This window comes from Pongo abelii, chromosome 1 (assembly GCF_028885655.2).
Source record: "Pongo abelii isolate AG06213 chromosome 1, NHGRI_mPonAbe1-v2.0_pri, whole genome shotgun sequence".
NCBI classification, from domain to species: domain Eukaryota; kingdom Metazoa; phylum Chordata; class Mammalia; order Primates; family Hominidae; genus Pongo; species Pongo abelii.
Window position 1 is genome coordinate 213,318,603 of NC_071985.2, and position 70,940 is coordinate 213,389,542.

General features: G+C 49.4%; 3 protein-coding genes across 3 annotated transcripts in view; 1 reads left to right on the forward strand and 2 right to left on the reverse strand.

Annotated features, from left to right (window-relative positions):
- Positions 1 to 22,767: 22,767 nt before the first annotated feature.
- UBXN10 (UBX domain protein 10) lies at positions 22,768 to 31,416 on the reverse strand. The gene is given in 3 exon segments (XM_002811375.5): positions 22,768 to 26,547; positions 26,550 to 26,930; positions 31,328 to 31,416. Coding segments are annotated over 2 exon segments (843 nt in total). The 5' UTR covers positions 26,916 to 26,930; positions 31,328 to 31,416; the 3' UTR covers positions 22,768 to 26,070.
- PLA2G2C (phospholipase A2 group IIC) lies at positions 30,932 to 56,238 on the forward strand. Its single transcript, XM_054540487.2, has 5 exons — positions 30,932 to 31,120; positions 41,382 to 41,497; positions 44,009 to 44,147; positions 46,290 to 46,393; positions 54,731 to 56,238. Exons 2-5 carry the CDS (start codon positions 41,458 to 41,460, stop codon positions 54,895 to 54,897), a joined length of 450 nt encoding a protein of 149 aa, XP_054396462.1. The 5' UTR covers positions 30,932 to 31,120; positions 41,382 to 41,457; the 3' UTR covers positions 54,898 to 56,238.
- A 12,399-nt stretch (positions 56,239 to 68,637) lies between these two features.
- PLA2G2F (phospholipase A2 group IIF) overlaps positions 68,638 to 70,940 on the reverse strand; it is an 11,005-nt gene continuing 8,702 nt past the window's right edge. The window contains exon 5 of the mRNA XM_002811376.4: positions 68,638 to 70,814. Within this exon, the coding sequence (XP_002811422.1) occupies positions 70,603 to 70,814 (212 nt within the window). The 3' untranslated portion in view covers positions 68,638 to 70,602. The remainder of the gene's footprint in view (positions 70,815 to 70,940) is intronic.

A 70,940-nucleotide genomic window follows, 5' to 3' on the forward strand; every position in this document is an offset into this window, starting at 1 on the left:
TCTCACTATGTTGTCCAGGCTTGTCTTGAACTCCTGGCCTCAAGTGATCCTCCCACCTTAGCCTCCAAAAAGTGCTGGGACTGCACCTGGCCCATAGCTGAGTTTGAATGGAGGTACTCCCTTTGGCCAGTTAAATCTTTGCTTGTTTAAGTGTAAAAAGAAGGTAATAAGAATCACATAGACTGGGCACAGTGGCTCACACCTGTGATCTGAGCACTTTGGGAGGCTGAGGAGAGGATGGCTTGAGCCCAGGAGTTTGAGACCAGCCTGGGCAACATAGCAGGGCTCCATCTCCACAAATAAAATAAAATAATAAGAATATTGGCCAGGCATGGCGGCACACACCTGTGGTCCCACCTACTCAAGAGGCTGAGGTGGAAGGAGATTACTTGAGCCCAGGAGTTTGGGGCTGCAGTGAGCTGTGATCATGCCACTGAACTACAGCCTGCATGGCAGAGCCAGACCTTGCCTCAAAAAACAAAAACAAAAACAAAAACAAAAACAAAACAAAAAAAACCCCACAATAGCAGTGGGCCAGAAGAGAAAGATAGGAGATGCTACCTCAGCTCCACTACATACAGACAGGTGAACAAGAAACTACAGGAGAGAGAACTTCTAAAGGGCTAAACAGAGACACCCAGAGGACACCCAGAGGAGTGCAGAAAGGGCAATTTTTATCCAATATCTGTGCTAGTCAAGGCTAGGGTATACTATGCTGCAGAAACAAGTAAGTCTGGAAACATCAGGAGCTTAGTACAGCAAAAATTGATTTTTCACTCAAGCAAAATCTGAGGTGCATCGCCGGGGCCCTGCCCCATCTGATGACCCTGGGATGCAGTTATTTTCCATCTGGTGTTGCCAACAGGCAGCTTCTAGGGTCACTGAGGCAGGGAAGAGAGCACTAAAAAGGCCATGCACTGGCTGTTAAACATTGTGTCCAGACATGACACATGTCACTCCACTCATATTTCATTGACTAAAACTAGCCACAGGGCTTTGCCTAACTCCTAGGAGATTAGAAGTTTAGAAGAGCACATGGGCTACGGGTGACCATTAAAAGTCTCTGCCACTGTACTAATGTTAATTGAGCCCTCCCTATGTGCCAGGCACTGTTCTCAACACTGTACATGGCTGATCTCATTTAATCCTCAACCTTATGAGGTAGTTACTAATATCTGTATTATAATGTACAGATAATGCACTGAGACCCAGAGAGGTTAGGTAACTTGCTGGTGTCTCATAGCTAGTAGGTAGTGGGGTCAGGATCAAAGCCAAATAGACTTTAGGGCCTGAGTTCTTAACCTCTGCACCTGCTGCCTCTCTAATGCCATCTCTCCTGGAGAGATTTCTGTAAAATTATAGGCAATGTAAATAAAGCACCTCATATGCAGTGTCTGACATGTAATAGTTCCTCACATATGGCAACTGTTTCTATTATTATTGTTGTCGTTATTGGCTACCTAAGTCCCTTCTGACTCAAGGCAGGGTATAAATAGATGACTATGTGATAAAGCTTCATTAAAATGTACCTCTTTTGTCCTGGAATCTGGGGTTGCACGGAATGTTTTAATATAACATTGCAGAGAAGTATCAAGTAAATGCCATCACCGGGAAGGATTTTAGCAAGTCGTGCTCATGCTGACCCGGTAATGGCATGAAAGCAAAGTCTGCATTTTAATTACCGCCCCACCATGTCTTGTTACTGGTATCTGCAAGGCTTCTCTGAGCAAATTGAAAGATACAATAGTCGTTTATTTCGTATTTGTTTTCATTAAACATTAGCACTGATCTTGACTTGTTCTGTAAGTACTTAAAACACAAATACTGTGTTGTAAAGTGATTTCTGAACCTCTTTGTGTAGTAAAAAATATATCTGGTCTTGAAGTGACTCCCCTGTCTCTTTAACTGACATCACTCCTGCTTCTTCTCAGGAAGGCTCAGCACCTAGAGGCTCCCTGATGTGTGGGTGGGTGAGCAGGTAGCACTACCCTGGAAAAAGGAGCTGTTCTGGATTCTCTAGATTTTCATAGACCAGTGAAGGATATCATTGAGTTTGTGGAAGGACTGGGGCAGTTAATGGTGTGCGTAAACCTGTGTGATTGTGGTGGTTGGTGCCATAGCTTCTTGCCAGGTAGGAGTTGGAAGGTGAAGTCTTAGTACTTGAGAGATATTTCTCCTTCTTCTTTAACATTGGGAATTGGGGGATGGTTCCTTCTTCTTTCTTACCTTCTTTCAAGGAGCCTGATTTCTGCCATAGGCTGTAGCCCATTGTTTCTGACAAAACAAGATGCACTCCTAGGGGTCTGTCATGGGGTAAACTCCGGAGTGGACAGTGCTGTGCTTAGCAGTGGGCCAGGAGAGAAAGAAAGGAGATGCTACCCCAGCTCCACCACACACAGACAGGTGAACGAGAAACAACAGGAGAGAGAACTTCTAAAGTGCTAAACAGAGACACTCAGAGGAGTGCAGAGGGGGCAATTTTCATCCAATCTCTGTTTCCATTGCCCAAGTGTCAATCTTTGTAATCCAAAGATCCTTCAGAAGAACATTCACTTAAAAGCCAAAATGATACTGGAGGATCGAGCCGAGGGTGGCTGAATCACATATGTGGATGCCTCTTTTATTCTGTTCAGAACCCACAGGTATTACTGTGTCTGAGAACTAAGTAGGTCATGTTAGGTAATGAAATTCCCCAGTATCATTTTGGCTTTTAACTGAACATCCTTCTGAAGGATCTTTGAATTAGGTATTGACACTTTGGCACTGGCAACATACTGGATAAAAATTTGGCAAGTCTTTAAAAAGAAGTATTCTGTAAAATAACATATACTCTATGATTACAACTATATAAAAATACCTATATATGTGGCCAGCCTCCAGACACAACTATACATAGTGAAGGAAGATATTTTATAGTGGTGAGATTATACAAGAATTTTTTATAAATGTTTTTGATGTTGTATTGCCCCCATTTTAATGAAGGAAGAACAAATTATTATTCTGTTATAGCCAAAATATGACATTTTAACAAATCAATGGGAAAAGCATCAATGGTGAAGTTCAGAGAGAGAATCTTTAAAATAACTAAAAAATAGTCACATTGCAAGGAAATGCTGACCTTTGGGCAAAGAACTTGAAAGGGGAAAATTTTAGGGAAATACAGGAGGTTTTTAGAAGTCAGTAGATCCTAATCATTAGGGATTTGCTATTGATATTTTTCAAACATCAGAGCAAAGCCAAGAGCATTCTAATTTTTTTTTTTTTGAGATGGAGTTCCGCTCTTGTTGCCCAGGCTGGAGTGCAATGGCGCTATCTCCGCTCATCACAACCTCCGCCTCCCAGGTTCAAGCAATTCTTTCCTGCCTCAGCCTCCTGAGTAGCTGGGATTACAAGCGCACACCACCACGCCCAACTAATTTTTTTTGTATTTTTAGTAGAGACAGGGTTTCTCCATGTTGGTCAGGCTGGTCTTGAACTCCCTAGTTCCGCCTGCCTCAGCCTCCCAAAGTACTGGGATTATAGGCGTGAGCCACCACGCCCAGCCAAACATTCTAAATTTAAGAAGAAGAAAATTATCCATAATCACAGAAATGCCACAAACCAAACCATCTTTCTATTTGTTCCTTATACTCTAGCATTTGCCCATCTATATCCAAACATTTCACGTAGCTTTAGATACCTTTTATTCAGTTCCCCCCACCCTTGGCCCTGCGCTACATAAATATTTTTACCCGATACTTTATTAATTTAGGTATTCAAAAAAGCATTACTGATTACATTTTAAAACACTGTTATTCTTGAACATTTGTTGACTTGAACTATCTGACCTTCTCTAAAAAAAAATTATCAAGATGATAGCTTGAAAGAGATGTCAGGCTTGTCATCTTCCACTTGAACAGAGATGAAAGGTGATGGGCACAGTGACCTGGACGCCACCCCTCTGGGATGCCTTGGCCAGAATCTGCAGCGGAGGGCACTGGCCCTAAAGTCCCTTCTAATGCTTCAAGCATTTGGTTCTACATTCTAGAATTTTTAGAGGCTGACATTCTAGAAAGATGAGCTGCAGATGAAGACCCAGCACAGAGCCTGCTCCAGAATCCTCTGGTGGCCTGAGTTGGGGAAACGGGGTGCCCGTATGGGGTTCAGAGCCCAGGAACCTGCCTTCAGGAACCTGCCTGGCCTGTCCGATCCGAAGCTTCGCCCTTTTAAAACAAAATTGCTTTCTGCAGTTTAAGCTCCTGGCCATTTCCTGTTTTGCCCTGCTTCAACCTGCAGAGCCGGATGGCACCCTCTTGGCCGGGTCCTGGGAGAGCAGCCGCCTCCAGCGCCTCCGCTGTGCTCGGCCAAGTGGAACCCCTGAACAAATGCCCTCGGGAGCGCTCCCGGCCTGGCCAGCTGCAGTTGGAGACACAGCGCCATCTAGTGGAAGAAAGAAAAAAGTCCCAGTTGCTTTTTTTTTTTTTTTTTTTTTTTTTAATTAGTGGAGAAACCTTGAAATGGACTGAGAATCAACCGTTCTCGTTTGATACCAAACGAGCTTGAGGCCAAAGCAAATCCAGAGAAGGAAATGGATTTCCTGAATGTCACACAGCCAGCCAGTGGCAGCTTTGACGCTACAGAACCTCATCATTTGAGGCGCAGTTCAGCAGTCTTGGCACCATGCCACGGTGAGGAAACCAGAAGGTGAAAAAGCTAATTTCGGTTGAGTGGCATTTCAGAGCTCTGCTGAGGTAGAGGTGAACATATGCTGGGGGCTGACGTCTAAAGAGAAGTTGTCAGTTATTTACTGTTCTACAGAATGCCTTGTCTGGACTCTCGGTGATGGATGCAGGGCTAGAGAAAATTTAGTTGTCTGCCCTGTCCCTTACACTCCAATCGGCCCTGAAACTCACACAGGATAAGATCATGTAAATTACACTGGGTTAGAGAGCAGGAGAGGCCACAGAGGGTCATTCATACCCTGAAGGTAGAGAAGGGAACGAGAGTTTACGGAATGTCGGCCCCAACATTTCTTATCCCCTTTTCCCTGATAAGGAAAAATTTGAGCCTCCGATCTCAGTTCTACCTCCTTCTCCTGCTTCTTAGAAACTCCCACAACTCTGGGTTTCTGGTCTTGAGATCCCAGACAAGGGGTGGGGCCAGCACCCTTGTTTTCTGCTCTCTGGAGACTGCCTTGACCTGGATGAAACAGGACTGCCGTGAGGAACTGCGCAGTACTTGGACTTTTCAGCCAATCTACAGCTAAAAGGCATATCCACGCAGTAGACTGTTGCCCACGATTGTGGAGGGGGAAATGCTAGCTGCATTATTCAGTGTCAGTTTCAGGGGTGGAGGGAAAGGTTAAAACCAATGCCTAACTTCATTCCTTCAAAAGAAAATCCTAAATGTTGACTTGAAACATATGGCTATGCTTTGGGATAAATCGTAGTCTAGTTTCTCATGGCTATCCTAAAACAGCAAAAGGATCTCTCGGCTGCATTCTCTTCCTTCAGAGCTTGGGCCCTTCCCTTAACTCCTAGACCATCATCCCAGCAGGAAGGACCAAGCCCACCTTGCCTTAAACCGAAGGTTGCTGGCAGAGTTTCAAGCTGTACACGTGAGTATGAAGGGTGCGCAGTTAACCTTTAAACTCACTCCTTTGATTTCATTTTTTAAAAAGCTGATTTGAGTAAGGGAAACTTTGAATGCCCTTTTCTCTTCTAGCCTAGGGAATCTGACTCAGGGACCTTTGTGGACTGGAATGTCCTGAACTGGCCAAGACTTGACAAACCCTCAGGTGCCCAGGGCACTGGCTGAGTCACAGTGCAGCATCACATGGCCTGGTTTGCCCCAGGTTTGCCCCAAGCTGCCCCTACACAGAGAGCTGGCCCCTCTCCCGGGCCTGCTCCACCTGGTTCTATCTCCTCTCCAGGGTCACTGTCCTGCCCTCCAAAATGCTTCTCCTCCAACGCACTTGGTTACAACTGGGCTTTGTTTCAGTGCCCGGGAGCCTGTTGAGATGTAGACTCATAGACAGTTCAGTTTTCCAGGCCAACACATCCTGGAAAAGGAGTTGTAAAGAATATCTTCATGATGCAGACCATATTTTCCCACAGAAACGCCGTCGTAACTGGTGTGTGCTTCTAACCAGAGACCTGGCTCCAAATGCATCCTGGTGATATCCCCAGCAGAGTCTAAAAGCTAATGTATCTCGAAAGCTCTGTGATCATTTATCAGAAGAACTCTCAGACAAGCCTTTCGCCCTTGACACTGGCAAGGCCCTCAGCGCGTGACTCGGTGGCCTGCAACTGAGCCTGTCCCTCCCCAACCACACATGCTGGAGCCCCTTTCCCTCCTCTCCTGGCCTTGATCTTGAGGCTGTTAGCCTGCTAGTTGTTCTGCATTGGCTGGTTCTTCTCTTTTCCTCACTGAATTCCTTTCACTAAAAGACTTTTGAACAATTCATAATTTCATATGCCTTCCCATCCCTGCAACTCCCACATGACAAAATCCACCCTGTGATGAGCCCCAGACTGTCATAACAGCAACCCTCCACAGATGACTAAGCCTAAGGGAACCCCCATGTAACACAGGTCAGAGCCCTCACACAGCCTGAAGATACCTCAAATCCTCTACGCCTTAAGGTGAAAGGGTAGCTAAGTAGGACATTTCTTTTCCCAAAAGATGTTTATTGAATTCTTTCCATGTGTCAGTACTTTCCAAGGCTCTCAGGAGACAGATGCGAATCAAATGGACAGGCCAGCTGTGGTGGCTCACACCTGTAATCCCAGCACTTTGGGAGGCCAAGGTGGGAGGATCACTTGAGCTTAGGAGTTCGAGACCAGCCTGGGCAACATAGGGAGACCCGTTTCTACTAAAAAAACAAAACAAAACAAAACAAAAAATTAGCCAGGCATGGTGGTGTGCACCTATAGTCCCAGCTACTCAGGAGGCTGAGGTGGGAGGATCCCTTGAGCCCAGGAGGTTGAGGCTGCAATGAGCCCTTATCACACCACTGCACTCCAGCTGAATGACCGAGTGAGACCTTGTCTCAAAAAACAAACAAAAACAAAAACAGATGAAAAAGTTTTGCTTATATGGAGCTCTAGAGGGGAAGGTATAAATGGCATTTGTCCAATGAGCAGAAAGGCTTGGGAGTCAGGAAGTCTGTGGAGCTAGTCTAGATGCCTCCACTCAGAGTGGAGGCTAAGTCACTCCCTCTCTGATCCAGTCTCCTCATCTGGAGAATGAAAAGATCGGACTTGGTCACATGGAAGGGCTCTCAACTGTGACCCGCTGAGGGTGCTTCGATTCGTGACCCTATAGACTCTTTGGCTTGTACTAGATAGACTCTTAGGCTTCTCAGCCAAGAGACTAGAGCTCCCCTGCCTCTCCTTCAGTGGAACATTTGAGCCAACTCCCCTCTCTGCCCCCACAATTCTTTTCCGCTTTGCTCATTCTTTGGCCTTAAGAAAGAAAGAAGAGAGAACACATCTCCATCACGTTCACCTGCCTGCCTTCCCCTCTTATTCCCCTTGTACCCCCACCTTCTCCATTTTTATGTGGTCACAAACATTTTTCAAGGACAGTTTTAAGTGACCCCCTTCTTCAAGATGGCTTTTGTGGGTGGAATGCCTCTTTGGGGTCACTGTGATGCCTTTGGGGGTGTCTGTCCCCTTAAGCATGCCCAAGGAAGCAGTGGATAGATCCCAGGGAGGGATTCAGTACAGTTGGTGCAACAGAACCACTGGAAACCAATTAACAGGCTGAACACCAGAGTAAGGACGGTGGCCAAAGAACAGGCACCCTGTGGTAAACAATTACCAGTGTGGGTAGGAACGGCAATGTAGGTCAGCTCTCAGCCAGGAAATCATTTCACAAGTGCAAAATGCGAATCCTTCTGGAAGTGGAATTTAGGGAAAGAGTCGTTTTGTTTTCTATGTTTGGGAGGATGACCACCTGGTCGCTCTGCACCTCCCCTTGGTTTCTAAGACAGCTGGTCTTGGCATCCACTTCCCTCCAAAAGAAAGTGGCTCAGAGGCCTTTCTAACTTTGACCTTCTAGCTGATGATCATGATGGACGAGGCCAGTTCCTGCTTTACGGACCAGGTCTGGGCTCCAGATAGTGTGCAGGCATTGTATGTCCACGTTTTGGGAGCACTGGATATTTTTTGGCATGGAATTATTCGATTCTTTCTTGTTTTTTTATTTTTTGAGAATACACAACTTTCAGCATCTAGAGTACTTGTAAAGATTTGACGTTTTACATGAGTGTCTAGGGAACCTGAAATTAAGGTCAGTGTCCAGGCTTTAAGGACTATTCTGGAAGGGATTTGGTCAGCAGAAACAGGAGACTTTGGGGTTCAGATCTGGCCTAGAGGCTCAGGTCCATATGAGCCACTGTGACATTTAACCTCCTAACTTGGCGTGGGCACAGGCTCTTTGAGTTTACAAAGTGTTTCCGTGTTTCTTCTCTCTCTGTTCCTCAGAACAGTTTTGGAAAGCAGGCAGGGCAGGTGTTAACATCTTTGCATGTTGGATAAGGTTCAAAAAGGCTAAAGCTTTTTTAAAAAAAAGTAGAGATGAGGTCTTGCTATGTTGCCCAGGCTGGTCTTGAACTCTTGGCCTAGAGCAATCCTCCCGCCTCGGCCTCCCAAAGTGCTGGGATAACAGGCGTGAGCCACACCTGGCCAAGAAAGGCTAAAGCTTGTAAATGGCAGTCAAGACTGGAGTAAGATATAGTATGGAGGCCAGGAGTCTTTTCCCCAGACAATAGTATAATTAGGTGGTCTTCTGAGAGAACCCTGCTCAGACAGGGCAGCTGTACTAGTGAAAACATATTTCTGGTATCTAGCTGTTAACTTTTTTCTAGGAAATACTTGGATTTAACGATAACTCAAGGGAGGTTGGGCCCGCCACTTTGCTTGCTATCAGCATGCAGCCTACTGGATACCACCTTCCCTAGAAGGCCCAAGCCACAGAACCCTGACAGGCATTTTCCTGGGTGGGTCCTGATTCTGCTTCAAGAAGACCAGAGGAGAAACTGCATCTTCTAAATATCTGTGACTCCCTAGGGAAGTGAGAGTTGCCATTTCAAAGGGCTTCAGAGGCTCTGCTGTCTGCTCTCTGACCTCACTCCAGTGCGTCTTTCCCCTGAGGCTGCATTCTCTGCTGGCATACTTTGACCTCTGGATTATGGGGGAGTACTGACTGAACACCAAGATCTTCACCTTCTCAGGAACTGCATGGGACATCTCTTTGACATACGGCCCTAATGATGGCAGAACTTTCTGCTAGCCTTTTCTTTTCTTTTCTTTTGGATGCGGGGTCTCACTCTGTCACCTAGGCTGGAGTGCAGTGAGGCAATCACGGTTCACTGCAGCCTTGAGCTCCCAAGCTCAAGCGATCCTTCCACCTCAGCTTCTTGAGTAGCTGGGACTACAGGTGTGCGCTATCGCACCTGGCTAATTTTTTTAAATCTTTTTGTAGAGACAGAGTCCCACTGTGTTGCCCAGGCTGGTTTGCTGGCCTTTTCATAAAAGAACAAAGAACTGTCATCCTTAACTTAGCAACGTAAACCTCCAACCATGAAAAGCACCTGCTGACAGCTAGTCATTTTAAGAAATACAGCATTTCTTAAAATGGTACATGAGAAAGTTTGCAGAAGCAATTGTCTAGAACCCTTCTGGTCTTGCTTCACACTGCCAGCTGAGTTAGCTTCCTAAGTGAATCACAGTAGAATCCTGCTTTGACGCATTTCTAACCAGTTGGACCAGCTGCAGCTCACACTGCCCTCAACTCCCCAAATAGCATTCCGTGCAGTAAATAGTAGGTTAGTCCAAAAGTAATCGCGGTTTTTGCCATTACTTTTAAATGGCAAAAACCGCGATTACTTTTGCACCAACCCGATACTTGGCATGAAACAGCTTCCAAGGCACTCTCTAGAGCTTCAGTATAGAGGGGTAAATGTTACGGGCAAAGGAATTCATTGTGCACCCGTAGGAGTTTAATGTCTTTTTTTTAAGCCAGGAATTGAGAAGTGTAACTAATGAGCACGCCGTGAAAGCCACAGACCACCTCATTAAATGTCAGAGCCATTTCCCAGCTTGGGGAGAAATGAACATCCTAAAAGAAAACTCACCTCATCAATTAATGAAGTTTTTTTTAATGTGGTAAATATTCAACAAACATTTCTAATAGACAAAGAGCATTCACCAGAGGACTTAAAGAAGAAAAGCCCCAGATTTCTGGTGGGATGTGGAGGGAGGAGGGTGGTGAGAAGGAAGAGGCTTCTCTATATGGTGTACTCCGTTGTCAAGAAGCAGCTGGTTTGTGATTTCAGGGTTCAGATGATTTTCAGTGGCTCTCCCTTCCTTTCAAGGACCCTTCTGTCATTGCAGGTATTGCTCACTCTTCTAGAGCCACCGTTAGGATTGTTGTGTGGTTAAAAGAGAGAATCCAGGCCGGGCACGGTGGCTCAAGCCTGGAATCTCAGCACTTTGGGAGGCTGAGGTGGGCAGATCGCCTGAGGTCAGGAGTTCCGAGACCAGCCTGGCCAACATGGTGAAACCCCGTCTCTATTAAAAAAAAAAAAAAATTAGTCGGGCATGGTGGCCTATGCCTGTAATCCCAGCTACTCAGGAGACTGAGGCAGGAGAATTGCTTGAACCCAGGAGGCAGAGGTTGCAATGAGCTGAAATCACACCACTGCACTCTAGCCTGAGTGGCGGAGCAAGACTCCATCTCAAAAAAAAAAAAAAAAAAAAAAAAAAGAGAGAGAGAGAGAGAATCCACCAGGTACAGTGGTACACACCTGTAGTCCCAGCTACTTTGGAAGTTGAAAGGCAGGAGGATTACTTGGGCCCACGAGTTTGAGGCTACAGTGAGCTATGGTCTTGCCACTGCACTCCAGCCTGGGTAGCATAGCAAGACCTTATCTCAAAAACAACAAAAAAAGTTTTTTAAAAAATGTAATATGTGTAGAGCTTCACCTACCCTTTACTGAACAGCATGTGTTGTTCTTACTTGTTAAACACTATAAACAGCAATTCTTAGGTTCCACTGTGAGGATGAGACAAACTTAAGGCTGCCTACATCTGTTGAAAGCAAAACAGAATTCATTAAAAAAAATTTTAAAAAGCTAGGCACAGTAGTGCATGCCTGTAATCCCAACTACCTGGGAGGCTAAGGTGGGAGGACCCCTTGAGCCCAGGAGTTCAAGGCCAGCCTGGTCAACATAGCGAGACCCTGTCTCAAACCAAAACAAAACAATCACAACAAAAGAGAATCCACAAAAAGCTTATGCTTCAGTGCCTGACACACAGCAAGCATTTGGGGGTATTTGCTGCCTTATGTTATTTAAAATATCATTATTGGGGGAGGACAGTGTCCCTTTGTGTGAAAGTGGAAATAGAGGCAGAAGTCAAGGAGAACTGGTGGCCTTGGCCACTGCAGAAGGTCCCATCTGCTCTTGGGCGTACCTGTCACAGGCCAGGCTGGGAAAGTGACAGTGACAATGACAGTATTGGAGGAAGTGTTGGAAGAAGCCCAGACTGCATGTCCATGGGCGCTGGTCAGGCACCAACAGCAGCCCTCCAGGGTATGTTGGCGGTCTGGGTTATGTGAAGACAGCAGTGGGGTTGCAAATACAAAGCCTCCAGAGCCTTATTCAAGAGCCTTATTCACTGCCTGGTGCCCTGCAGCAAGGCCCTTCGTACACTGCACCAGCCTCAGCACAGGCCTCCAAACGGACCTCCATGCCTCCAGTCGGTCTCACCCTCAGGCTCCCCTGCATGCAGCCGCCAGAGAGGCCCTTCTAAGATGAGCTTCTGACTTGGGTCCTGATACCACCCTGGGTTAAAATCACCACTGGCTCTCCTTTGCCTACAGGTCAAATCCACACACCCTGGTGTGGTCTTCAGGGCCCTTTGCAATCCCCTTGCCTAACTATCTCTCTGGAAGTGTTGGCACTAGCCACTCTGAACTCGCCATGTGCTGGGAGGGCAGGCCCTTTCTCATTCCAAGCTCAGGACGTGCCCTTTCTCCTGCCTGGAAGGCCCTTCCCTACCCCCTTCTCTGCCTGGCAAGCTCATGTTTCACCAATCAAGACTCAGAGGCAGGGTGGCCTGTCTGTGTGGCCTTTGCTGACTTCTTCCAGCAAGGGCCTTCCTGTGGCTACCTGGTAGGGCACCCTCACACACCAGCTCTTGTGCCTCCCTTATAGATGATGACCTCTTCCAGGGCAGGTCTGAGCTCCCGAGGCCTCGCCTAGAACCTGATGTATAACAGACATTAGGTGTTTGTTGAATGCAGTGCCCTCTGTATGCAATGCCAGGGTTTACAGCAATTTTCTAAAAGTCTGACTTGATGGGTAAGATGCGGTGCTTGAATTGAGTTAAGGAATTTCTTTTTCTTTTTTTTTTTTCTTTTTTTTTTTTTTTTTGAGACGGAGTCTCGCTCTGCCGCCCAGGCTGGAGTGCAGTGGCGCGATCTCGGCTCACTGAAAGCTCTGCCTCCTGGGTTCATGCCATTCTCCTGCCTCAGCCTCCCGAGTAGCTGGGACTACAGGCGCCTGCCACCATGCCCGACTTATTTTTTGTATTTTTAGTAGAGACGGGGTTTCACCATGTTAGCCAAGATGGTCTCGATCTCCTGACCTTGTGATCCACCCGCCTCGGCCTCCCAAAATGCTGGGATTACAGGCGTGAGTCACCACGCCTGGCCGAGTAAAGGAATTTCTTTTTTGTCTGTAGCGTAAGAAATAAAAACCAGTCTGATGGGCAGGAGGTAGGGGTTGGGGAGTTTCTCTTCTCCATCTTCTGTTGCCTCCTCAGACTCAGTTGCACCCCAGCTCTGAAAGCGACCCCAGGGAGTGTCTGCTATGGTTACTTTCCATCTCTGCCTTTGCACACTGTTTTGTGAAGGACCTTCTGCTCGCCCAATATGTTTCCTGCTATTTGAGAGGCGGCCGCCCTTGCCGACCCCACTGCCACTTTCTGCATGGGGCTTGGTTATTGCAGAACAATGTATCCTGGCCTTGGAAAACACTCTTTGGGACTTGCCATATGTGGTTTCTTTCAGCCTCCTTCAAAGGCACAGTGTGAACATTTACATCAGAAATTGTCCTAGACATGAAAATTGTGTCATTGATGATTAAAGGATGGTAAACACCATTTAATCACCTCCTAATTTTTGTAATAACAAAATGCCAAAGCACTAGGGCCTGGACTTGAAATGTCCTCTGAACTCTGTAGCAGGGGCTCTCATCTTGGGTTGGGGGGGTCAAAGTATTTCAGAACCACCCGCCGGTTCTTATTGCACAGATGGGCTGGCTGATCCTGGTGCCCATTCCCCCCTGCCACCCAGATTCTAAATGCCCCTCCTCACCCCTTTGCCTCCTCTGTCCTGCTGCAGTCACCGAGCAGGGCTTCACCATTAGAGACCCTGGGTCTGAATCCCAGCCCTCTACTCAGTGGCTACACCACCATGGCCAAGTTGCCGTTCCTCTCTGAGTCCCATTTCCTTCTCTGTAGAATGGAGGTAAGACATTTTTCTCAGGGGAACACCCTGAAGATCAAATGAGAGTCTATAAAGTTCTTAGTAGACACCAAAAACAAGTTCGTTCCATTCTCCTCATCCCTTCGTTGTTTTAGCTAGAAATTCACCCCAGTTTCCACTGAAGAAACGGCACCCCAGGTGGCCACGTAGGAAGTTCTCTGGGCACTTTCACTGTCTGGACAGTGCAGCTTCGGCACAGAAAGAATGAGGCCTTGGGAAAAACATAGGCCATCTTCCTCTTCTTTCTACTGCCTGGGGAAAGCGCTACACACAGACCAGGCACTTCATGGCAAGGGCTTCCACAGATTTGAACTCATGTCTGGGCCAGCAGAGGTGGGGGGCATTGTGGTGCATTTCCATGGGGGGCAGTGAAAGGTAGTAAGCTCTCTAGGAGGTATGCCAGGTAGTGCTGTAGAGTGACCAAGTGGCCTGGCTGTGAGAGAGGGACCAAGAAGAACCACCTGGGGAGAGGGTGAAAGCTGACTGATGAGGCAGGGCCATAGCAGGGCTATGGTGGCAGTGGACAGGGAGCCTTTGGTGGCCCACCAGCCATTTGACTCCCTGCTCAGGGCTACTCCTCTTACTTTAAGGTTGCATTTGAGCACACTGCAAGCATGTCCACCCATGTCCTTGACCTCACTGTTTTTAAAATGGAGACAAGTCCCTACCTTACAAAGTGGTTGGCAACGATGGTGACAATGATGCTGTCCAGGTGCCGTTTTGGATGCTGAGAGCTTCACGTGTATCCACACGTTCAATTCCCACAACCCTGGGAGGTAAGTACACTAACAACCCATGTTTTCAACACTGGGAACTAAGGCACAGAGAGGCTAACTAACGGCCCAAGGCGGCCTGATGGGTAGGTGGGAAACCTGGAATTGAGCCCTGGTGATCTGGGCCCGTGGAGCTTGCACTTCACCACCCATCATGCTACAGAAAGAGCTGTTTTTGCCTGTGCAACTTAAATGACTTTTTGTGGCTCAGATTGTCCTCTGGTAGTTGAGGTTAAGTCAGAAGCACTGGCTTAGAGAAGACACATTTAGGAATCTGAAGATTCCTCTTCCTCTTAGATAATGTACCTTTAGGTTAGCATTTTCCAAAGGCCCCGAAACAATGCACAAGGGGTGTGCTCTAGAGTTCATGGGATGCTCATTTATTATTCAATATGTGCTTACCAGCCAGGCACTGGGTGCCCGGAGCACAGACAGGCAAGGCCCCTGCTCTCATGAACCTTATATTGGGGTTGGGGAAACAGCTGATAAATAAAAAAACCAACAAATAAGATAATTTCAGGTAATCATAACAAAATGAAGAAAAGCAAAGGCAGGTTAATGGGGTACAGACTGAACAGTAGTTGGAGAAGGGGAAGGAGAATGGGGAAATGACACTCTGGTACAGCAGGCAGATTGTTCTGTAGGAATTTTGAACTCAACATTCCCTAATCCTGTGATCTCCTTCAGGCAGAGAATGTAATTTGACTTGTACAGCAACCTCTACACACACCCACTTGCCCAACCACCTTATCCTGACATAAGGTGTGTCAGTTTAGGCACAGGCTAAGCATTAAATAAGGGAAGACGTTCTCCAAACGCCAGAGCTTCTGGAGCTCAGCTACGCTGTGAGCCTCCTTGTTCACCTGGCCCCCGGTGTAAATGCTTCAGAAACATAGTCCCCTGCAGGCTGGCTACTGGCTGGGTCAGAGGGTTCGATAGCAATTGTTGAATCTCAGATCTGAGCATTTTGCAGAAAGAAGCCTGTTTGCACTCACAACTTTGCAGTAGTACCTGCTTTTAGCAAAATCTCCAGTTACAGGCCATGAAGACCCCAACTCTAGTGGGCTGTGGAGTTATGGAACTGAAAGGGTCCTGAGAGGTCGCCCAGCTTCTGTCTCCAGACAGGGAATGTATAAGCCATCCTGGGCCCAGGGCTCCATTTCTCTTCTTGGATATACCTAAGGACAAGAACTCACAGTCATCTGGGCCTAGGCAGCATACACTTCACCACCCATCATGCTACAGGAAGAGCTCTTTTTGCCCTTGCAACTTAAATGACTTTTTGTGGCTCAGGTTGTCCTCTGGTAGTTGAGGTTAAGTCAGCAGCACTGGCTTAGAGAAGATACATCTAGGAATCTGGAGATTCCTCTTCCTCTTAGATAGTGTACCTTTAGGTTGCATTCCAAAGGCCCTGAACCAATACACCAGGGGTGTGCTCAAGGCTGGGAGCTCCTGGAGGGCAGTGGGCACATCTTTCTTTTTGTATCCCCAGTGCTTGGTACAAAGCAGGTGCTCAGCAAGTGTCTGTGGAGAAAACAAAGAGAGAAATGACAATAGAAGATGGGTAGTTGCTAAAATAAAAATGAGCATTTGTACCTATTTTTACAGGTGTCAAAGCATTCTCCATGCACATTATTTTGAAATTTATTCCCAAAATAAATATTTCCCGAAATGTATTCACCCAATGTCCTCAGGGTTACAGCTCTGCCTCGGATCTAGACTCGGAACTCAGGCCACGGTGTTTTCCTTCAGAAGTGTGGTCCCTGAAAGGGACTCCAGCAAGGGCCATTTGAGTATTTGATTGCTTATGCAACACTGTCTCACTTGTAGGCTGGGCTTCCGTTCTTGTGAAAATGTGAACTATTTAGAAAACAGGAACCTACCTGTCTTCACGGTCCCTTGCTGCAAAGAATATATTATCTGGATTAAGGTAATGAGACACCTGCTCTGAAATATGTGGATGAGGACCAAAGCAGATGGGCTGAATTAATCTGTGTTTGCCAGCTCTACACAGAGCGCTGCAAGGAACTTTGGAAATCATGCCAGGCTCTTTGGGGATGGCATCATTGTGAGACACGTCACTGTGAACTGGCTGAAGGGCTTGGGTGACTCAGATGACCTAAGTTAGTTTTGTGCTTATGATGCTGAATTGCTTTTTGTTTTTTAAAGCAGGATCTTTAACAGTTTCATTTCTGAGAGGTTGACACCTATTAAGTACAGTGCCCACTGCTAGGCACCAAGAGGCACAACAATGAATTAGCCACAAGCTGATCTTGCAGGGCCTTAAAGCCTTGTGGAAGAGGCTAGATGTGCACTGGTTCTTTCCTAGTCAGCCCTTCGACCCTCAGCTCCTATGCTACTTTCCAGAGGCCTCCCCCATCCTCAGTCTGTGATTCCATAATACCCTTGAATTGATTCATCATTCCACACTCACTGAGCAACTGCCCTGTGCCAGGCACTGTTTTAGGCACTGGGGGTGCATCGGTGAAGAAAATTGACAATTGTGCTAATCTCGTGATAGATCCAATAGCTTTCTGTGTACGTCTCTGCCTCCTTGCACTGGGCTGGGAGCTCCTGGAGGGCAGTGGGCATATCTTTCTGTTTGTATCCCCAGTGCTTCGCATAAAGCAGGTGCTCAGCAAGTGTCTGTGGAGCAAATAAAGAGAGAAATGACCACAATAGAAGATGGGTAGTTGCTAAAATAAAAATGAGCATTAGTACCTATATTTACAGGTGTGAAAGCATTCTCCATGCACGTTATTTCATCCGACTCTTCACAACAGCCCCTCACGGAGCACTTATTTCCATTTGTGGGTGGGAAGATGGAGGCTTGGAGAAACAATGACCCACCCAGATGAAGAGCATGGGACACTTGATTCCCAATCCTCTGCTCTTTCTACGCCACATCGGAGTGTTTTATAAAATGATTTGAGGGAGATAGTGAGCTGGAGAAACTCAAGAGAGGGAGAGGTCTCTTCCGGCCAAGACATCAGGGAAATCAGGGCTGAAGCTGACACGGAAAGGTGGCCTCCTGACAAGTGGTGCTGGGGTCGGGGAAGAGGAAGCCTGAGCAAAGATATGAGAACAGGACAGCCCTGGAGAGTCACAGACCATAGGTGTTGGAAGGGACCTTGAAATGACCTCATCCAGCCCAGAAGTTCTTAGCCCAGCTGAGCCTTAGCATTCCCTGGGGAGTTTCTAAAAGAGTGGTTCCCAGAATCCAGCTCCAGAGACATTTATTCAGTTGATCTGGGGCAGATCTTTTTTAAAAGTTCCAGAGTCTTTTGGATGTGGAGTCCCCCTTTTAAAAATCCATTATTCTATTTTTGCCCATTGGACAGTCTTAGAATTCAAAAGCCATTTGGGAGGCGTTTCTGGCTACACTGAGTGGGGGTTACCCATCCCAATCTGTAGAAAGTGTGCTGTCTGGGATTTGCTGGTGACTTTCTGCATTTCCCCTAATGCTTGCAGCCTGGCCTTTGTCTGCCAGCCACACCCCCGTTTACACACTGGTCATCCAGCTCCTCTGCCTGAATGTGAAGGGACAGCCTCTTGGGTGGACTGTGAATGTACATGTGAATTTCTGTCTTGAGCAGGTGTCTGTGACTCACACCTTGGACTTCTTGGAGGATGAGACTGAGGACTCTAGACAGGTTGATGCCAGATGCCTTGGCTGGCAGGCCTGGTGGGGAATGATCTGAGCAGGGTAGCGTAGCCTGAACAGGCAAGACCAAGTGCAAGAGCATTTTCAGTAAGACCCACGAATGTCTCCTCAATGGCAGTGGGGACAAACGCTCTCTGCAGAGTGAACTGATTTCCTGTGCTCCCAGACTGGCCTTTGCCTCAACCTGCCTCTCACACCTCCTCCACACTCTTTTATTTTTATTTTTTTAAAGTCCAAATTAAAAGGCATTAGAAAACCATGGCTTGGTAGCCCTGGTCCTCAGACTGAATGCCAAAGGCTCTGACCAGGCTGCTGCGAAGTCGAGCAATCAGACATCCTTCCAGAGACTGTTTATTGTAGGTGAAGAGGACTATTTCCTGCCACTGTTGTGCTAGTCAATATCTCACTTGACTATGGACAAGTGAGATAAAAGGCTACTATTGTTCTTACCATATATGCCCGTTTGAAATTCACATGGCTCTTTCCACTAGATTGGAAGTTCCTCCAGAGCAGAGACCAGTCTGGTTCATGGTCATGGTCATGTCCCATGTCTGCTGCATGTACTTGTTCTGTTTGTTGGCTCAACGAAAAGATATGTATTTAAATAAGATTTGATTCATTAAAATCTTGCATGTTCAAGACCATACATATTTTGAGAGGTGGTAATGCTTCATGTAAATATGAATAGTAAGAACAAAGACATTTCTCTCTCAGCCCCCAGCAGTCCTACTTTCCTTGGCTTTAATTGGAATAGAGTGTCTGGATTATGACAACAAGGTAACTGTGCCTTCATGTTTTCATTTTAGTATTAAAAGTGTGTTGAGAGGCATGGGAAATGTTAATACTTAATAGTAATCAGCAGCATGGAAAGTTTTTGAAGTTTAGTTTCCATTTTCAATCAACAAAATTAGGGAAAATTTTAAAAAGCAGTAACCACAAAACTGAAGATGCTACAATGAAGTTGTTACGTGCTTTGCTATATAATGCGTTGAAAAGTAAAAGCAAAATCCATAAAAATTTTCATATAATTTGATCTACCAATCCTATTCCTGGACATTTGTCCTAAAGAAGTAATTCAAAAGATGCAAAAGCTACCTAAATGAAGATTTCAGCATAGACTTCTATAGCAAAAAAAAAATTGGAAACACATAGATGTTCCTTCCATAAAGGGAAAGTAGTTTAATAAATTATGGTACATCAACATGTTGAAGTATTACTCAGTCTTAAAATAATTATGAAGGCTGTAGATATTTGGAGAAAGAATATTTAACTGTGTTTGCTAAGATTACAAATGTTAAAAATATGCATGTGTGCCTACTGGCAAGAAAGTAATGTGCAACATAAATTTAGTCATTAAGAATGAAAAAAATATATGCAAAATATTAACAACAGTTATCTCTGACCAAAAGGATTATGGATGATTTTTATTTTCCTCTTTAATCTTCTCTATATTTCCCAAGTTTTCCATTTTTCAAAAAAAGCATGTGTTTTTGTTTTTGGGGAAGAATATAATGACTTCTGTAAGAATGAGCCTTTTGTGCCTGGAAAAATAATGTATAATGATGATGTACATTATGGGTTAGCATTTACTTCAATGCTACTTTTACAATAAAATCATCACTTTTAAAAAAATAAATAGGTTCTATACCCAGAAGCTGCCCACTTCTCATGACACCTGTGGGGACCAGTCTGGTCATCATCTGTCACTTAGATTATGCTAATAGCTTCTACTTGGTCTTCTGTCTTCTGCCTTTGCCTAATCTCAACTTGGCAGCCAAGAGCGGATTTGAAAACATCCATCGGGCACCACTTCTCTGCTCAGCCGCCTGTGGTGGCTCTGCATCTGACCCAGAGTGACACTGCGTGTCTCCTGCCCCCATCTCTGACTGCTCTACCCACCTGGCTCCAGTCACACCCATTATTGGTCCTTCCCCTAACAGGCTAGACGTGCTCTCTCCTGAGGACCTTTGCACCCCCTCTTCCGGGAGCACTCTTCCCCCACCTATCTACAGGCCAACAACCTTGTTTCCTTCTGATTCTTCACTTGGGTGTTCCTTGACCATCCGTGTCAGACCTCATCCTCTGCCAATTCCCTGCCCTGCCCATGCTCTCCAGATCCCCACAGCCTGCTCTTCTTTCTTTCCTTTCTTTCCCTCCCTCCTTCCTTCTTTCTTTCCTTTTTTTTTTTTGAGACGGAGTCTCGGTCTGTTGCTCAGGCTGGAGTGCAGTGGCGCGATCTTGGCTCAGTGCAACCTCCACCTCCCAGGTTCAAGCAATTCTCCTGCGTCAGCCTCCTGAGTAGCTGAGATTACAGGCACATGCCACCATGCCCAGCTAATTTTTGTATTTTTAGTAGAGACGGGGTTTCACCATGTTGGTCAGGCTGGTCTCGTGTACCTCCCTCCTTGGCCTCCCAAAGTGCTGGGATTACAGGCCTGAGCCACCACGCCCGGCCTCTACTTTCTCTTTTCCATGGCATGTATCCTCTTCTACCATTCTATATTAATTAGGTATATTCACTTTCTGTCTCCTCCCATTAGTATGTGGGTGGAGGGAGTTTTGGCCTGTTCTGTTCACTGATGAGCCTGATATGTGCCTGCCATCTAGGTGCTTAATATATATTTGTTGGATAAATTTGTTACAGATGATTTGAATCAGATGACAGCCTGCTGGGAACTCCATTAAGAAGAAAAAGAGCACTGGGCACAATGGCTCGAACCTGTAATCCTAGCACTTTAGGAGGCTGAGGTGGGCTGACTGCCTGAGCTCAGGAGTTTGAGACCACCCTGAACAACATGGTGAGACGCCCATCTCTACTAAAATACAAAAAATTAACTGGGCATTGTGGTGCGCAGCTGTAGTCCCAACTACTTGGGAGGCTGAAGTGGGAGAATCGCTTGCACCCGGGATGCTGAGGTTGAAGTGAGCCGAGATTGCGCCACTGCATTCCAGCCTGGGTGACAGAGTGAGACTCCATCTAAAAAAAAAAAAAAAAAAAAAAGAAGGAAAAGAGCAAGCTGAGGTCCAGGCCTCGGCTAGGGGAATCCTCTACAGAGTGGCCAAGAGTCCAGATCCAGAGTCTTCAGGACCTGGTATGCTTATGTCTGGTCTGGGCTGATATCCTCAGGATCCCAGGGTTGTATGCAGGTGGTGGGGTGGGGGTAGCAGTTTCCAGAGAATATGTCCCAGCTGGCAGGTTGGGCACCCCCGCCATTCTCCCAGGGTTTGTCTGCAGGTGGCTGGCCATTCTTGTTAACAGTGGCTAGAGCTGAAGCAGACCCAGGCTGTCTGCTGGAGATGCTCACCAGACAGAGTGGACCCATGACATCTACATCTCCCATCAAAGAGAACAAATGTCAGAGAGACACAGCTCTTAGCCAGTCACAAAAGGGACCAAGGCCCCACTGCACAGATCCCCTCATATAAACATGAGGTGAGCATGAAAACTATGAAACTAGGAGCTTTATTAATTAAGCCCCAGAATGATGGCTTTGTTTGCCTTCCCAAGAAGAAATGCATCCCCAGTCAGCTGCTGGGCTGGAATAAATGGAGGGAAGGGTAGCAAGAAAGGGAGGGATGAAGGACAGGAGATAGAGATAAACAATGTATTTAACTAGAACAAGGATTTCTTATTAAGCAACCTTGGTCAGCAGTCACATCATACCCCTAGAGTTAGATGATACTTTTAACTTATATCTAAACATTAAGTGAAACAATGACCTTAGTTTTATCTCTTAATTAAAACAATGAATAGCTTTGATTTTCTCTGTACACTTTGTCCAAAAACACTCATGCATTTCCTTGATGGGAATGTTCCTGCTGGTCAGTGTCTTTCCCCTGCCCGCCATGTGCTTTGCTGCTGTGGTGGCTGTTTGCTTGTTTGTTTTTGCAGAAATAATCCACGTTGGCGTTATTGGTCAAGCTAAGTCCACCTGGGTGAATCCCAACTTGTCAAACTATCCTCTTTTTTTTTCCTTAAGAAAATGGATTATATGTCCAGAATCTGGCCACCTCTCATGACATCTCTGGCTACCACCCTGGCCGGAGCCACCATCACCTCTCTCTGGGTCACCTTCATACCTCCAGCACTCAGTTTTCCATCTTCCACCCTAGCCCCTCAACACGGCAGCCAGAGGGCGCCTCTGAGCAGGACAGTCTGAATGAGGCTTACTCAGTTTTACCCGTGGGCATTTGTCACCACAGTCGTTCAGCCTCTTGGGATAGGATTTAAGGGTGTCCAAAAATACCTCCAGAGATTTGTGCTTCCGCGTCGACTGTTAGGAGGGCTGCTGCTTCCTAAACTGTTTGAACATAAAGGCACACAGATGAACGTCAGAAAGGGCTGGGAGAAGCTTCCCTAATCAGGAAAGGAAAGTGGCACGCCACCCGTGTAGACAAAAAATAAAACACCCAATTTTAGTTTTATGAGTGTTGTGTGTTGGTAACTGAGTCACCAAAAGTCTGTTCTCCTTTGATTGCTAACTCCTCCGAAGTGACCTCAGGCCTTCCCTGTTATATGGTGGGGTTTGGTTGGTTCTGGTTTCTGGATGAGAGTCAATAGGCTCGTGAACTTTTAACTTTATTGTGGGGTGTTGCCTTAATGGACTAAGAAAACAGATGTTCCTGCTTAATTCTTGGAATGACTTCTAAACTAATGCTAAAGCAAAATAATATAGCTTTCTTCATTATTCCGTTTAAAAGGTAGAAAAGTAGATCCTCTTACCAGGTAAAAGGCTCTTTTATCTGAACTTATTATGAGGACTTTATTGTAAAAACTAAGTAAAGAGAAACATCTTTGTCCCAAGAGGCAGGGTGGCTTTATTTGACATTAGAAACCCATTTAAAACAGCAGGTAAGAGCATGAACAAAAGCAAAGTTTAGTTCCTCGAATGCCTGCTTTTGTAATGCGGGTGGATCTGGCTCTAGTCTTTTAAGGTTGTTAATTGGAATGAATGCCCGAAGGCTGCTCTTACTTTCTCTGTCTGTGAAGCATTTTATATGGGAGCTCTGGGGTGACTCTGGGTCCACGGCCATGTTCACAAGCCATCTCTTCCGCAGGAGTGCCCTGGCTTGAAGGCTGTTGGCTGGGTCCCCAATACTCTCAGGGCAAGAACTGTTGTGTTATAACCACCTGCCATCTGTTGGTGCAAATTTTCTGGATTCTAGATGATGAATCACTTACTTCTCCTGCTGTTCCTTCTGCTGCCAAGACTAATTTACCTATTGGACTTTATGAGGGAATATACTAGAGTAACCTATTGTGAAGGTTTGTCCTATGCAAAGTTCCTACTCCATCACTAGAAAAGGTGGGGAAGAGTTTCCTTAGCATCTCCAGAAGATGGGATGAAGAGCCAGTAGTAACAATGTGGGATCCTCACTCTGGGGTCCTTTGCAGATAAAGCTATAGCCACTGACTTCAGTAAGGTGTGAGTTGAGAGTCCAATAGTGGGTTCATGTTTTCTTGCCAACACTTTCTTTTCAGGACACCCATGCTTGTCTCAAAGTGTGGCACCGGGTAAGCCCTCAATGGCCATTGGTTAAATGAATAACTGAGGTCTATGACCCCAAATTGGGCAAGGCTGACCCACCTAAAGCCACCAAGAGGAGTGTGCTAGGCCAGTTGAGCCCATTTAGGACTGGGAGCCTCAGCTGCAATGCAACATGTGGAGCCATCAGGAACTCCGAATTCTGATTTAGTTTGTTCTTGCCAATCTTCAAAATCAGAGTACTTGGAATGATGTTTAGGAAAAATTCAGGTGACTCTTATCCAGACAAGCTAAGTGCTGTGACAGAAGCTGAAAGCAGGAGCCCCGGAGCTTCTGCAGTGGGCATCAGAAGTGTCTGGGGAGGAGGACTTGGTTCTAACAGTGGAACAAGTGCTTTCCCAATGAGAAAACTGAAGATCAGGCTAACACACCCCTCTGTCCAGTCGTGTGTGGGAGCTGAAGTCTTAGGTTACAATACGAGATGCACTTCTTCACTGACTCAGTTTCACACAAGTTGGTTTTTATTGTTAGTATCATCTTTTGTCCAAAAAAAAAGTTTATTATGATGGTTTGAGTCTAGCTTTATTCACATATCCTAAAATATCCTAAAATATTTCTATGCTTATGCCTTCCACTTTTTCCCAACCCCAAAATTCTATGCTCACCAGCAGCAGCAAACCCTAAGCACAGAAGATTCTAACTCTTTTAGGCTTGCTCCATTTCACTCAAGTTTTCTAAAGCTTTCCTGTCTGGAGAAATTACCAAGTCCCAGGTGGGTGGGATTTTATTCTTACCACAGAGTAGGTGTGATTTTATGGGAGGCTCTTCCCCCAGCCTCCTAGATCAGACACAGAGTTATGTGCTCGAGTCCTGGTGGGAAGTGAAATTCCTGTACTTTTAGGTGCTGGGCTCAAGTTCTGTCTGCTGTGGTCATTAACGGGAAGAGGTGGCCAGTTGTGTGGGCCTGCCTGAGGCACCACTGGCCCCAGCTGACCTTTCCAATCAAAGAAATGGCTGACCAAACCAGGATGGTAATTAAGAAATTCTGTAAAACATTCAGAAATAACCTATTCTAGAGTGATCTGGGCAGTGTGGGATGCAGTTAGGACAAGACCAGCCTTCTTCTGAGCAAATGGCAGTGGTGCCCATCTCCACTGCTAAGCCTCAGTGTGCGAGAAAAAACACTCCCAACCATGCACCTTATCTGAGCACAGGATGCACTTGTTGCTGGGGTAGCCACATTTATATGCTTCTGGAACTCCTGATTCCTGCTTTCTCTCTGTATACCCAGGAGGCGGGGGCACACACCAGAACTCAGGACTTTGTGATGACCATGCTTTGGGGGAACAACACGCACAGAATGTCTGAGTGTTCCCTACTCTGAAGGATGATTTGGCCATAAAAGGGATCAGATGAGTCATGGAGTCTGGCTGAACTTGCAAAAGAGAACACTGGCAAATTGTCCACATCAGCACTTCAAAGTTGGAAACACAAGACCCCATGGTCTTCAAAGCAGCTCAGGCTAAGACAGGCTGATGTACTTCCTGCCGGTCAACCAGATGCTTGGGCACATGGTCTCTCAGCACAGGCACAGCAAAGTAACACGAGACCAAGACACCCCCCTCCTCCTCCAGAGGTTCTAAGTCAGAACAGGCACCTCTGTCACAGCTCCAAAGGACACGCCATGTTTGAAGTGGGCAACACACTGAAACTGGGGAATAAAACAATTGCTCCATCCCCAGATAAGCCAAGGAGATTGTCAGTACAAACCTGTTTAGACTTATAGGTTTGTACATTTTAAAAACAAAAGATTCCATTAGTGACAAAAGCAAAAGAAATCAGACTGCACTGGCTTTTCTCAGTTTTGGAAGAATTCAGCCCACAGAGTAGCTACCAGAAGTTGTAAACCTAGTCAGTCTCTATTAAAAAGTAGCTACTGGGTAATCCATGCTCATGGAAGCAACTTACTTTCAAGCTTTAGGACTATTTTAGAAATGCTGATGTTTTGGGGAAGAAGACCCATTCTTCCCTTAGATGCCACCTCACACAAATAGTAAATCCCTAAGAAACTGACCATGCATGGCAAAGGGCTACTTCCAAAGACGGGGTCAACGGCCTGTTTCTTTAAAATACTCGCAAGAAACACAGATGCCAGTTAGATAGTTCCTACACCGTGGTTATTTACCAGACTAGAATCCTCTCTGGGAAGTGTTTAATCCTGCATCAAATACAGACAGGAAAGCATTGGCTTCAAGAGAATCACAGTTCACTGTAAAGGCAAGCTGGTGTTCCAAAAGGACCGTTAGTTCAGAAGGACCCAAAACTCTGGAAAGGAGAAGTCATGATCACTGCTGTTTCAGGAACAACCTTGGTAACTTGCCAGTTACGCTGGTGGTGGAGAGAATGGAACAGCTGGAAGGGAGGCTTCTTAGCGCACTCGGCGCAGGCACAGACTTCACTGCTTCAGAGGACACACAGTGGAGACGAGAGTCCCAAGCTTCCCAGCTGCACCAGGTCCACATGGCACTTGAAACAGGCTGCCTAGGAGCCACGATGCCCAAGCATGCTCCTTTGCTCAGAGACCCAGGACCTCAGCTGGGTGGCTGTGGACTCAGGGCCACCCTTCCCCATCTTCCAGTGAGATGCCCAGCACAGACTTGTGGGGGATTCTGCACTCTTGCAGAGATTTGGTGAGGTCAGAAAATCGCCTCCTGGGCACCTCCATTGTTTCAATGCTGCAGTGTCGGTAGGAGGTTTTGTTTTTCTGTTCGGCCACAGCAACAATGGTTTGCAAATCATCTGTTGGCCGGAAATGGCGTACAAACCTTTGGCCTGTTGGTGATCTGACAGCAAGCAGCAACCTTGGTTCTCGGTCCGATGGTTCCTCCAGATTTCCAGCCCTGGAAGAGCCCTGTTTCTTGGTTCGGACGATGAATTTCCTCTCCACGGCACAAGCTCGAGCTCTGGAATCTTCTTCACTTGTCTTCATGGTGCCCGTCTCCTCTTGGTAAAGAGCCCGGATACTGCTCAGTTGCAGTGAGCTGGCCTTTTTGGCAACGGTTTCCACAGCCTCCTCCTCCAGGTTCTTTTTCTGTTGATGGAAGGAAGGACTGGATACTTATTGAGAGAAGAGGATGCCCCAATGGGTACTTGCTGCAGCAGCTCAGGGATCTCATCAGAAGCTCCCTGGTTTGGAGATTTGGGTGCACAGGCTCCTGGTTTTTGGCTGCTTGGCGACTCATAGGGAATGGCTGGAGGCGGAGATGGTATATGATGAGCGCACACCTCCGCGCCCTGGGATTTCTGCAGACTCGGTCTTGTCCGTCCCTTGGCGGACTTGGGCCTTATCATGTGCATATTTAGTGAGTTTGGCTGCCAAATGAGGTTGTCAACTGCTGTGCTGACAACAGTGCTACACTCAGGTGGTGCTATATTCACAGGGGCTTCTGTGGCCATTGCTTCTCAAGACCCCTAAGGAAGCAGGAAAAAAACAGGAGACCGTGGGTTAAACTTCCTGGGACTCCTAGATCCAAGCCATTCCCTCCCTGAGTGCCCAGAATAAGCACAAATTTCTGGCATCTAGTAAGGGGCACCAGCTGCAATTTATTCATTCAGGCATGCATTCATTTATTTTAGGCACTTGCGAGAGATCAGCAAACTGAAGTCCTTGCAATGTAAATTATTATAGTGAGGAAAGACAGGGGTTAAAACCCACAAGTAAATAGACATTTTAGACATTCCTTAACAACCGCTATGAAGAAAATAAAAAGTATTGCACCAGAGCGTGATTAAGGTGGGGGACTAATTCTTATTCTTTTAGGAGGGGGGAAGTTTCTGGTAAAAACCAGAAAACCTGCTGTGTTTCAATAAAACTTCATTTTTGGACTCTGAAATTTGAATTTCAGATAATTTTCATGTGTCACAAAATACTCTCTTTTGATTCTTTTTCAATGATTTAAAAATGTGAAAGCTATTCTTAGTTCATGAGCCACACAAAATAGGTGACGGGCCGGATTTGGGCTGTGGGCCATCATTTGTTGGTCCCTGTCCTACAGCAACTCTGGGCGCATGCTAATTCTACAGATGTATGAGCCAGAAAGGTAGAGTGATTTCCCGACGGTCACACAGCCAGCTGGTGGCAGAGCTGGAGATAGGACCCAGGTCTTGTGACACCCGGTCCTGTGTCCTCTGTACCCAAACAAGCTGCTTCCTGAGCCCAGCACATCACATTCTGTATGTCTGCTAGCTGCTCACATTTCTTTTTTTCTTTTTTCTTTTTTTTTTTTGAGACAGAGTCTCACTCCATCACTCAGGCTGCAATGCAGTGGCGCCATCTCAGCTCATTGCAATCTCCGCCTCCTGGGTTCAAGCAATTCTTGTGCCTCAGCCTCCCGAGCTATTCAGACTTCTGTCTTCCCAGCTACCTGATAGGCACCCTGGGGCCTCTGTATTTGGATCTCCCACCAAAAATCTGTGTGAGTGCTGGTTAAATCCACCAGAAGCAATGAACTGAAGCATGGTGGGAGGCGTGAACATTTCTCTGTGCAGACCCGGAATTGCTAAACCATGACACCTCCTCTTTCATTGCCATCTTGGTGGCCATTTCACTAACACTACTACCAGCACCTCCTCCTCCCAATCTCCAGTTCCATCTTTCCCTAAACATTGCAGACATCTTATTGGGCTCCCTGCCTCCCTCTGAATCCTGACCACCACTGTGACTCCTGCCTTCTCTGCTTGAAAGCTGACCTGGCCTCTCCTAGCCTTCTAAAGACCTTCTGGTGACTTTCCAGTGTTTCATGGTCCCCAAGAAACAGCATATTTGGGAGCAAGGACAGAGGACCAGGTGTCACAAGGTGTGGGTTCAATTTCAGCTTCTCTGCCACTGGCTAGCTACCTGATCAAGGGGCAATCACTCTACCTTTCTGGCACAAAACTTTCCTCATCTATCAAATTAGCTAAATGATCTTAGAGGTATTACTTAAATACCTCAGAACATCAGTCTTTTTGTCTGTAACATGAGGATAATAACATGAAATAATGTAGGTAAGGCGGGAAGCACCAGGCTTAGTGCGTGGTAGAAACTTAATTAAATGTTAAGTGTTTTTTTTGTTGTCGTTGTTGTTTGCTTCGGGTTGTCTGTTTAGTGCTTCCTATGTGCTAAGTTCAAAAGCCTTCCTTGTTTTGCTCTAGAACTTTTCCCCTTGTGTCCTCAGTGATTCTACTCCTAGTCAACCAGCTGGGTGAGTCCTGAAACTCATGCCTGCCCTGTCCACTACACAGAAATGCAGGGAGGTGGACTGCAATGAGCTACCACCTATGCAGTTGCCTCAAAAACATGTGAAAATAAAATCCCGAGTTGATCACTTCTTTTCTAATTCCACATTTTACTTACCTCAAATTCACTTCCCGCAGAATGATTTGCACTTCCTGCAAATTCACTCCTTTCATCACAAAATCTTGAACAACGTAATCTGAGCCTCTCAGGGTTTGTATTCTAACCTTACCATTCTGCGCACGTAACCACTGCTGCCTAATTTTAGGGAGTATCCGCTTCCTCTCCACTCAAACCAGGACCAAACACAACATAATATCCCTATATCTTCTTGATGTCCTGCTCAATTCAAAATCTTGGACAAAGCTACCCTCTTTTAAAGGCCTCTATGTCTGCTGCATTCTACTCACAGCCTGAGTCTCTCTCCACTCCCATTTTCCACTTCTCCCTCGTCTTTCACACCCAGTCTGGCTGCTAGTAGCTCAGGAGCCTTCTCCTTAGCAAAGTTTTGGCATCAAAAAAGACTGCCCATCTCCTTGTTAATTTCATCTATTTTCTGATCAACTGTGAAGAATGTGTTTTTTCCCCTTTAGTCTCCTTCTCAAGTCTTTCTCTGGCAATTAGCAGCTCTGCACTTTCACTCAGGATGGCAGGAGAAGGTCATAACTGTCCAACTGCTCTGCCAAAGATAAGCTCCAGAGGCAAACCCACGCCCCTCTCGGCCCACCCTCCCCACTTGTGGAATGGCTATTAATTTGCCACAGCTTCTACAGAATTATCACAGGCTTGGCTTCCAACACCCACACATGCCTCAGGAAGGTTTAACTGTCAGTGAGTTTGGTAACTTAGAAACCTCTTCCTTAACAACTTTGATGAGGAGAGTCATGTGTTCTCACAGGCTCTCTGTGGGATTATTTTTAACAGTAAAACTTGAGTATGTGCATGCACTTTCTATACCTTTTGGTTCTATATAATTATCCATGTTCAGGGGGTGTCATATTCAAGACACCCTGGTCATAAGATAACATGACTGTGAGCTATCTCAGAGAAAAACCTCAATTATGACTAATTCCTAGGAGCCCACTCATGGTTATTTAGAGACTAACACCTCCTTCAGGTAAAACCATTATATCCAACCTGCTTTCATAACCCACTGCCTCCTCCTGAGCACAGGGACCATCTGTTACACGGAGGGAACACCAGCTCTCCCCAGCATCCATCACACAGGGATGGGGCGGTGGGGGAAACAGGTGTTTGGGGATGTGGGCCAACTGTGCCTTTATATTCACACCTCGGGTCCTGAACTCTGCCCACCACCCTCAGTCCAGGAAGGCTCCTAGCAGCAGCCATGATTATCCCTGCTGAGTTCATTTCACCACCTCTAGGCCTGGCAGCCGCTCAACCACAAACTGATTTGACAAGATCTAGGCGTAGGCATCTATCAAGCTGCCAAGCTGAATAGGCGAGTGGCCTGTTTACTTAAACACAATAGCTGCACCCCAGCGGCCTGCTAGGAGTCAGGAAGCAAACACTGCCAACTGTTTCCAAGAAGTTGCCAGAAGGGCAGGTGCCCATTCCTTAAGATTCATCATCAAATCAACTGGAAAGAAGAAAATGTGGACAGGAGAAGCTAAAGCAGGGCTCCTGCTTTCTAAGGGTGCCCACCACCCACCACAGGGTCAGACCACCCTATTTCACTCACAACCCAAATCTAAGCCTACAGTATATGCAGTAAAATATAACCACCTACATACCATCTGCTGGTATATACCAAGATACATACATTTGAATTGGTCTTTTAAAACTGTATCAGTTAATCCTATCCGTTGCCATCCCGCCCCCCCCAACCCACACCCCCACCAGGCTTTCAGGATAAAAATGCTCTGAAGAACCAACAGGAGATGGTGGTTGGCCTGAGAATGAAAAAACTCTGGTACCATTCCCAGTTCTACCCCAAACTAATGATTAGAATACACTGTCCTATGCAGAGTGCCACACTGAACTACAAGCTACCAAGTGATCAAATGTTTGGATAGAGAATTGGGGATGATTCCAGAGTCAGAAGGGCAGGGAGGTGGTGGAGATAACTCAATTATGTCCAAGTTCCAGCGCCCTAGAAGGCAACAGGCTTAAGGGGCAGAGGAGGGATCTGGGGGAGGGGCGAGAAAGAGCGTTTAGAAAGCGAGAATTGACTTCAGTGAAAGAGCACAGGACTGGGGGAGGGTCCATCTGGTTCCGGTCTCTGCCCTGCCGGAGACCGGGACATCCTTTTCTCTCCCTGGGTCTGTGTCTCTGTCGCTACATCCCAGCCTGCAGGGCATGGCCCAGCGGTTGCATAGGTCCCTCCGTTTCTGCAGAGCCCGGGAGTTACCCTATTTTGGTAAAGGTGAGCTCTGGCCAGACTTGCTTTGCCTCGGGAGCAGACTTTTCTCCAGGCTTCTTGCCTGTCTCCCGGGGTTCGCGTCCCCGGGGCTGGGTCTGGGGAGGCCCTCCCGGGTGATGTGCTGGGGGCTCGGGGACTGGCCTCCCCCGGGCCCCTTCTAGGCCCGGCGGAGGCCAAGAACAGGCCGCGGGGTCGGGCAGCCGCGCTCACCTAGCCGTTCCGCTCCATCCGCCGCCTGCGCCCGGCTCTGTCCCGCTGGTAAACAACCCTGGTCTCCGGGCAACGCCGCGGGGTGGGGGGCCACGTGCTTCCGGCGTGACCGGAACCGGCCTGGGTCGGGTGGGGTCGGGTGGGGTCGGGTGGGGTCGGGTGGGGGCCGATGGGCCAGGAGGGCGGAGGCCGTGAGCTCCAGGTCGGTGGATTGCGAGCCTGGAGTGGATTGCCCGGCCTGGAGAGGGACTGGCGGCCTCCTTCTCTCCTCCTCTTCCTAGCATCACCTGCCTCTGTTTCTCTCTGGGGGAGAGTGGGAGGAGAGCCCTGGCCAGGGCATGGAGGAGCGGGGAGCAGCACCACTAGTCTCAAAACCCGTTTCTCACCTTGGGTCAGGCCCTGACCCTCTCAGTGTCCCTGGTTTTAAAATGAGGCTGTGGGACTGATGGATTCTCGGAACCCTAGACTCTGAGTGGATGCTTCTAGGGTATCTGAGTTGCTGGGGAGCAGGGACCCCATCCTCAGTACAGCCCTTTCAGCGCCAGTTCCCTGACCTCTTTTCACATCAGCCTCCCACTCCGGGGCCACACTGGGAACCTTATCAACAGCATCTGCACCTCCTTTGATGTCCCCAGCCACAATCTCTTCCACTTCCAGCCACTTGAGTCACTTCCGCTGTATCTGTTTTTCACCATCTTTGGGTTTCCTGTCCATTGCTGTCTCTGCTTTCCCCCTCGCTATCAATCTGCTTTTTCCCTATCCTGACCCGTTACCTCGGCATTCTCAAAACGATCCTCCCTCCCCGAGTCCTGCTCTCCTTCCATCTGATGAAACCTCAAGCCAAATCAGTCCACCTACACACGGGTACTGAAGAAGTCTTGGCCAGCCACACACCTTGGTGTAACAGAAACACGAGGTCTGTAACCTCAATTAGACCTTCAGCCCTGTACTTCCGTCCCCGACAGACCACTGGGTTCTCTCTCCCTCCTTTCCTCTTTTTCTTACTTTTTTTTTTTTTTTCCTGAAGGGGAGACAGGGTCTCACCCCTTCACCCAGGCTGGAGTGCAGTAGTGCAATCACAGCTCATTGCAGCCTGGACCTCCCCAGCTCAGCCTCCCTTGTAGCTGTGACTACAGCCTTGCACCACCATGCCTGGCTAATTTTTATTATTTTTTGTAGAATGGGGTTCTGCCATGTTGCTGAGGTTGGTCTTGAAGTCTTGGGCTCAAGTGATCCTCCCGCCTCAGCCTCCCAAATTGCTGGGATTACAGACATGAGCCACCTCGCCCAGCCTCTCCTTTCTTCTCAATGGCTATTTCAAAACGTTGTTTTGCTTGCGAAACCTCCCACCTCTCCCTCTCCCACCTCCCTCCCTCCTCCCTCTTAGAAGATACCTTTACTGCCCTCTTCAGAGAGAAAATAGAAGCCATCATATGGAAACTTCCTCAGCCTTCTGCCATCAGACCTGCAAACTTGCCTGCCTACGCTTCCTTGCTTTCCTTCCTCCCTCCAGTTCTAATGTCTTCTGATTCTCTCCAAGGTAAATTACTCCTCCATGGGTGCTTGGAAGCCCGTTTCTGGCCACACAGCCACACATGTACACACCCTCACACTCCCTCTGACCCTAGAAGATTCCTCCCGACCCTCCCTCATCTGCCTAATTCCCACTCACCCTTCAGGTCCCAACCTCATGGATGAAGTCTTTCTTCCAAGGTGGAATTAAGATTTCTTCAAAAGAAGTCTTAACTGGACTATTGTCTGCCAAGCTCTGTTCTAGACTCATGGGATATGCAGATGAATAATTTACTGACAGTATCATTAGAAGATGATGTTAGTAGACATACAAGAACCATAGATTCAGGCCAAATGCGGTGGCTCACGTCTGTAATCCCAGCACTTTGACAGACCGAGGCGGGAGGATCGCTTGAAGCCAGGAGTTTGAGACCAGCCATGGGTGACATGGCGAGACGCTATCTCTCCAAAAACAAACAAAAAAAGAACCATAGATTCATTATCTAGTATGTGGTAAAATATTTGCTATCTGGTCTGTCCCGGACATGTGGACACAGGATTGCGACAGGAGCACAATTCTAACCGTCTTTCAAGACGTTCAGAGTCTGGTTGAGAGAATGCATTTCACACTGATAAAGAGTTACAAATCAGATTATTTTCAATACAATTGGAGCCCAGGGTAGAATAGCAGGCACAGGCTGGACACGATTAGGTGCCAAGCGATTGGCACAGACAAGACAGTTCTTTGGGGGCCGTGAAAGAAGATCATGTCAGTGGTGGTGTTTCTGCCCATCTCAGAAGGGAAGTGTGTGACCCGTGGGGGTTGCTGGGGAGGGCCTGAGCTGGGCCAGGCCTCTTCTTTGGGTTGCCCCCTCACACACTCTGGTCATCCAGGAAGCCTCTGTGGCCCTTGGAATGTGTAAAAGATAGTGGTTTTAGGAGCTGCTCGTTTTGCAACTGAGTGCTGGCGGCTTATTTCTTGTTAATGATTCTGTCAAAAGTGTCTTAGCGATGCTCTTCAGCCCTTCATCACCCACCCAAAAAAGATTAAAGTGGATTCTTCATCAGCTATTTTAAAATCACCTAAGAATTATGCAATCTTTTGGAGAATCAAGTTGGCTTCTCACCCCGTGTGTGTGTGTGTGTGTGTGTGTGTGTGTGTGCGTGCGTGCCTTTGCCAGTGCACAGTGAAATGGCGGTCTGTTTAATGTCAGCAGTACATGCAGTTAACGTCAGCAGTACCTGCCTTTTGCTCTCCAGTGTTGTGTAATGCCCAGCCCCAGGGGGAGGCAGGAGAGGAGGAAAGGAAGGCGCCAGTCCATTGCTGTGCCTCTGCTGCCTTTGTCCCCGAACTTCTATAAAGAGGATGTCTTCAAAGGACGGACCCGATAATGCCTGGTGTCTGGCACATACCCGGAGTGGATCTCAGTAAACATGGGCAGAGGTCATTGCCCTGCCAGCTGAAATGTGGACTCACCTTCCTTTCTAGCCATGTCCCAATCTACTCTCCAGCTCTCTCCCTGGGCTGCAGCCAGCTTGCTCCCCAGATGGGCCCCAGCTTTTTCATCTCCAGTGTCTTTGCTCATGCCTGCCCCACACTGCTCTCTTCCTTGAAGTTAAGCCAAAATGACTGATCCTTCAAGGCCCATCTTAAAAGCCACTTCTTCCGTGAAGCCCTTTCCTGACCACAGCCTCCCCACAAAAGCTCATGTGCTCTCTCCGGTCGCCTTTGGTCCAGTGGAACATGCCCAAGATGGCGCTGTGCACCCTCCCTAGGTCTGCTCCCTTCATCTTCACAACGCTCCTTCATGGAGGCATCATAGCCCTCCTTTGCTTTAGAAAACAGTGGAGTCTCAGGGATCCCCCTGGTGAAGGAGCAGCAGAGCAATTTTACAACCTGCATCCAGCTGTTTCCAAAGCCCACCCTGGACCCCAGAGTCCCACCCCCAAGCTCCTCACCTGCGTGTTCCCCCATGGCCCTTATCTGTACCAGTCCGTTGCACTGGTCGTAGGGACTGCAGGCATGGCCTCTGACGCCAAAGCTTGAGTTTGAATCCTGGCTCCACCACTTGCCTGCTGAAGCCATTAGGTAAATGATTTACCTTTGCTGGATGTCAGTTTCCACATCTCTAGAATGGAGATGATAAGCACAGGATTGTTGTGTGGCTGAAATGAGATAACACATGTGCCAAGTGCTTAGTGAGGGCTGTCATTGCATCATATTCACTTACAGTGTACATCTCCTTCAGTAGGTTATGAGCTCCATGAAGGCAGGAACTTACCTGTCTCGGAACCCCCTGCCTTGTCCACACAATGCTTACTTTGTGATATGTGCTCAGCAATGATGATGGTGGTGCTGATTCCAAGACTAGCGTTTCCACTCAGCAATCCAGCAAGTTGCTAATTGGTATCCTCCCCAACCATATGTGGCTTGGAGTCCAAATGACCTCCCCAGAGGCTGGCTGAAGGCGGGAGCCCCGGTTTCTTAGTGGCTTGTCCCCACAGAGTGTTTGGCTCCATTTCGAATTAGTGACTTGTAGATTTCAGAGTCTATAGTCAGTGTCCTGCTCTGCCTGTCCTTGGTCTCATTAGACATGTGGATTGAGATCATGGGTAACCTTTAAGCAGGAGGTGAACCAGGTGGATAGTCTAGTAGCAAGGCCAAGAGGCTGGCAGTTAGTTGTGGCTCCTGTGATCAGCTTCCTGAGGGGATCTGCAAGAGGGAAGTTGCTGGATGATGAAACTTAACCCTTGAAGTACAGACATGGGTCACTTAACCACGGGGATACATGCTGAGAACTTCATTGCTAGGTGATTTTGTCATTGTGCAAACATTGTGGAGTGTGCTTACCCAAACCTAGATGGTCTAGCCTGCTACACACCTAGGTTATATGGTATAGCCTGTTGCTCCTAGGCCACAAACCTGTACAGCATGTTACTGTTCTAAATACTGTAACACAATGGCAATTGTAACACAATAGTAAGTATATGTGTATCCAAACAGATCTAAACATAGAAAAGGTACAATTTAAAATATGGTATAAAAGATTAAAAAAGTGGTATGCCTATATAGCGCAGCTACCTTATAATCTTATGGGGCCACCATCGTATGTGTGGTCTGTCATTGGACCAAAATGTCATTATATGGTGCATGACTGTATCGCAGCTTTTTATTATTTCCCCATATTGTTGGAAAATATCCAAATGTATAGCCTACTTTCCAGTCTTGTTAAGCAGAACACATCAAACACTGTAACTCACCTTGGCTATTGTTGACCAAGTATTTTCACCTTCAAGAGCTTGTGGAATCTTGCTGGCATTCTGTGGGGGGCCAGAATCATTGTCTCCACCTCTCTAGTGGAGGAAGGTGAGGCTCAGGTTGTTTAAATCTGTCAGGAAGTAGCAGAACAACTCCAGCCCTCTTCTGTGACATAGGCCCCTGAGTTAGTTGCTCTCCACCCTTGCAGTCTCTTGTACAATGCTACCTTTCCTTGGCAACTCGCAGTCAATAATTGTGCTCCAGGTGCACTAGTTTGATGTGGATGGAGTCAGCTGCCCCAACACACAATGACCCAGGCTCCTAGGCTTCGTTGATTATCGCTTTAATCACCCCTCTCTTATCTTCCTATTAAGAGAAGCTGCTCTAACTCCATTCCTGTCCGGCTGCTGGGCCTGAGAAATGAAGCTGAGCAGCTTGTTAGAATTGCATCTAAAACAAGAGTCTAAGAGTGTTGTGATACCTGCTTCACGGCTTGGGCTGTTTTGGGTTTTGCCTTCTCGGTGGTGTTTTGGATAGGCATGGAAGCAGGAGAGCTTTCAAGGATTAGGAGTGCCAGCTTTGGAGTCAGACACACCTGGGGTTAAGTCTTGGACCTGTCAGTTTGCAGGACAAATGACCTGACCTGTGCCAGCTTCAATTACCGTTACTGGTAAACTGGAATTAATTGTATATGCCTCATCGGGAGGATTCGGGAGGATTCAAGGAGAATCCTAATTCACATCCTGTGCTTAGCCTCCTGTTGGTACTCGAGGGGTTGCAGTTATTGTTTTTATTTCTGTAACTTGAAGTATGATAAGACTCTTAACACTCATTCACTCATTCATTCATGCCTCAAATATTTATTTACTGCCCATCTCTGCATGCCTAGTTTCCTTATCTGCAAAATGAGGGTAATAATGGCACTTATCTAGCTAGGGGATGTGAAGATTTAGTGAGTAAATATATATAAAGTGCTCAGAACCCCTGCAAGGCATAAGTGTGATATATACGTTAGTCATCATCGTGGGTAGTATTAGTTTGTGCCAGGCACTGATAAGAAGGCACTAGGGATAAAGAGGTGAACAAAACAGACATGACCTCTGTCCTTAATGAGCTTACAGGCTCCATCCATCCTATTTTCTCTATGGGGAGGAAAGCCAACCAGTGTTTCATCACTGTTGATAAAAGCTGAATTGATGGGTCCAGCAAAGGACCCAGATGGTGGCGTCTAGGGACTCTGCAACTTACTGGCTGCTGCCCTAGGGGCTGGCGTGGGAGGCAATGCCATGCTTTCTACATTCTTGCCCCTCATCAAGCCTCGGGCCCTCTGGTCCTGTGCTCTTGCTTTAGCTTCAGCACAATCCTAGGCAGCCCCAAATGACTCGTCAAATGGAGAGAACCATGCCTGAGTCATAGCTGTGAAGGTCAGTGCATGAAAATGCCCTCAAACCTTCAAAATGCCACACGAACAAGAAGTCTAGGCAGGGAGACTGGCAAGGAGGAAGAGCACTGGATTTGGAGAAAGGGACGAGAGTTTAAGTCCCAGCCCACTTCATAGCTGTGTGGACTTTTTCAGGTTACTTCCGCTCTCAGAGACTTGGTCTCCTCCTCTGTCAAATGTGAATGTGATAGAACCTGCCTGGTAGGGTTGTAGTGAGGAGTAAACAGGAGCAGAGCATAAACTTAAGGGGAATTTAAGGCCTTCTCAAATACCACCTCTCCTGGGAAGATTTCTGTGACCTTCCCAAGAGAGTTCACTGCTCCTTCCTCTGAGCTCAGAGGCATTTATACAGTCACTGGAGCAGTGCTTATCATTCCACATGGATGCAGACTGAGCTCCCTAGAAACAGACTCTGACACAAAAAAGTATGTTGCTGGGAGGCTCCAGGAGATACAGCCGTCGGGAAGTGAGCAAGGGAAGAATGGGGAGAGGGAGAAGCTGACATGCAAAGGAGAAGCTGACATAGAGAGAGAAGCTAACACACAAGGGAGAAGCTGGAACAGAGGGAGAAGCTGACACATAATGGAGAAGCTGGCACAGAGGGAGAAGCATACACACAAGGGAGAAGCTGACACAGAGGGAGAAGCTAACACACACAGAGAGAAGCTGACACACAAGGGAGAAGCTGACACAGAGGGAGAAGGTGACATACAAGGAAGGGAGAAGCTGACACAGAGGGAGAAGCTGACACACAGAGAGAAGCTGACATAGCAGGAGAAGCTGACACACAAGGGAGAAGTTGACACAGAAGGAGAAGCTAACACACATACACACAGAGAAGCCAACATAGAGGGAGAAACTGACACAGAGGGACAAGCTAACACACACACACACACACACACACACACACACACACACAAACTGACATAAAGGGAGAAGCTGACACACAAGGGAGAAGCTGACACACACACAGAGAAACTGACATAGAGGGAGAAGCTGACACAGAGGGACAAGCTAACACACATACACACACAGAAACTGACATGGAGAAGCTGACACACAAGAGAGAAGCTGACACACACACAGAGAAGCCAACATAGAGGGAAAAGCTGACACAGAGGGACAGGGTAACACACACACAAACTGACATAGAGGGAGAAGGTGACACACACAGATAAACTGACATAGAGGGAGAAGGTGACACACACAGATAAACTGACATAGAGGGAGAAGCTGACACAGAGGGACAAGCTAACACACACACACAGAAACTGACAGAGACGGAGAAGCTGACACACACAGAGAAGCCAACAGAGGGAGAAGCTGACACAGAGGGACAAGCTAACACACACACACACACACACACACACACACACACACACAGAAACTGACAGAGAGGGAGAAGCTGACACACAAAAGGGAGAAGCTGACACAGAGGGAGAAGCTGACACAGAGGGAGAAGGTGACATACAAGGAAGGGAGAAGCTGACACAGAGGGACAAGCTAACACACACACACACACACACACACACAGAAACTGACAGAGAGGGAGAAGCTGACACACAAAAGGGAGAAGCTGACACAGAGGGAGAACCTGACACAGAGGGAGAAGGTGACATACAAGGAAGGGAGAAGCTGACACAGAGGGAGAAGGTGACATACAAGGAAGGGAGAAACTGACATAGAGGGAGAAGCTGACACAGAGAGAAGCTGACATAGAGGGAGAAGCTGACACACAAGGGAGAAGTTGACGCAGAGGGAGAAGCTGACACACACACACACACACACACACACACAGAGCCCAACATAAAGGGAGAAGTTGACACAGAGGAACAAGCTAGCATACACACACACACACACACACACACACACACACACACACACACACACACAGAAACTGACATAGAGGGAGAAGGTGACACACACAGAGAAACTGACATGGAGAAGCTGACACATAAGGGAGAGGCTGACACACACACAGAAACTGACATAAAGGGAGAAGCTGACACAGAGGGACAAGCTAACACACACACACACACACACACACACACACAGAAACTGACATAGTGGGAGAAGTTGACACACAGAGGCAGTTGCTGAGGCCACAGGGAGCTCTGGGGCTGGGACCACCTTTCAGAGCTATCCTGAAAAAGACAAGGGATGGCCCTTTAAACTATCACCCCAGCCAGGGATTGGCTAGAGACTCCTTCTCCTGTCTTCCCTGGGAGGGGCCATAACCTTGGGCCACGCGATACCTGCAGCAGAGGGTGGTTCCCAGTGAGGGAGAGCGTCAGCAGCAGCTGGTACCCCAGCCCTGAAGAGGGGGCCTGCCAGGACTGTGTGAAGCATTCGGGAACTAATGGAGAACCAAACAGAATTGCTGCCCACATGGGGCTTTGGGGCTATATTTGGTCTCTGTTTACCTATTTGGTCTCTCCAGCCAGCTTGGCAGCTTCCTTGGGTCAGAATGTTCTCATTAGAAGAGCTCATAGTTGGTGCTTAATAAGAGTCTATTGGATTTCATGACCAGTAATGCACCCAGGTCCGTTTCTTTATCTCTCTAAAGTGTCATCACCTTCTCATTCAAAAGAACTGAGCCCCTTTTTCGTGGGCTAAACCTGCACATGATTTTTTTTTTCAGACTCAAAAGGGAAAAAGGAAGCAAGTCTGTAGAGACAGAACCTAATTAAAAAACACCCCGCACAGCAGTTGAAGTGAAGGTTGGCTGGGACCAGGCCTGGTCAGGGCCCGGCCTCACAGCATCCACCAGAATGTTGCCAAAGGGGGAAGATAGCAAAGACACCCTGATTAACTCTCCCAGGGATCTGCAGCAGGATGATCATTTTGAAGTTTTCCTGGGAAGCTTTGCCACCAGGAAAGATTTACACCAGGTGTAAATCTAGCCCCAGCTCTGCACCTGCCAAATTCTCTAGGCTCAACTGAGCTATTGTTTCACACTCCAAGTCCTGACATTACCAGATTTAGCCTATTTTATGATGGGGGCTATAAAGACCACTTGTATGTAAAGAAAGCCATTGACTGATCCCTGGCAGCTCCATGGCAGGGCTGCAACCCACATTCTCCTCTACTGTTCTAATATGGGTATCATTACCCATACTAATCGGAATATGAATTCTGTGTCTACCTGTGACTGCATTTGATAGTACAAAACAGTTTTACTTTCATTATTCCAGCAGGTCCCACAATGGGTCTGTAAAGTAGACAGCTATGTGATCGTGAGGAATTTGTTCAACCTCTCTGGGTCTCAGTTTACCCATCTTCAAAATGATAATAGAACAGAAGGAGTTGTAAGGGTTAAACCATGTAATACCTGTGAAACCCTTAAAATAAAGCCTTGAAATTATTAACAGGAATTTCTAGTATCACTCTACAGGAGAAGAAACCAAGGTGCAGAGAGGTAAAGTTGATGAATAAGATGTCTGGGTATCAAGGAGGGAAGGCACTGTGGGACTAGATGCAAACCAAGCTAGGCATTCCTGTGTGGGATTTCTATTATGAACAACATAGATGTCTTTCCAGCTCGGGAACAGAGGAAATACAGACTCCTCAAAAGAAAAAAAGAAGAGATGAAGGGATGATGTTGCCAAAGAAAGAAATTTGGGAAAAAACAAACAAACCAACATTTGCACTTTTAAAACCATGGAACCCTTCTTATTTTTATATGTTCAGATCTAAATGCCAGAAAGGGTACCATATTCAAAGGGAATGAGATTTGAAAATGATTTCTTTGAGTCCTCTGCTGAGGTCTTTCCAAGGCACTACAATTAGGGTTTTGCACCCAAATACCCTTGCCTCATTTTGGTCATTTTGTCCCGAAACAGAGGTTCAGCTGGGAGACCCCTCACACACAGGTGAAGGTGTGGCTGTAGAACCTCAGACTCCCTGGTCTCCTCAGGAATGAAGGTCATTGCCGTCCTCACGCTCCTCCTCTCCTGCTGTAAGTAGAGAGCTTGGTGGGACAGCACCAAGCTTCTGTCTTCCTGTTTATGTCAGTGGGAGGGGGGACTCTCCAGGTGGCACCAGGTGAGGGAAGTCACAAATCCCGCAGAAAAGAATCAGGAAGGGAACGGGCTCCCACCAACGTCCTCTTGCTTCTGTTTCTGCTATAAAATGGGCTGATCCCAGTGTTGGGATCTTATAAAGTGTCTAGGAAATCAGAGGTTGCCAACCATTTGCTAGAAAGGGAGTTTGACTACTATTTTACCCCCCTCACCCCCAAGAGTCTTTTTTCCTTTGGATGCTAGTAGCCTTTATTTAAGGCCATTTGGATTCAGAACAAAAATGTAGACATATATCCAGCTAATTTAAGAATAATTAATGCTTATCAGAAAGACATTTTTATGGTGACTTATGGGATAATTGGTAGTTATAAGTCATTGCTGCTGGGAGATCCAATTGCTTACCTCTGCAAAGTGAAGAAGGACCTACTGGGAAACAGTTTGGGGTCTACTGGAGACTGAAAGACTCTTTTGCTGGATTCGTTGAGTGGAGGTTTGTCCAGATCCATTTTCCTGTCTCTTTCAATTGAGTCACAATAACTTTTGAGTCCCTAAGTCAAAGATATCAAAAACAGACTTCCTTTCCCCACAATGAGTGGTGGAATTTACACTTTGCAAGGTGATAGTGCAGGAGGACACCCGTATGCAGGATGACCGCCTCTGTAGCCCCTCAGTGTGTCCTGAAGATCAGCCCCTGAGTGCGGCTCCAGGGACTGCTTGGGCAGCAGTGACCACCCATGGGCTTCTTCCCCCACACCACCGTTTAGACTGAACATGATAGTGAGATTGAAGGCATCTGAGAAAACTCTCCCAAACTCTATTTCTCTTTCTCTTCTTCAAGTTCATGTCTTTATTGTATTTTTATTGCAAATTTACTACATGCTTATAATTAAAAAGTAAAATAAATGAGTATATAGCAACAGGGTAAAGCTCCTCCTCATCCTCCCCAGACCCCAGTTTTTTCCCTACATCCAGATGTGACCACTCTTAAGAGTTTGATAGGCCGGGCGCAGTGGCTCACGCCTGTAATCCCAGCACTTTGGGAGGCCGAGGCGAGTGGATCACGAAGTCAGGTGATCGAGACCATCCTGGCTAACATGGTGAAACCCCGTCTCTACTAAAAATACAAAAAATTAGCCGGGTATAGTGGCGGGTGCCTGTAGTCGCAGCTACTAGGGAGGCTGAGGCAGGAGAATGGCGTGAACCCGGGAGGCGGAGCTTGCAGTGAGCTGAGATTGCGTCACTGCACTCCAGCCTGGGCAACAGAGCCAGACTCTGTCTCAAAAAAAAAAAAAAAAAAAGAGTTTGATATACATCCTCTATACAGCCTTTACACACACACATTCAAAACACCATAATAGAAAGGGAACACATGCTGGGCCGGGCACGGTTGCTCATGCCTATAATGCCAGCACTTTGGGAGGCCAAGGCGGGCAGATCACCTGAGGTCAGGAGTTCAAGACCAGCCTGGCCAGCTGACCAACATGGTGAAACCCCGTCTCTATTAAAAATACAAAAAATTAGCCAGGTGTGACGGCGGGCACCTGTAATCCCAGCTACTCAGGAGGCTGAGGCAGGAGAATTGCTTGAACCCGGGAGGCGGAGGTTGCAGTGAGCCAAGATCCTACCGTTGCACTCCAGCCTGGGCAACAACAGCGAAACTCTGTCTCAAAAAAAAAAAAAAAAGAAGAAGGAAAGGGAACACATGCTTATTGTGAAAAGACATGAGACAGCAGAGACATGTATAAAATGAATGTTGCCCGTTTCTTTCTCTTCAATCCCAATTGCCTAGAGATAGTGCTATCAAATGTAGTTTATTTTTGAGACACATAATTTTGTTATTATCCCCCTGTCGGTGGACATGTGGGTGGTTTCCAATTTTTTGATATCACAGATAATGCTTCAGCAAACCATTTTGTGTATGCATTTGTGCCCACTCTCATAAGCATCTTGGAGAAGCAAAAACAGCTGAGTTCATGTGTACTTGCCATTTAAAAAAATAATAATTGAGGATACCTGTCCTGCCTCTTAAGTATTTTGTTTCTCCTGTGAGATAGTAAAGGCCTGATGACATCTGGAGGGACTGGCATTTCCAGCTTTGAACTTTTCCCATTCATGTTGCATCAGACCCGAGGGTGTTCTGCCTAGGACTGTAGTTTCTTGCTTTGAGGGGGAAGACTATGGTTGATGGGAGAGCCTTGTCCTGAACCTCATGGAAACTGGGTATTCATCCGGGTTAGCAAAAAACTAACTGTGTTACAGGGGCAAATCTGAACCTATTTTCTTCCCCAGGAAAGGGGCTGATGATTCCAGCCATGCCCCTTGCACTTCGCTTTGGGGATTTGATGATATTTCCAATGCTCAGCATTCTAGTAAGGGGAGGGGACATCAAGGCAGCATCATGCTCATTGCAACTTCCTTCTTCCTTTTTTTCTCATCGGTGGTGGCAGCCCCCACCCACAGCAGTTTCTGGCAGTTTCAGAGGATGGTCAAACACATCACGGGGTGGAGTGCCTTCTTCTCATATTACAGATATGGCTGCTACTGTGGGCTTGGGGGCAAAGGGATCCCCGTGGATGACACTGACAGGTGGGTGCAGAGGCTCTGAGGCCACTTATCATTTGTTTTGCATTAAAGTTCATGCTTGAAGCCAGAGAGAGGGTGTTAGGATTCTTGCATGGCAAGTAACAGAAAACAACTCAGGCTAATGGAAGGAAGAACTGAACGGGATTCAGAGGATGGGTCTTGAGAAACCCAGAGTCAGGGCCAGCTTCTTGAGTGTGTGACCTGTGAAGTTTCACAGGGCCCAACACTCATAAGGGTCAGGGCCAGCTTCTTGAGCGTGTGATCTGTAAAGTTTCACAGGGCCCGACACTCATAAGGGCCTAAACGTGGTTTACTGCTCTGCTGCCGCCATCTTGAAATTCTTAATAAAGAGCCTCAGGTTCTCATTTTGCTTTGGTCCCTGCAATTATGCCATCGGTCCTGCTCAGAGCTCTAGAAGCTGTTTCATCCTCATAGTAAAAGTCCTCTGCTTTCAGCTCTGCAGCTTTTAGGACTGTAGGCACAGCACAACTGACTCACTAGTCCTAATTCCATATTCTAGGAGAGGGAATCCAAGTGGCCCAGTTTGGAGAAGTCGTCCATCTGGGTGAGGTTGCATGGCACAAGCCTGGCTTCCAGGCCTACTTCAAAGGATGGGGGTGGGGGAGTGTGAGTTCCTAGAAAAAGTAGAGGTGGGTATCATCTGGTGAGTATATGTGTGGGGAGGTAAGAAACGGGACAGTTTGCGTGTCATTTCATTTGAAGAAATAAGACAGCAAAATGTTCCTTTCCACATTTAACCTAGTGTGGAGAAACATGTCCCCACAGTGGGGCCTTAAATATCACTCCTGGAGCTCGAGTCTTGTGGGTGGGGCTCATGGAACCATGGGAGGACCTCAGAGCCTTGGAAGGGCAACTGACACTTATGAAATGCCCTTATATACCAAGCACTGGGACTGGCGATTGGCATACAAACCTAATTTAATTCTCGCAGGGAATGCACAAGACAGTGATACCAGCCCATTTGACAGGTGAGGAGAGTGAGTTGCTAAACCACCTCCCAAAGGCAATGCAGCTTGTAAGTGGCAGAGTTAGGATTGAACGAGAATTTGCCTATTTCAAAGTTTGTCCCCTCTCCTTGATGGTCTGTGCCTCCCCTGTCAAAGTCCAAAGGCTGATTCGAAATTGAACATCATTAGCCAAAGCTGATCAACAGCAGAGCCCCCACTTGCAGATGGGAATGGTGAGAGAGGGAGACTGAAACATTTTTCTTGGCCTTTCAGGCATTAGAATCCAAGCTTAAGTTTCTGCCTTCCTGTCCCTTGTGTAGTGGTTGAGGACATGGACCGAGCCCATGCTCCAGATGGTATTTCTCCTCCAGTGCTCTCCCATCCAGCTCCCAGCCAACTCTGGGTGCCATGAATAGGACTACCTCGGCTTTTACAGACAGTTGTCTCCTCAGAGACCCGCACAGTGCCTGACTCACAGTAGGTGCTCAATAAAAAGTGTTAAATGAATGAATGGGCCTAGGTTTGTGTCCTGGGTCTATCATTCTCCAGCTGCCTAAGTTTGGGAAATTGGCCTCTTGGAATCTCAGTCCCTCCCCTACAAAAGAGCGGCAATGATTGTACTTTATAGGTTTCTATGAGTAGCTAATGAGATAGCAACAGATACTAGAGAGGGCTCGGGAAATGCTGCTGGTTATTATTATTATTTTTTATTTTATTTATTTTTTGGGAGACGGGGTCTTGCTCTATTATCCAGGCTGGGGTGGAGAGGCTCAATCAGAGCTCACTGCAGCCTCCGTCACCTGAGCTCAAGCAATCCACCCACCTCAGCCTCCTGAGTAGCTGGGACCACAGGCTGGTGCCACCATGCCTGGCTTTTTTTTTTTTTTAACTTAAAAACATAGGAGGTCTCCCTATGTTGCCCAGACTGGTCTCAAACTCCTGGACTGAAGCGATCCTCATGCCTCATCCTCACAAAGTGCTGGGATTGCAGGCATGAGCCACCACACCTGGCCTGTTTTTAATATTATTGATAATTCACTTCCCCACCTTCAATGCCTTCTTGCCTAGAGGAGGAGGCAGGTGAGCCCTTTCTAGTCCCCAGATAAGGTCCTCCAGCAGATTCCTGAGGGACCCACTTCCAGGCACAGCCCCTCATCTCCCTCTGGTCTCTTCCCAGATGCTGCTGGGCACATGACTGTTGCTATGAGAAGCTGAAGGAGTTCAGCTGCCAGCCTGTGTTGAACAGCTACCAGTTCCACATCGTCAATGGCACAGTGGTTTGTGAGTAGCCTTTTCTGTATGGAAATGTCTTTTAACCTGGGCCTTTCCTTAACATTCACCTCCTCTTTGACCCAGAAATCTTTTGGAAAATGAAATGCTTCCAAGTGCTTGGAAGGAGGTGTTCCTGAGCTTTTTCCTGATGCTCCAGAGCTTCTCGGAGTGTCCGTGCTCATCCTGGCCTGGTCTCTCCCGCCCATGAGTGGACCTCCTGAACTCTCTGGGAGCCCAGAGCCTGGCAGATAGTACATGCTCAATAAATACTTGTTCACTTGAGCTAATTTTGAAGCTTCCCTTGACAACTGTTACTGTTGAGAACATGTTTCCTTGTTTCTGTCGTTTTGTTAACAAAACGGCTCGGCTGTCTTCCAGTTGGACAAATATTTATTAAGGGTGACTGCATGCCAAGCACTAAGATAGGTGCTGCCAGGGCCACAAAAGCAAATAGGTGGGAAGGGAAGGGGGACTCACATGTTATTGAGACCATTCAAGGAGCCATGTGGGCAAGTGGATCAAGCGCCCTGCACATGGGGCGTGGCCCTGGCTTCCAGAGCGTGTTCTGCGGCTGGTAGGGTACGGGTATGTGCAGGGCAATCCTGGTCTAAACAGCAGGCACATTCGGAGGCACTGGGCAGTGGCCATTGGTGAGCACCATCCTTTCCAGCATAGCCAGGGTGGATCCAGGGGTCCTGGGCTGGGAGGGTGAAGAGCACCAAATAAAGAAGTGGCTTCTTATAGCGTGTGGCTCACTTCCTGCCTGGCCTCGTGGGGTTGCATGAATCACTTTCCTTCCCAGGTGTGTTTATTCACAGCTGTGAGTGTACCTTGGAGTTCCTCTGTTTCCTCCTGAGGTCAGGGAACTACCACCTCTCCACCACTCATCCCCTAGGGCAGGAGATACGTCCTCCATCCTGTAGTGGGTTCCAGGGCTCAGAACCCTGGTCTCCTGAGCTCCCCCCACCCACCACTTCAGCTCAGCACACACCAATACCCAGAGTTAAGACTGTGAGGTCTCCCTGGCACCAGCCGTGTGGGTTGGGGGCTCGGACCCCTGCACCAGGAGGACCTGCCTCAGCTCTCGGCCTGCTTCTTGGCCTGCCCTGCCCACTGCCACCAGCATGTGGTTGACAGGGAAAGAACCCCCTTTTGTTCCCCATGTGAGCTCAAGGAGACTTCCTGAGTTGGAGCTCTCTGGTGTGGTCCTTCTCAGGCCTAAAGCAAAGTGTCTCTTCTGTGACACCTCCAAGGCCATGTTCAGGAGAGGGGAAGAGATCAGGGCCTGGTGGGAGGGATGGGGAGAGGGGACTGGAGAAGGTGGCCTCCAGGGACCAAGTTTCCCACGGCCTCTTCCCACCTGTCTTTGCCACAGGGGTGGGGACACCTGGCTGGCCCAGCCCAAGCCTCCACCCTGGGCTCCAGTGGGCTGGCTGCACTCTCCAGGGCTGGCCTGGGCTCTCTGAACCCAGGAAAGCTTCTCTATTCAACGCTCTTCACCCTCCCAGCCCATGACCCCGGGAGATGAGGGAGAGTGGAGCAAAGGTTGAGGAGCAGAGGCTGGAGCCCCAGGCAGTGGCACTGTTGGGCAGTGGCGGGAGGTGCCGGCAGGGGCTGGGAGTTGGACCAGAAAGTACGTGGCCTGGGCTGTGCTTTCTTCCCACGCTGCCCCTGCAGAGCAGAAGCAGCCAGTTGCTCCTGAAGCCTTGACCAGGGCTCCTGAGTCCAGAGCCTTGCTCAGGGCACTAGCATGGGAGGAGGCTTCCTCATCAGTACCAGGGCATCAGCACTCGCCTCCTCAGCTGACTCAGACAGTGAGGACCAAGCCAGCCCCTGTCATCCCCACCCCCACCTTGCCAAGTCCCTGCCCCCAGGAGCAGGGCTAAGAGTGAGGTGATCTGGGTTCTAATCCAGAGTCTGCTGCTGACATGTGCTGAGCCCCAGGCCCATTGGTTTACTTGCCCCAGTATTGAGTGAGCATCCACTGGGTACCCGCCCAGTGCCGGTGCTGTGCCAGGGGCCAGGGGCACCGAATAAAGCAGACCCAGTCCCTGCTCTTCTGGCATTCACCGTCTTGTGGAAACTCCAGAGCTAAAGTGCCCTTAGAGGTCATCCAGATCAGCCCCTCATTGTAGCAATGAAGAGACTGAGACCCACAGAGGGGACGAGTTTGATCCAAGAAACAGACAAGATTAAGATGCATGCGTCTTGAACCTTTTCAGTGCTCTGGAACATACCGTCTGGCCTGAGTTGTCTGGGCTTTGTTTTTCTCATCCATGAAATGGGTATAATAACAACAGCTATAGTGTATGAGCCTCTGTGATAGATGCTGTACACACAGCACCTGAACTCACATGATAAACCACTGAGGTGAGCATTATCTCCCATTATCAAGGAGGACCCTGGGGCTCAGAGAGGTTAAGCACGATGGCTGAGGTCACACAGCCAGGGAAGGAAGAGTTGGGATTCAGACCCTGGGTGCCCTGTCTCACACCAGCTTCCCCTGTGGGGGGTGCTGGGTGTGTGCATGATTGGAGGTCCTCACACAGTGTAGGTCTCAGGATCTGCAGCAAACTGGTCAGAATGCTCTGCCCTGGCCCAGGGAAGGAAAGAGGGGCAGATGGAGTTTGCTTCTCTGCAAGGCCCCAGAGCTTTGTGTTCCTGCTGAGAAGCCTCAGAGTCAGGCAGCACTGGGTCTAATTCCAGCTCCACCCCTTGTATTAATAGCTGGGCCTTAATCTCCTCATCTGTGAAATGGAGAGAATCGCCTGTACTTCATAAGGCTGCTGGAAGGATTAGCTAAAGCAACCCAGCTACAGGGGCTGGCCTACAGTAGGTGCTTCATTAATGCCCTTCCTTTTAGATGTGGAAATTCTTCTTTTTGTCCAAGTTTTCTCCTCTTTGCTTACAGCACTGGGATTTTCTTTATTACTGTTTCTTTGAAGAGTCCACTCTGTACTTGCGCCCATTGGGCTATGGTCAGTAACCCCTTATGGAATAAAATCCCTTTCCTGGCCAGGCGTGGTGGCTCATACCTGTAATCCCAGCACTTTGGGAGGCTGAGGCGGGAGGATCACTTGAGCCCAGGAGTTCGAGACCAGCCTGGGCAACACAGTGAGACCCCTGTCTCTACTAAACATACAAACAATTAGCCAAGTGTGGTGGTGCATACCTGTAGTCCCAGCTACTTGGAAGGTTGAGATAGGAGGATCACCTGAGCCCAGGAGATGAGGCCACAGTGAGCTGTGATTGTGCTACTGCACTCCAGCCTGGGCAACAGAGTGAGACCCTACCTCAAAAAAGAAAAACAACAACAAAAAAACTATTTCCCTATCCTAATTGCACCTCTGTTCAAAGAGCTGCCCCTGCAAGAGTTAACCAACTCCCTAGCCTCCCCTGAGTTCTGAAATCCTGCACCCAGGCCTGGTCCCAGGTTGCCTGGCAACCAGGGGCTGCTCTGGGATGCAGTAGGTAAGCAGGGAAGGGAGAGGAAGAAAACAACTTGGTCTGTCCACGACTCTAAATGTCACTGAGAGATCAGTGCAGAGAAAGGCCTGTCACCAGAGCCCAGGGCCCAATTTGCCTAGTGGTGGGGACAGCTGCCCTCAGGCCACCTGGGAGGTGGTTATCCCTCCTTTGAGTGGGCTTACATAAGTACTTGGCATTTTTGCAAGGGACTTTAAGCTCACTCAGCAGTGACACCCCCTCCGCCCACATGCACATACATGTGTGGTACAGGGAGGACCTGGTGTGGGAGGCAGAGATGGGGTTCCAGCCAACTGAATCTCCATTATCTGCATCTCCCGGCCTCTGACTGCCTCCCTCTGCCAAAGCGGGAAGATGAAAATGGTAACTGCTGGAATTTGTATTTTGCAAAGACTTTTCTCATTTACTGCTGAATATATTCCTCATCTCAGCCTCCACTCGCTGACACGCTACCCACTATCTCTCCCAGCATTCATCTCTACCTGAAATGATCTTGTTTACTTCTCTGTGTCTGTGTGCATCGACTCTCCCCCCCGACTAGAAAGTTCCGTGAGAGCAAGGAGCAAGCCTGTCTTGTCTGAGGGCACTGGTTCTCATAGAGCCCACAGGGAGCGATGCCCCTGGACTAAGCAGTGTGGGGTCTGCTGGCTTGCACCTGTGCCCCCAGCTCCTAGCCAAAGACCAGACACATGTTGGGAGCTCAATACTTGTTTGTTTAATTAGTAGATGAACAAAAGCACTCATGAAACAGGCAGTGCACGTATCCTTATCACCATTTGAAAGCTGAGGAAACAGGCTTGGAGAGGGAAGCAACTTGCCTGACACCCCAAAGCACAGAAGCAGCGTATCTGGCCCAAGAACCTGGCTTCCTGTCTCCTAGGGGTCAGCTGCTGGCATTGGCCTGTAGGCCATATGAGTGTGGCCAGTAAGGTGGTCAGCAAGGAGCCTTTACTGCATGTTACGGTCAGGAGATCAGCAATGAGGAAGACAAAACCCTTGCCTGGAAAGAGCTTGTGTTCCAAAAAGAACAAGAGACCGTAGCATATTCATTAATAAAGACACATTCAAACAGGGCCAAGTGCTCTGAAGCACCTCAGACAAAGCGACAGGCTGCAAAATGACAGAGGTTGGGGGTCAGGAGACAGAAGGGTACCTGCTTTAGGTGGTCAAAGAAGGCCTCTCTGGGGAGGTGGCATTTGGTCTGAGACCTCAGGGCCAATGTGCTAGGAGCAGAGGAGCCTTGGGGAAGAATGGAGATGAGGTTGGACAGGATGAGACACGTGCCTTCTATGTCAATGGCAAGGGAGTCATTGGAGCATGTGAAGCAGAGGATGCTCTACTTTTGCCCCAGAAAGATCACTCTGGCTACAGTGCAGAGAAAGAAGAGAGTCAGGGAGGAAAGAAGGGCCCCATTAGGGGACTGTTGCAAAGCACTGGGAGGCACAACCACAGCCGAGATCAGCACGGTGACAGTGGGGATGGGAAGTGTCACATGCCGGGAATGCTGTACAGGTAGGGTCAGGGCTGACAGGACCTGCTGATGGGTTCAGTGTGGGCTGTGAAGGGAACAGAGGTTGCACCCCAGGCTCCTGGCCTGGGTGGCTGTAGATAGTGGCACCAAATACTGAGCTCGTGAAGATGGGGGGAGAGCTGATGATGAAGACAGCAAGAGTTCGGTGTGAGTCACCTTGAGTTTGAGACACGTGTCAGACACGTAAGGGAAAGGCAGGTGGACACATGCTTATTGAAGTCCGGAGCCCAAGGGAGAGGTGTGGGCTGCAGCAGAGAAGTTGGGAGTATTCTGAGTTCTGACACTGACCAGAACACCCCCGAGAGAATTCAGAGACAACCAGGGCTGAGGTGAGGGGCTCAGACTGGGGCCTGGGCCAGCCACAGGCAGGAATGCAGACTTGCTGCCTCTTCTTATTTGTGGAGATGTAGTTCATGCAGCAAGAAAGTCGTTCCGAAGCCCTCCTTTCCTTTCTTCGTGCCTCAGTTTCTCCATTAGCACATTAAAAGATGCAAGGTCTGGAGTTAAGCTTGTTTTTAAAAGGTGGCCTCCAAAGATGATTTTTCTTGGCCTGGGGCTGTCTCATCATCCAGGTCATGACAGGCCCAATCCATGGTTGAGGAATGCCACAGAAGTGACAGTCCACTGCAAAAGACTGCTGCTCCAGATCAGTTCTGGAAGGCCTGGGGATGGGGCAGGCCACTGAAGTAGAACTGGATGTCAGATGCACACGTTAGAAAGGACAGGAAGACCAAACGAGAAACGGAGAGGGGACAGGGAGAAAGGAAGGAGCACTAGAGACTTGAGGCAAAGGAAATAAGAGATGGAATAGAAGAAGAAAGAGGACCAGAAGACAGTGAGAGCAACAGAAAGAGAGAGGGATGAGAAAGAAGGTGGCTGAGGAAGGTGAGAAAAGTGTTTCCAGGGTGACAGCCACTGGACCAGGCCCTCTGGTTGGACAGTGAGGCTGGCTGGGGGGCCTGAGCTCAAGTAGCCCTCGCCCCCTGAGAGAGTAGGGGCTACCTGGGGAGCTGGGCTTGATGCATCTGGAAGGATCTTCACAGAGGCAGGAGGGGGAGTGGGAGGGCAGAGGGCACCCAGGTGCTAGAACAGTGGGAGTGGCGGGAGCCGCAAAACCGGAGAGCCAGAGGAGTGAACATCCCTGGCAGATTCCCTGCGGGCGAGCGGGGGGGGGGCAGGAAGCTCGGTGGTGTTGGCACAACGTGAGAAGTTCCAGGGAGGCGTGGGAGGACGGCTTCTGCAGGACGCAGACTTTGCAGAGGGAGAGTGGCAAACAGACTGACTGCAGGCGCTCGGCCGGCTCCACAGGGCGCTGCTTTTTCTCCACGTGGAGCTGGAGTCCATCACCCTGAGAACAGCAGCAAGCGCCTACAGGGCACCTTCTGCATACCAGGCACATCTGGACCACTCGTCGGTAGACACTGGCGATCCTTACCACCACCCCAGGAATGGGACACTGTCATGTGTTTCTGAAATGACTAGGTTTTAGCACCATTTCATAGATGAGGAAGCTGAAGCTAACTTGCCCAAGGTCATAAACCAGGGCGTCTGGTGCGCCCCCCCCAACTGCCAACCCTGAGAGCGGACTAGGGTGGCGTTATCTGGAAAGAGGAAGCTGTACCTGAGAGCCCTAAACACACATGCGCACACACACACACACATACACACATACATGCACAAACGCACAACGCACGTACACACATGCGCACGCACGCACATACACACACATGCACACGTGGACACATACCTGCACACACAAGCATACACATGCACACAGGCACACGCATGCACACACATGCGCGTGCACACAGTGCGACAGCTCTGATTAGTAGGTAAATAAAAGGTCCCCATCTAGTGGTGACTTGGCCAAAGTGCAGACACTGAACCCCAAAGGCCCATAGAGGCTTCATTCATCCCTTCTCTTATTCTTCATTCATGGATTCTATTGAGCATCTGCTGTGTGCAGCATCTGTCCTGGATGCTGGGGACACTGTGATGATCTTGACAAGGTCCCAGCCACACACAGCTTATGCTTCTTTGAGGGGAGGCAGACACAAGCCAGGAAACCAATAAGAGAAGTTAAGTAAAAAGCACAGTGAGTGAGACAAACGGGTATGGAGGGTGTGGCCAGAGACAGCTTTAGTTCAGGTGGTCAGGGAGCACCTCTCTGAGGAGGTGAAATTTGACCAAGCCTCAAACAGTGGCAGGGATCCCACTGCTTGCAGATCCTGGGGAGAAGCATTTTAGACAAAAAGAATAGCAAGTCCAAAGGCCCAGAGACAAGACAGAACAAGACCTGTGACATGAAACAGGCTGGTGTGCCCGGAGCAGGGAGGCTGGGAGAGTGGAGGGGGAGGGCGATGAGGGTGGAGAGGCTGGTGAGGGTGGCATCCCAGCAAGTGTGCCTGGCCACAGAGGCCATGGAAGGATTCAGCATGTCTTTCCCGAATAGGAAACCACACTGGGACTGTAAGCCAGGGAGTGAACGTAACTCGGGTTACAGTTTGAGACGGTCCCTGCTTATTTCCTTCCATGAAGGAGGAAGAACTGCTGATGACAGAGATTTGGGCAGTGGCCAAAGACATGGAGAGAAGAGGGCAGAACATGGGCTATTTTAAACACAGAGAAGATTAGCAGGACCTGCTGGCAGACTGGATGTGAAATGTGGAAGGAGTGGGGGCAGCGAGGTCAGCTCCTAGTTTCCTGAGAGTGTGGGTGAATCATGAGCTCGCAGGCAGAGGGAGCACTAGGATATCAAGGGTTCCCCTGTGAACACCTCAAGTTGGAGATGCCTGAGACATCCAAGTGAGATGTCAAGCAGGCAGCTGGAAATAGGAGATGAGCTCTGGGAAAATGCTCCCATCAGCCTGGCCTGTGTGCTGCCCGGGTGCACCCATTCAGGGCCCTCCACGCAGCCCACGCCCCCCTTCTCCTGATTCCTTCTAGGCTTCTCCAGCACTCGTGGGATGCCCAGATGTGATCAGGGAAGGGCTTGAGGATGCGGGAAGCTGTGGCTGAGAGCCCTAAACACACACATGCACACATACACACACACACACACACATACACAGGCACATGCACACACACATGCACACACAAGCATACACACGCACAAATGCACACACATGCACACAAATGCCTATGCACGCACACAAATGCATATGCACACACACACATGCACACATATGCATACATGTATCCCTTTCAGTGGCTTTCCTTTCTGTCCTCAACCCTTGGCCCCTTACAGTGAGCTCCCCGCTCTCCCCAGCCTTAGAACCAAACCCTGGGGCTGGGCTGGGAGCCCCCAGTGACCCTCTGTGTCTCTGCAGGTGGATGCACCCTTGGTCCTGGTGCCAGCTGCCACTGCGGGCTGAAGGCCTGTGAGTGTGACAAGCAATCTGTGCACTGCTTCAAAGAAAGCCTACCCACCTATGAGAAAAACTTCAAGCAGTTCTCCAGCCGGCCCAGGTGTGGCAGACATAAGCCCCGGTGCTAGGGACACCACAGGGTCCCTCTCATCATCCAGCATCTGCTCTAGTGTTGCTCTTCCAGGAAGCCTTCTCAGATCATCCCCGACAGGCCCCTGTTCTTCCACTGGGAGGGAGGACAAAATGTCTCCCGCAGGGCAGCTCACCCTTCAGCATTCTGACCATGGGGACTCCCTGTCGTTCAGCATCAGAGGACTGGAGAGCAGAAATGGGAAAGACAAGATGCCTGCCCTGCAGGAGCTGGCATTCTGTGGAGCGGGGAGGACTACAAATGCATGGATATAGAAGTAAGAGACACATTAGACCATAGTAAGTGCTATGATGCAGTAAAACAAAGGGACGGGATAGAGATGCATCCAACCCCACATCTCAGGGTTTCCAGGAGGGGAGAAGCCCCAGGATCTACCCCAAACTCTCTCTTCACCCCCACTGCAAACCAGGACACAGAGCAGACTTGAGCACCAGGCCCATGCCCAGCTCTATCTGGGAACAAAGCCACCACTTTCCTTGCCCCCCTGTGTCCTCATTTTTCATGATGTCATTCTTAGCTTTTCTTATCAAGAGGCAGAATCTGTTTTCCCCACCCCATGAATCTGAACTGGTCTTGTAGTTTAGTTTGGTCAATAGAATGTTGTGGGAGGGATGGTTTACCAGTTTTGAGCTAGGCCTCAGGAGGTCTAGGGCATGTCTACTCTCTCTTAGGACAGCTGCCCCCACCCTGTGAAAAAGCCTGGGCTAGCCTGCTGGAGGATGAGAGCCCACCTGGATCAGTTGTCTCAGCTGGTTTCAGACACATGAGAGAGAGCTCAGCTTCTAGCTGACTACAGATGTGTGAGGGAACCTGGCTGAGACCAAAACAACTGTCCAGCTGAGCCCAGGCTAAACTGCCAACATGCAGAATTGTGAGCTAAATAAAGGCTGCTGTTATAAGTCACTGGGTTTTGGTATGGTTTGTTAGGCAGCCATAACTAACAGGTGTAATTGGTCCTTATTCCCTTATTCACTGAGAGTGATGGGTTCTCAGCCCTGAGCTGGACTTGGAGGCCATGGAAATGCAGTGGACATGGCCTTTGTTCCTTACCTTGAAGGTGTGGAAGGAGGTCAAGTTCATGGAATAATGGAGAACACACAGCTGTAATCATTCGCTTGTTCAGGCAACACACATTTATTGAGCACTTGCTATGTGCCAGGCACAGTGCCAGGCAGTAGGGATCCAGATATTTAAAGAAAACAAAAATCAGGTCTAAAACTCCTGGGGAGAATGCTGAGAGTGGTATCAGCTTTTAGGAATTCAGACACAAAATCTGGATTGAAAAATGGACAAATGTGAAGACAGAAAAAGACACCAGATGTGGAGGGTCAGTGGAGGGTCTGGGGGCCCAGGCTCCTGCGCTCTGGCTGGCTCAGCTTGTACTATCATGTGAGTGACTGGCCTGCTCTTCTCTCCCACACACGCGTGGAAATTGCAACTGCAGATGGGCAGCTTGAGGTTTACGAACATCAGGGAGACTGTAAGCCGGCCATGAGGGAAGCAGCTGTAGAAAGGTAGGCATGGAACGAAGGTGGCCAGGCCCAAGCCAGCAGGCACCCCCCGACCTCAGGTGGATCCTGACTACTACAGAGACCAGCTCCAGACTGTGAAGGTGCCTGGCTGACCAACACAATGGAGGAAGAGGGGCGAGGGCCAGGCTTAGGATGGGGGATAGGGTTCCCGTGTGATATCCAGGCCGTCTTTTTTTTTTAAAAAGTTTTGAGACAGAGTCTCACTCTGTCATCCAGGATAGAGGGCCGTAGCACGATTGCAGCTCACTGCAACTTCTGCCTCCTGGGTGCAAGTGATTCTCCTGCCTCAGCCTCCCAAGTAGCTGGGATTACAGGTGCCCATCACCATGCCTGGCTAATTTTTGTATTTCTAGTAGAGACAGGGTTTCATCATGTTGGCCAGGCTGGTCTGGAACTCCTGACCTCAACTGATCCACCCACCTCAGCCTCCCAAAGTGCTGGGATTACAGGCACGAGCCACTGCACCCAGCCCCAGGCCATCTTTTTCACTCCCTCCTCTCTTCCATCCCCTAAATCTGTAAGACAGAAATCCTCAAGCCCTAAATCTGTAAGACAGAAATGATGGGCCCTTGATGGTATGCAAGCCCCATTTGTTTGGCACTGATGCCCTGATTCTTGGAGAGCTGAGATGGGAGTGTAGAAGGATGGGCAGACTCTCTCTGGGAAAGCCTACTGTCCTCGAAGGGAAATCGTCCATTCCATGAGCACATGTTACTGAAGACCTACTCCAAGCCAGGCCCTCTGCACCGGACTCCACGGAGCTCTCAGACCAAAGGGAAAACAAGTAAGCAGGGGATTGCAGAACAAGCTGGGGGTGCTAGGATTGGGGTGGGCATGGGGAGAAATGCCCACCTCCTGGAGGATGAGGGAAGCTTTCCTGAGGACTGCTGGGGGTCTGACATCTCATCTGAGACTTGAAGATGAGGAGGAGTTAGGAGGGCCGGTGGGGCCATGCAGAGCCTCCCAGGTTGAGGTCTGGAGAAAAGCAGCATATGTCTATGCAAGCTCCTTGTCCACCTGCCTTGCCCATCTCTGCCAAAGGCTCTTTATCATTGGTCCCTGCAGCCCAAAAACCTGGGTGTTGAATTATCATATTCCACATCCCACACCCAATCTGTTGGCACTACCTTCACGATGCATCTAGATTCTGTATTTATAAAATGCTTCCATCAAATGTTTACATGGAAAAAAAAAAGAGAGAGGGGAAAAAATCTAGAATCCAGCCACTTCTTATGACTTTCACTGCCGCCTTCTTGGGTAGGAGCCACCATCACTGGTGCCTGGGTCACTGCAGCTGCTCTCTGCTGTTCTCTCTGCACCCACCCTCGGCCCCTCCATCTCTTCCTCACACAGCAGTCGGCCAGCAGTGACTGAGCCTGGCACTCTCTGCTCAGACCCTCAGTGGCTCCCACTGGGCCGTCTTTACAGTACCACCCCTTCAAGTCTGGGCTGGAATCACACCTTCTTGATGAGGCTCATGCTGACCACCCTATTCAGTACTGCCCTCTCCCACCAGCATTGCCCATCCTCTCTGCCCTCCCCCTTATTCATCTGATGAAAACTGGGGACCGGGGATGGGGGACTAGTGACTTGTTGCAGGTTGCCAGCTAGTGCCCAGCAGGGCTGGAATGTGAACCCCTGTCTTCTGATTCACGATCTCTTACTTCCCACCCACTTTCTCAAAATGAGGAAGTTGGATCTGATGCCCTCTGAGTCTCAGGCTCTGGAGTTGGAGTTCAAATCCTGCATTTGTTGCATGACCTTGAGTCATTTACTTGGCTCCTCTGGGCCTCAGTTTACTCCCTGCAGAAGCAAAGCTATGAATAGTCCCTACTGCAGCAGGATGAGCTGCGGACAAAACCCCTCAGACACTGGGTTAAGGAAGGATTTGGCTTTATTCGGCCAGGAGCTTCGGCAGACTCACATCTCAACAGCTGGGAGCTTTGGCAGACTCATGTCTCAAGAACCAAGCTCCCTGAAGACAGAGTTCTTGGCCCTTTTAAGGGCTTACAACTCTAAGGGGGTCCACGTGAAAGGGTCGTGATAGATTGAGAGCACATGTAGTTAGAGTGGGGGGTTGATCTTTTAACCTCAGGCCTGGTCATCAGTGGCACTGGCTGGTCTTGCCAATGACTTCATTCCTGTTGTTTTTCAACTTTTACTTCCTCCTCCTCCTCTTCAGAGACAGGAGACAGTAAGAGAAATGGCCTCGTTCCTCATTCCCCCCTTTGAGAATGTCACTCACTAGTGGGAGTTCTCACTGTCATCTTCACTACCCAGGTCTTCCTGCCAGTCCAGTTCCATCGATTCCTAGAGTTACGTACTCTGTTTTCCAATGGGTATAAAGTCGTTCCAATGGGTTATAGCACACATCAGGCTGGTCACTTCTTGGGCTGCATACCTTGTTCTGGGTAGCATTATACACACAAGTCCCTTTTAAACAGAAAGTCTGTTTTAACTTTCTGCCCTGCCTCAGTCTGAGGAAAGTCAGTTGAAGTCCTTACTGTACAAGTCCAAAATTTAAGGACAATGAGTCCCACGATGAGTTTCCTCATGCTTCAGCCATGCACGGACCAGTCAGCTTCCAGGTGTGACTGGAGCAGGGCTTGTCATCTTCTTCAAAGTTACCTTGCATGGGTTGTCCAAGCTTGGTCTCACCTCCCAGGTCTCAGATGCTTTAGGTTTTACATGGCTGTGGTGAATCCAGGCTGGGATTCCTTCCACCTTTATGGCTGTGGGAGTGGTCAAGACGATGGTCTGGGGTCCTCTCCACCGTGGCTGCAAGGAGGCTATGTTCCAATCTGTGATCCGTACCCAATCACCTGGGGAGAAAGGGTGAATTGGGGAGAATAAGCTGACAGGGCACCTCTCATTTACTCAGGCTGAAATTGTTTGTGTAATTTTGCCTAAAGTCTGTAGCTGTCACTGTAAGTCAATTTCACCTAGCTCTCGAGGAGTGCCTGGGAGTCCCCATAGTCTGGGAGGGGGGCCTATGATATAATATTTCATAAGGGGAATATCCTGTTCTTTTAGAAGGGGTACATCTAATCTTAAACAATACCATAGGTAGAGCTTATATCCACTTCAATCGTGTTTCTTGACACACTTTCCCTAAACTATTTTTGATAGTCTGATTCATCCACTCCACCTTCCCAGAACTCTGTGGTTGGTAAGCGGTATGTAGTTTCCATGTGATTCCCAATACCTTTGCTGTCTTCTGTACCAACTCAGATACAAACGCCAGCCCACTGTCTGAGCTGATTTGTAAGGGCAGTCCAAACGTAGGGATGAGATCTCGGAGAAGCACACAGGTTACTTCACAAGCTTTCCCAGTTCGTGTTGGATAGGCCTCCACCCACCCAGAATATGTACACACTAGAACTAGCAAATACCTGTTACCTCCACATTTGGGCATCTTGGTGAAGTCTACTTGGAGATCTTCAAAGGGGGCTGCTCCATAAGCTTGTATGCTGGGTGGGACAGTTGGACCTTGCCTAGCATTGTGCTGCTGGCAGGTGACACACTGCTGCACCACTGTTTTGGCAAGGGCTGACAGATGTGAGATATAGAAGTACTGGCCCAACAACTTTTCAAGTGACTCTTGGCCTATGTGGGTGATCTCTTGCATAGCCAATACGACTGTGGCTCCTAGCAGTTGTGGTATGGCTATTCTCCTGTCTGATAACCAGATCCATCCCTCTTCTATCACCTGTCCTCCCTCTGCCTAGAGAAAGTCCTTCTTTTCTTTAGAATAAGTAGGTACAATATCAGGTGCCTGAGGGAACAGGGGGGCTGTGACTGATGCCCAGTAGGGGGTGGATGCTGCTTTTCGAGCCTCTGAATCAGCTTGGGAGTTCCCCAAGGCAATTGAGGTGGAAGCTTCCTGGTGTCCTCTGCAGTGCATGACTGCCACTTTTGGGGCTTCCATACTGCCTCTACTAATTACAGGATCTCTTGCTGGTACTTTATGTCTTTTCCCCCAGAGTTCAACGGGCCTTTTTCTTTATATAACGCCCCATGCACTTGGAGAGTTAAGAAGGCATACCGAGAGTCAGTATACATATTCACAGTCTTACCTTCACTTAGCTCTAAGGGCCAAATTAAAGCAATGAGTTTGACCTTTTGGGCTGAAGTACCCTGGGGCAACGATTTGGCTTCAGTGACAGCGTCCAGGGTTACCACTGCATATCCTGCACACCTCTCTCCCTGTGGGTTGATGAAGCTGCTCCCGTCCACGTACAGCTCCCAGTCTACTGATGTCCAAGGATAGTCTTGGAGGTCAGGCTTGCTAGAATAAACTGTGTCCAACACCTCTACATAGTTACATTCAACTGGGCTCTCTGACACCGGGAGTAAGGTGGCAGAGTTCAAGGTGTTGCAAACTTCAATGGTTATGTGGGGATTTTCACAGAGCAAGCTTTGGTACCTAGTTAGTCTACCATTTGTTAGCCAATGATGTCCTTTGGTATTCATTAAAGTCACCACAGCATGGGGGGCCTTTATGTTCAGGTTTTGCCCAAGAGTTAGTTTATCTGCTTCTTGTGCTAGCAGGGCAGTTGCTGCCAAGGCCCTCAAACATAGAGGCCAGCCTTTAGAAACTCCATCTAGCTGTTTGGAGAGGTAGGCTACTGGTCTTGGCCAGGGCCCCACCATCTGGACTAAAACTCCCAACTTCCATCTTTTCACTCTGCCACATACAGTGTAAATGGCTTCATCAGGTCAGGTAGCCGCAGGGCTGGGGCTGACATGAGTTTCTCTTCTAACTCATGAAAAGCTCGTTGCTTTTGTGACTTCTATTCAAAAGGCTCTTTGTTACCTCCCTTTATGACTTCGTACAGAGGTTTGGCCAGTACTGCAAAGTTTGGGATCCATAACCTGCAGAACCCCACAGCTCCTAAGAATTCTCTCACCTGCCTTTTGGTCTTAGGCTCCGGTAGGTTGCAAATGACCTGCATTCTTTCTGATCCCAGGCTGCGCTCCCCCGTTGGATAGTAAATCCCAAGTAACGTACCTCCTGTCGACATATCTGAGGTTTCTTCTTGGACACCTTATACCCACAGTCCTCCGGGTGCCAAAGCATGGTATCCATTCCCTTGGCACACCTGACTGCCATGGGTGTCCCAGCAGGAGGTCATCGACATACTGGAGCAACACACAGCCTAGGTCTCTGGTGGGAAACTTTTGCAGGTCTCGAGCCAGGGCCTCCCCAAAGATGGTGGGGGAGTTCTTGAACCCTTGAGGAAGCCAGGTCCAAGTGTACTGAGTGGTGATACCTGACCCCGGATCCTCCCACTGAAAGGCAAACAGTTTCTGGCTCTCAGAGGCTAGTCTGATGCTAAAGAAAGCATCCTTCAGGCCCAGGCAGGTGAACCAGCTGTCCTCAGCTGGCAGCAACCACAACAATGTGTATGGGTTAGGTACTGTTGGATGTAAAGTCACTGTAGCTTGATTGACCAAGTGCAAGTCCTGTATCGGCCTGTAGTCCTTGGTCCCTGGCTTGGGAACAGGCAGGAGGGGAATGTTCCATGGAGACTGACAAGGGACTATAATTCCAAAGGCCCTTAGGCACTTGAGATGGACCTGGATACCTTCAAGAGCTTCTCTGGGGACCGGGTACTGTTTTTGCATGACCAGTTGGGCACCAGGCTTAACTTCTGTGAGTACGGGGGCCTGCTTGATTGCCAATCCCGGAGGGTTGTCTTCTGCCCATACCCTTGGCCACCACTTAGCCAGAGGGTCCTATCCGTTGGCCTGGCTCAGTTAAGAAGAGTCCCCATTCCTCCTCCTGAGGAACCATAAGGGCCATGATGATTCCCGTTCCAGGTAACTTTAGCTATAAAGAGCTGTGCTTTGTAAAATAGATGGTGGCTCTCAGTTTGCTAAGTAGGTGCCTTCCTAGCAAAGGCAAGGGGCAGTCAGGCATGTACAGGAACTGGTGAGTCACTTCATGCCCCCCTATGGTACAGGTCTGGGGCAAACAGAAAGCTTGCTTTGCCGAAACCCCTGTGGCTCCAATTATATCAATAGTCTTTTTGGATAAGAGGGCAACCAGGGTGGTCACTACGGAATGTTCCGCACCAGTATCAACTAGAAACTCAATGTTCTTGCCCCTGACTGTCATCCTGACCATGGGCTCTTTGGGTCACATGAGCCTGGTCCCCCTGTCCCGTAACCCTTCTGCCAGATTGAACAAGGCTCCTTCATCCTTGTCTGAGACCCTTTGCTCAGAGTCACCTCGTTTCCCTTTCAACTGGGGGCCCCTGTCCTTCCAATGTCCTATTTTCTTATAGTAAAGCACACTGGTTACATTGCAAGTGTGGACGGCCAGACTGGGTATTTTTCCTGGGGCCCCCTTCTCTCCCCACTTTGTGGGGGACCCCTCTAATAGCTGCCGCTAGCAGGTCGGTGTTTCGCCGGACTTGGCATTCACTCTCTGTGGTTCTCTCTGCGGCTTACTGCATCTCTATTTACAGACACCTGCTTGGCTCTCTCCAATAACTGTGACATATTCATGCCTGCAAACCCAGCCTGTTTCTGCAATTTTCTTCTAATGTCTTCTGCAGTTTGACTAAAGCCATGGTAGTCATGCACTGATTTTCAGGGCTATCAGGATCAAAGGGAGTATACATACGATAGGCCTCACATAGTCTCTCGTAGAATTGTGCCGGGCTCTCATCTTTCCCTTAAATGACCTCAGAGACTTTGTTAACATTTGTGGCCTTCTGAGCTCCCTTCTTTAACCCTTCCAGAAGGGCTTCCCTGTACCGGTTTAGCCTTTGCATACTCTGTCTTTCATCTGGGTCCCACTGGGGGTCTGTTCCTGGTAATTGGATCCTCACATACTCTTGGGGGTTTTGGTAATCAGCAGGAACATGTTCTTCCAGCCACTTAGTTGCTGCTTGGAGCACTCTCCTCCTTTCATCTGTGTTAAAGAGGTACATGAGCACCTGGTGGCAATCAGCCCAGGTGGAGTTGTGGGTCTGGATAATAGTTTGGAGCAAATCAATTATAGCTTGAGGCTTTTTGGTATAGGATGGGGTATTGTTTTTCCTATTGAGGAGATCAGTAGAGGTGAAGAGCTGGTACACAAAGGCACGCCTTTCCACCATATGCCCATCCTCATCTACCCCAGTATACCGTTGCTCTCTCAGGGGCATTTGTATCCCGGTTCTAGGCCTCAAACAGGCTGCCAAGGGAGGAGTTTCTCCCGAGGCCTCGCATCCTTTCTTTTCTACTCTGGATGGCCTAGGGGTATATAGGCCTTGTGGAAGCTCGGGTGCACTGGGCTCAGGAGTGGAAGGCCTTCCTTCTTGGTAAAAGGGGGAGGTCACTGGCGCTGTTTCTTGCCATGAATCCTCTGATGTTGGGTCGGACAGGACTTTAGGAGCTGATTCCCCTCGGCGGGTGGAGCAGGGTTCTTCCTTGACTGTCTGTCCCTTTGCCACTAGTATTACTACTGCTGCCCTTTTAACCACTGTGGGGGGTCTAAAACCAGTTGTAACCAAGCGTCTACGTATGGAAACTGGTCTAGGTATCCTTTACCAGTTACCTGTGCCACACCTTTGAAACAAGGGACCTGTCTAGGCTTCCTTCTGATGGCCAACCCACTTCTAATGCCGCTCAGTCTATCTCACACAAAGTTCTAAGTTTTCCTGCTGTCATAGTTAACTCCATAGTCTCCACTAAATCCTTCCTTGAAATTTTTCAACATAGTTCCTAGCGGAGTGGGCTTACTTTGCGTTCCACCCACCTTCCTCCCGAGACAAAACAACACTCACACCACAAGAAGGAAAGGGTAAAGGGGTCACTCTAGTCTCGCCTGTCTCAAACTCAAGCACTCACTTTCACTTTCCTTTTTGCAAACAAGTCAAGCCAAATCAAAATCAATACTGAGACCAAAGTGCCGATTGCAAACAAGTCAAACCAAATCAAAATCAATGCTGAGACCCAAGTGCCGATATGGGCACACGGTGGGTGATCAGGTCACGCTTCCACTCAAATGGAGTGAGGAAATTCCCACGACCGGTCCTACCGTATTCCAGTTGTCCAGACTCCAAGTGCCAGTTCCTTCCCAGTGTTCAGCCACTGCGTTGATCCTCCGCAGGGGCCTGCCATACACCGCTCTGATGAGGCATCCCACCAGGGCAAATACCTACCCGGGAGCGCTCTCAGGATCCGCGTCGCTCAAGCTGGCCAGAGCCGCCCACAGGATACTTCGCAGGGCAGGCCTAAACTGCCTAAGGGGCTGCCTCGACCGTCCATCAGTCACCTCGCTTCCTGGTCAGGGAACCAAGAAATGTAGCAGGACGAGCCGCAGACAAAACCCCTCAGACACTGGGTTAAGGAAGGATTTGGCTTTATTCGCCCGGGAGTTTCGGCAGACTCGCATCTCAAGAACTGAGCTCCCTGAAGACAGAGTTCCTGGCCTTTTTAAGGGCTTACAACTCTAAGGGGTTCCACGTGAAAAGGTCGTGATAGATTGAGATCACATGTGGTTAGAGTGGCGGGCGGGGGGGGGCCGCGTTAATCTTTTAACCTCAGGCCTGGTCATCAGTGACACTGGCTGGTCTTGCCACTGACTTCATTCCTGTTGTTTTTCAACTTTTACTTCCTCTTTCTCTTCAGAGACAGGAGACAGTAAGAGAAATGGCCTCTCTCCTCACCCACCTCCTAGGGCTGCTGAGAGGGTTAAATGAGAGGACACACACAAAGCTCTGGGCACAGTGATCGATGCGCTCTGCTTTTCTTACTTGGGCCCTGACATCCTGAGATCCCAGACCCCCTTCCTTGGCAGAGCATGGGTGTTTTAGAGGGGTTGACTTTGGCAGGGCAATATGTCTTTTTTTTTTTTTCTGAGACAGAGGCTTGCTTTGTCACCCAGACTGGAGTGCAGTGGTGCGATCTCTGCTCACTGCAAGCTCCACCTCCTGGGTTCATGCCATTCTCCTGCCTCAGCCTCCCGAGTAGCTGGGACTACAGGTGCCCACCACCACACCCAGCTAATTTTTTTTTTTTTTTGTATTTTGTTTAGTAGAGACAGGGATTCACCGTATTAGCCAGGATGGTCTCGATCTCCTGACCTCATGATCCGCCCGCCTCGGCCTCCCAAAGTGCTGGGATCACAGGGGTGAGCCACCGCGCCTGGCCCAATATGTCTTTTTTTTTTTTTTTTTTAAACTGTGCACCCCTGTCTCCTGTTGCTAGGAGCCTTGGTGTTTTTCTCCAGAACTTTCCTTGTTGTCACAGTTGGTGGCATCAGCTGCTTGTCAGGAAGCCACAACCGGGGAAGCCAACAGCTAGTGTTACCGTGCCAACCTCTGGAGGAAGGGCTGCCTCTCTGCATTCATAGTTAGGGCCCGGCCGAGGAAGTGGCAGCTCTCAGGCCCAGCTGGGGGCAGGGTCAGTCAAGGCCCTGGGTGCCTGGCTATGGCTTAGGGGCAGCAAGGGTCCACAGACCCTTCCCTTCTGCATCCTCTCCCTCCTCCTCCCACCCGCTCCCTTTCCCCCTCACACTCACAGGCTGGGAGCCAGATTTTCTTGCTAAATAACAGCTTTGCTTCTGCCAGTTTTCTGTTTGGGGAAGAATATCACAGGCAGTCCATTTCCATCAGCAACACCTTCTTCTACTTGCCGCTGTCTGCCACTCCGACCTGAGGGTCTTTTGCCCAGGGCACCAGTCACCCACTCTAGACAATTTCCCTTCTCCACGCCAGGCGCTGTGCTAGGGGCGTTCTCATTCCTGACCTCATGTCATCCTCAAACCCCATGGGGTGTGCTTCATTATCAACCACATTTTACAGAAGGGGTAAACTGAGGCTGAGAGGGGTGAAGCGACTTGCCACATCTACACTGCCCGCTAGGGACAGGGCCAGGGTGCCACCCAGCCTGTGCTGTTTGCTTTCAGGGCAGCGCTTCTCGAGAGGTGGTGATGACAACAATGAGAGGATGGTGGAGGCCATACTGACGGCTTCCTGTGCTCTCCTGGGCACTGTGGGCCTGGGGCAGGCCCTCAACAGAATTCCACTCTGCGTCCAGGGCAGAGGGGCGGGAGGGGTGGAGTGGAGCACCGGTTGTGACACGTGATGTCCACTAGGTGTCGCCCGCGTTCTGGAAAAGCAGTCAGCGACGCCCCGCAGGTCGGAGGAAACGGGAAAGGGGCCGGGAGGGGCATGGGTCTCCCGAGAAGGTAGGCGGACCTAGGTCTGGGCAGAGATGGCAGCCTCAGGACAGGGAGGAGCACTAACAGCGCCGTCCTCACACTTTAGCGTGGAAGACCTCAGTCCCCCGGATGGAGTCTTCTTGGGTCCCCAGGGGAGGAGATCCCCAGGCGGTAGAAGGGACCCCTCCTCACAAAATGTGACCCCCTGCTCCTCCTCTCCACGCCAGGGAGACCCCAGCTGCACCACTCCAGCTGCATCCATCCCCTTTTGGCACCTATGAGACTGCCACACAGACCTGGGTCCTCACCCCTGTGCTCCCGGCCACAACACTTGGCACCGCGTGTCAAGGTTAGGAGCTCAGCGTCTGCCTCCTGCCTGGGCTGCAGGCTCCCCGTGGGGGCAGAGGCTGGAAGCCCAGCACCACAGCTGGCACACAGGGGACTCTCATGCAGGGCCGCTGAGTGAAGGAACCCGTGGGTGAGCTTGTCCAGGGATTTTCAAACTTTTAAAATATTGAGCTGAGGAATCCCTCTTCTTGCAGGGTCGCCTGTGAAAGCTTCCCCATATAACACAGGGGTACGCACTGATGTCCCCAGGGAAGCCCATGGCTTTAGGGAGCGTGAGAAACAGCCCCTCTGGGCCGGGCGCCGTGGCTCACGCCTGTAATCCCAGCACTTTGGGAGGCCGAGGCGGGTGGATCACGAGGTCAGGAGATCGAGACCATCCTGGCTAACACAGTGAAACACCGTCTCTACTAAAAATACAAAAAATTAGCCGGGCATGGTAGCGGGCGCCTGTAGTCCCAGCTACTCAGGAGGCTGAGGCAGGAGAATGGCGTGAACCTGGGAGGTGGAGCTTGCAGTGAGCCGAGATTGCGTGACTGCACTACAGCCTGGGGAACAGAGCGAGAAAAAAAAAAAAAGAAAGAAAAGAAACAGCCGCTGTGGTCCTTGCAGAGGAGGCAACGGATGCCCATACAGGAAGGAGCCTGAGTCGGGAAGGGGCCAGGACCCAGCTGCCCTGCGGGACCCTCATGGCCCCACCGTCACTCACTTTCACTCTGAAGAAATATCCAGCCTCCATACTAACGATCTCGACTGTAATAATCTCCTGCTTTCCGCTCCCCACCCCACTCAGCTCACAAAGCCCTTTCCTCCCCGCTGTCTCAGTGGCTGTCACAACAAGCCTGGGACCCTTCACTGCAGAAATGTAGTCCCATTTCACAGATGGGCCCACCAGGGCTCAACAGATGTCAGCGGCAGAGCTGGAAGGAGAACTGGATGGGCCGGCATCAGGACCTCGGTCTCTCCTCCCACTGCCCCAGGTGCCCACATCATCATTCAGGAGCTGCAAGGACCAGGGATTAAAAGTCAGACGCAGCCAGGAGTGGTGGCTCACACCTGTAATTCCAGCACTTTGGGAGGCTGAGTCGGGTGGATCACTTGAGGTCAGGAGTTCAAGACCAGCCTGGCCAACATGGTGGAACCCTGTCTCTAATAAAAATACAAAAATTAGCTGGGCGTGTTGGCATGCGCCTGTAATCCCAGCTACTCAGGAGGCTGAGGCAGGAGAATTGCTTGAATCCAGGAGGCGGAGGTTGCAGTGAGCCGAGATCACGCCACTGCACTCCAGCCTGGACAACATGGGGAGACTCTGTCTCAAAAAAAAAAAAGTCTGACACAGAGGATTCAGAGCCCAGCCCCACCACCTGTGACCTGTGTGACTTGAACTCTCTGGGACTCAGTTATTCAACAGAAATGGGTGGAGAGAGTATGGCAGAGATCTGTGCCTGAAAAGCGCTTAGCTCCGTTGTTATCATACCATGGTCATCGTCCATCTGCCGGACCACGAGGCCTAGGGTCCATGGCCTGGGCACCACTTCTCACTCCCAGGCTGGGGGCAGGAGGGAGACGGGCCAAGCCAGCTACTGGGCATGGGAACCCACCTTCCCCAGAGCTGGAGAAGCAGGGGGAGTCACTGTGCCCTCCTCCGACGCCTGACCAAGTAGGGCCCAGCCATGGGGAGTTGAGGTAGGAGGCCTTTATTCATTTGAGGAGGGGAAGCTGAGTCCTGTGGAGATTATCCGGGAGCTGCAGCATCCAAAGCGTCTGGGGTGAGTGGGGGCGGGCAGGACCCCTGGGCAGCAGAATCCCATCCCCAGACCCTGGCCTAGACTTTCCGAGGGACAAGGGAGGGTGTATGTGCGTCGGGAAGGGGTGCAGCTGGGAACCTGCGTTCCCCCCAGCCGGAGGATCATGGCCAGCAGGAGGCGGCGGTGTGGTGTGGGGGGTGGGGAGGCGTGGGCCCCTCCCACACTGACTGTGGCGCTGGGTGGCAGTGTCCTTGTCTCCAAGGGTGGGGCTCTGGAAACTGCCTCTGGTCAGGTTTCCTGTCCTTTTTTTCATACATGTCCCTTCTGCCTCCTTCTCCACCCTTCCCGACTCTCCCTCCCCAGTGACAGTGGTACCCCAGAGGCACTGCCAGGCGAGCTTGCTGACGGCTGTTGAGTCCAGGCGGAGGGTGGCCTCAGTGGCTCTCAGGCAGGTGGGGCTGGCTCCGTGGAGGCCGCTGACCCTGAATTGAGGCTCGGGCAGGTAAGGAGGAAGGTAAGGTGCACCTGGAGAAACAACAGTGCTGGGGGCCACAGGGCCATCCCCTCCACTTCAGCCCCAGCTCCACACCCCACACCGGAACCCAGCCCCATAAGGCCCTGCCCCCCAACTCCTCTGTGTTGCCTGGAGGCCCCTCCCTGCTGGTGGCTGTCACTCACCTCATCTCTCCACGCTCCTATCTTCTCCCCTCTCCTTCACCACTCTGTTCCTTACTGCCTTCTAGAAGCTTCCACGTAGCCTCCTACCTTGACCCTCTTCTAGAAGTTTCCAGGCAGCCTCCAGCCTTGATGCTCTCCCTGCTTATGTTTCCCTCTTCACTGAGGTGGGTCTCAGCCCTCAGCCTCTTCCCCACCAATGGGACTTGTGACGCTTGCCCACAGTCCAGGGAGAGAGGGTGTGGGTCCCCTTCCAGTGTTCTGGCTGCCATTCCAGGTGCAGGCCAGGAGGGATGGGACTTGTGATGCCTGCCCACAGCCCAGGGAGAGAGGGTGTGGGTCCCCCTCTACTGTTCTGGCTGCCATTCCAGGTGCAGGCCAGGAGGGCAGTGTCTGTCAGGGACCCGGAGGGCGGGGGCAGGGGTGCTCCTCAGACCCACGTGGTGTGGTGGGGCAGGGTTGGGGTGACATGCATGGGTCGATGGTGGGCACAGAGAAGACTTGTAGGTGTTGGAGGCCATATTTTCGTGTGTCCCCATATTAGCCTGGGGGGTGTACCTGGGTGTGTGGCTCTGTCAGTGCCCAAGAGCCTGCTCTGAGGCTGGACTTTGGGGCTGGGACACTCAGCACTGCACATCCCCTAGGGTCTGAACCTGGACTCATGGCCACCTCAGTGAGGGCTGGGGTGGGGCCCCTGCTCTGTGAATGGGGCTCTAGAGAGCCTCAAGCCCAAAGTAGCCACCACCCCAGGACATCCTGTGGGATCAGCTGAGGGGATCCCGGAACCCAGGCTTTGTGACCAGCAATCTGCCTTCCTGTGATCTTGGGCCGAGGATGCATCCAGCTCTGGGCCTGGGCTGGCGGCTCAGACTCTGTAAGGTTCTGGGGAGTCAAGCTGGCGCCAGCAACAGAGGCCCCACTCAGAGCCCCCTCCTTCTCTCTCGGGTCTGCCCGGCCACCCTCAGGAGAGACCCCTACAAGCTCCGTGCCTCCCACACAGTCCAGAACCAGCAGCAGGAGGCACCCGTGCCTGGGGCTGGGCTGGGGGAGTCAGGACCCAGGCCTTCCTGAGTCCTCTGAGGGCTGAGCCCTCACTGGAGAGCTCCAGGGAGGAGGCAACCAGCAACCCTCGGGCTCGCAGCCTGGCTCCTACCCTTCCTGCACCTTGTCTGGTCCCCAAGCCAGACCCTCCGCCCACTCTTCTCTCTCAGACCTCAGAGGCTCTAGGGAGGGGTGGGGGGCGCCGGGGATTGGTGACTGCAGGTGACCTCCTCAGGGGGTGGTTCATAGATGCTGCAGTTGGGCGTGGGGCCCTGGCAGTAGACATTGAGGAAGCCGCGGTACTCCTCTCGGTAGGTCTGGTTCATGAGGCACAGAACCACGTTCTTGTCACACATGCATGTCTGCTTGTCACACTCTGTCTTATTGAGGTCACCTATAGGGGGATGGGGGTGGCAAAGGCTGTGGATGAAAGGGGCAGTGGCTCCCCCGGGACTACTGCTGGGGAGGGGGAGCACACAGACTTGGAAAGCCCAGTGGTCCTTGGAATGTGTTCCCCGGG

Excerpts from the sequence above, each read along its gene's own strand:
- PLA2G2C (XM_054540487.2), top strand. The coding sequence starts at position 41,458 with ATGAAGGTCATTGCCGTCCTCACGCTCCTCCTCTCCTGCT. Across the intron at positions 41,498-44,008 it reads CACGCTCCTCCTCTCCTGCT|CCCCCACCCACAGCAGTTTC; the intron begins GTAAGTAGAGAG and ends CGGTGGTGGCAG. Across the intron at positions 44,148-46,289 it reads CCCGTGGATGACACTGACAG|ATGCTGCTGGGCACATGACT; the intron begins GTGGGTGCAGAG and ends GTCTCTTCCCAG.